General features: G+C 49.2%; 3 protein-coding genes across 7 annotated transcripts; 1 reads left to right on the top strand and 2 right to left on the bottom strand.

Moving 5' to 3' along the window:
* Positions 1-1077: 1077 nt before the first annotated feature.
* On the top strand, positions 1078-17398 carry LOC308486421 (C-type lectin PAL-like). 4 transcript variants are annotated; one of them, XM_081023259.1, is made up of 6 exons: positions 6348-6558; positions 9146-9228; positions 9692-9826; positions 12604-12695; positions 14028-14139; positions 16128-16691. In XM_081023259.1, the coding sequence occupies exons 1-6, from the start codon at positions 6363-6365 to the stop codon at positions 16230-16232; spliced, it is 723 nt and encodes a 240-aa protein (XP_080879385.1). In that variant the 5' UTR covers positions 6348-6362; the 3' UTR covers positions 16233-16691. The 4 variants fall into 4 exon arrangements, 3 of the variants coding, with proteins under 3 accessions (XP_080879387.1, XP_080879385.1, XP_080879386.1); XM_081023260.1 differs by having other exon boundaries at positions 6348-6555; positions 16128-16690; XM_081023261.1 differs by lacking the exon at positions 12604-12695 and having other exon boundaries at positions 6302-6558; positions 16128-17398.
* A 9591-nt stretch (positions 17399-26989) lies between these two features.
* On the bottom strand, positions 26990-39788 carry LOC308486453 (C-type lection lectoxin-Enh3-like). 2 transcript variants are annotated; one of them, XM_081023318.1, is made up of 6 exons: positions 39690-39788; positions 39141-39210; positions 37377-37468; positions 35973-36125; positions 28465-28573; positions 26990-27261 (listed from the first exon to the last, which is right to left on the bottom strand). In XM_081023318.1, exons 2-6 carry the CDS (start codon positions 39202-39204, stop codon positions 27194-27196), a joined length of 486 nt encoding a protein of 161 aa, XP_080879444.1. In that variant the 5' UTR covers positions 39205-39210; positions 39690-39788; the 3' UTR covers positions 26990-27193. The 2 variants fall into 2 exon arrangements, with proteins under 2 accessions (XP_080879444.1, XP_080879443.1); XM_081023317.1 differs by having other exon boundaries at positions 37377-37471.
* Positions 39789-47751: 7963 nt separating this feature from the next.
* LOC308486455 (C-type lectin lectoxin-Enh4-like) lies at positions 47752-58273 on the bottom strand. The gene is made up of 6 exons (XM_081023320.1): positions 58215-58273; positions 57112-57181; positions 55018-55109; positions 53174-53326; positions 49247-49355; positions 47752-48037 (listed from the first exon to the last, which is right to left on the bottom strand). The coding sequence occupies exons 2-6, from the start codon at positions 57173-57175 to the stop codon at positions 47970-47972; spliced, it is 486 nt and encodes a 161-aa protein (XP_080879446.1). The 5' UTR covers positions 57176-57181; positions 58215-58273; the 3' UTR covers positions 47752-47969.
* Between the last annotated feature and the right edge of the window lie 2675 nt (positions 58274-60948).

Below are 60948 nucleotides of genomic sequence, written 5' to 3' on the forward strand. Positions count from 1 at the left end.
TGAGAGGCACAGTGGTATATGGTTACCAAGCTCTGGCCTGCTCTCCTGCCATTATGGCCAGCACTTATATTCCCTCAGCCCAGCCCCCTTGCTCCTCCTTTGGCTGCCTCTGTCCAATCAGCCTGGTTGAATTTCCTATTGGCTGATTGCTATAACCAATCCTAAAAGATACACCCATTTCCTATTGCCTTTTATGGGATACAAAAAGCTATATATTCTTCTATCTATAAATGACAAATAAGCAGTCATATATCTTACATTTGTCTCAACAAGGAACCTTAATTACCAGCTCACCTCTTGCCCTCCTTGCCCTATTGCCCTCCAAAACAGATGGTTAATAGTTTTAAATTTTTATCTTAAACAGATGTCAGAGATCTTGGGTTCACATTCTCATGCATCATCAATGAAAGATCTCCTTTTTGGAGGTCTTTAAACAAAGGCCTGACAACCATATATCAGGAGTGCTCGATGGCGTCTCCTGTCTGGCAGGGGGCTGGGCTCGTTTGCCCCTCTGGTCTCCTACAGCAATATGACTCTATGAAATAAGAATTTAACATTTCTTTCTTTCTAGATCCTTTGCATGATTACATTTAAGCCAGTATATTTCATACATTATCATAGATAGCTTTTTAGAAGAATAAACCTTCTCAAAGTAAAAGGAAGGAATAGTTTACAGCCTCAAAATAAAATAGGAAAAAAGCCTCTTCTTCTGTTTACACTCCCCTTCTCCAGCCAGTTGCTTTCTTTTCCATTTGCTCTTGGCCTTTAACCTTAGGAAGATATGGCTCAAGGCACATGGTTTTATTTTACTATTTACCAACTCTTAATTATGTAGGGTGGTGTAACCTTGCTCTCAGCTTGTAATTCCCTTTTTACGACTTTGAGAATTGTTTTCTGCTATAAATCAGGGGGCCCCCTTGTCCAGGAGGATAAACATCTTGCCAAAGTACTTAGGCAGCTGGTCTTCTGCCTGGCATAAAACATTTGAAAATCTTTAAGCTCATTTTAAAATACAGACCCTAATCAAACTATAAGCCTTGATAAAAATGCAGGCTATGATTAGATGCCTCAATAGTCCACCCGGAAATAATCAGGGATGAGGCCATAATTCCAGGAAAAGTAATGAAATTAAAAGGAATTTTGAAACAGGCAGAGATCCTAAAGGTGGTGGAAATAGATGTCAGGTTCAAAAACTGGGCAGGTAGCCCTTTCGGAAGAAATTCCCGTCCCTGTGCTCATTGGTTGGGGCATTTTAGAACATGTGCAGAGTACTTTCATAGTTACCAGAGCAAAAGGGAGCCCACAGTCACCTAATCCTGAGGGGGTGGATACAGTAGCAGAGGCAGACAGTGCTGAAGGACAGCAAGGGGATGATCAGGAAAGAAAAGACACCTTTTTATTTCCTTTGACTAAAAGTCAAACCCCAAGTTTTGCCAAAAAGCAAAAAGAAGATACTGAGATACAAAAGTACTTTGAGGCAGCCGAGTCGGAGAGGCCGTTAACTCCTGAGTGCCCAGAACAGATTTGTTTGAGCAAGGACCTTTTATATCGAGAAGTCCTTGACCCACCATGCAGGGGGCGTGAAGAAGTGAGAAGAGAATTAGTAATCCAGCACGCTCACAACAGTGTATTTGGAGCGCATATGGGTATTACACGTACAAAACAGAGAGTGGCTCAAAATTTTTATTGGCCAGGAATGGGGAAACAAATAAAACAATACTGTCAAGCCTGTGACATATGTCAGAGAAGAGGCACCGGGCAAGACAAAACAAAAGCCAAAATGAATGAAGTAAATTATGTGATCCAGCAAGGAGAGGAAGGGCGAAAAGTGGTGCATGTAAATATGATCAAACCGTATTTTAGAACAGAAAAATGGACACTGTATACCTTATGAGAGGATTCATGTGAACCAGGCATACCATGCTGGGGGAACAAGAGAGAGTCCCAGAGTAGATTAACAGACATAAAATTGGCTCCGACTTTAACCCTTAAACAGCCAGAGGAAGCAAAACAGATCTTGCTGGAATATGAATCCTTGTTCAGTAATATTCCAGGAGTGGCCAAAGGTGTGGAACATTGGATCGACACAGGGGAAGCCAAACCCATTGTTGTGAACCCCTACCGTGTAACAGGAGGACGCTTCAAACACTGGAAATGGGGCCGTCTTAAGCCAGCCAGGACCAGAAGGAGACCTACATCCAATCACCTACACCAGCAAGAAGTTACTGCCTAGAAAAAAGCACCTCTCAACGGTTGAGAAAGAATCATTGGACATTGTGGCGGATGCCTTATCACGAAAACCAGAGAGTGAAGGATGAACAAAGACAATCAACCATTTGCTTGTTTATGTATGTATGTATAGATAGATAGATAGATAGATAGATAGATAGATAGATGATAGATAGATAAAAAACAAAACCACATACAAAACTGTTTGATCAGGAGTGTAACTTTAAGAAGTTAACCCTCCTGAATCGAAACTTCTTAAGGGGGGAGGTATGTGACATTACCATATATGAGAGAGTGCTGGAGGGGAAATAGTTAAATAGGTTGCACAGACAGGACCCGGGGGGTGGAGTCAGTGGGTCTATAAAACTGGTTCTGGGAGGAGTTCTGCTAGTTAGTTCGTTGGGAGTTGTGGGTGGGTAGTTGGTTGGTTTGAGTGGGTTGGCTGGTTGGGAAAGGCAGTTGGTTATAGAGAGACAGTTAGGGCAGTTGGTCCTTGAGTGTGGGGAGGTAGCAGAGATAGAGAGAGGAACATAAGAATAAGAAAGTAAAGAGGAACACTATTTGGAATGCTGTAATAGTTTTGTTTTAAGTCTGAAATAAAAGACACACTTCTTTATGAATTGAAAAGCTGACTGAGACTGAAGTGATTTTACCAGGGAGGACCTGGTTGGTGGCAGCGGATTAGTGGTGTACGGGTCAATAGTACGTGAGACGACCGGGGGCTCCATACGAATGCCACAGTCACTCCTGGCGCCATTCCCGGGGTCTGTGCATCAGCGCAGTCAGAATAGTTGCAACCTGGTTGGATGCGCCATCCCGTCTCTTACTCGGGACTGACAAGGCCATCTTTTACTGAGAAGGGGAGAAGGCTTTGTTTATTTCAGCTACTTTATGTTATACAGCAAAAGCTGATTCATAATAAAGTTTAAGGTCTGGCAGGGCAAATCCGCCTCTTTCTTTGGCATCAGTTAGTATCTTAAATTTTATTCGAGGCTTCTTGCCCTGCCAGACAAATCTGGAAATATCTTTCCGCCACCTCTTGGAACAGTCCATCCCATCCAAAATTTGCAATGTTCGAAACAAAAACAACATCCTTGGAAGCACATTCATCTCTACCACAGCGATTCGGCCTAACAATGATAACTTCAAATGTGTCCACATTTCTAAATCCTCCTTCACCTCAATCCAACATCCCTCATAATTGTCCTTAAGTTCACATCTTTAGCAGCCATGCCAACCCCTAAATACTTCACCTTTTAACCAATGTTAGTCCTGTCTCCTCCTGAAACCCCTCTCCCCCACTCACAGTTAATTCCTTCTCCAAAACCCTAGTTCCCATCCCGTTCAACCCAAAAAACTGGAAAAAGTTTAAAGACTATTTACAGAAATATTGTAAAATTAATGAATGTTAGAAAAATGTTGGAATGAAGTTATATGGCCTTAGTAGAAATGTTATAAGGAATTAAGTACAAATAGATTAATAGAGTATTAAAGGGAAAAATAAGGTTAGAATCTGTTAAGATAATTAAAGGATAGAAAGCAGAGGAAGATGGAAAGGAATTGCTGAAACAATTAACAGAAGTGGAATACAAAAAGGGAGGTGTGGGGAGGTCATTGAAATAAGTGAATGAAAGATAAGATATTGAAATTATTTGATGTGTTTTAAACTGTTTTTGTTTTGTTTTGTTAGTTTAATGTGTTTAATGTGTTAGTGTTAGTGTTATGTAGTGTTTTTGTATTGTATTGTATTGGATTTGTAGTGTCTAAATTGTTGGAAAAGTAATAAATATTATTTTTTTTAAAAAAATACGTTATACAGCAAAAGCTAATGTATTTTAGCTACTGAATCCTCGAAGAAAGAATTTGGGAAGTCTTGGGGCCTAGTTGGGCCTAGTTGGGGTGAATACACAGGCCTGGGGTGACTACACAGGTGGGGTAACCTGTCCCTTCAATATCAACAAAGGTAAGTTTGATCAAGAGTTAGACAGGGTGCCGGACACAATTTGAATGAGTTTTCTGTTTGTGGCTTCTGTAGTAGATCTTGTACATAGCTCTCTCAATTTAGAACGTAGAATGGTTTGGTAGCGTTTTGTGTGCCGCTTATGTGCTGCTTACTTTATACTGGTCTACTACGAGAATTGGCAGCATAGGTTCATTTCTTCAGTAAATGAATCTACCTTTGGCTTTCTAAGGCTGCCAAAAGGTGTTCCTTCCCTCAAGAAGGCAGCAACCACCTCAGAGATGAAAAGATACAGTACCCGTCTCTGGGGAGTAGACGCCGGTGTCGCCAACTATTTCTCTGTTTAAGACAAGGGAGAGCTGACATATCAGAACAAGGCTGGTGCAAAGGAGTCTGAGCCTGGGGTCAGAGGAAGGCTGCATCTGTTCCTGGAGACAGAAAACACAAAACACACAATTGCTAGGCTGAGTTTTCTGTATTCATCAGTCAGAAGGCAAGGCATTCTCTTTCTTTCCAGCAGGACAATGTGCACCTATTTCACCCACAGAGAACAAAGTGAGGAGCTACACATTGTTGTTGTTTAGTCATTTAGTCGTGTCCGAATCTTCGTGACCCCCTGGACCAGAGCATGCCAGGCACTTTTTTCTTCCACTGCCTCCCGCAGTTTGGTCAGACTCATGTTTGTAGCTTCGAGAACACTGTCCCACCATCTCGTCCTCTGTCGTCCCCTTCTGTTTTGAAGCTCGTAAAATTGTTTGAAAAGTAGGAGAGGAACAGCCTTCACCTCATCTTGTCCAATGCGTGGGCTGATGTTAGCAGGACTCTTCCTACGTTCCTGCATTGTCCTCCTCTAGGATGATTCTCTTGGCTAATCTCTCAGCTTCATAGCAGTTGGATATTGGACCATCAATGGTAGCTCTCAGATGAAATAGATCTCTGTGTACTTTTGTGCTCAGATGTAAAAGATCTTGCTGTGTGTTTGGCTTCACTTCTGCTGCCAAGTGTCTACCACCACATTCTCTCACCCACTTTTTAGGCTATAAATGCCTCATAACCACCCATTTTCTAGCCTGAAGTCTTTCAACATTTGCTGGAATAAGGAACAAGAATCAACTCAGAGAGAGACAAACTGATGAACCAGGTGAGTAATCTTTCCGCTTTTGATCTCTTTGACTCTCCATCACGGCAAGTGGAGAGTGTGGAGACACTTGCCTCATGTGGGGCTTTGGTGGCATCAAAGACTTCTTTGGATGGTGTCAGGAATGAGCCAGCTCCAAGCGAAGGTTTGCAGCCAACTGCAGAAAGCAGCCAGGAACAGAGAGGCTTAGATGTTAGTCAGGCAGTGGAGAGCCGGCAGCTGCAGACTTTGGCTCTTCCTGACCTTGGTGGCTGAAAGCAGGCTAGAACACAGCCAAAGCTCACAGGAAGCACAAATAGGCACAGACTAAGAGATAGCCTCTCAGAACACAAAGAGGTTGGAGCTGATCCACTGAGTCCGAAGAGTTGGCAAATGGGAGGGCTGCTAGATAGGAAGCAAAAGACGAGGCACAATGATTGTAAGTTCAATATCTTCTGTTGACACCGGAAGCAGTCTTCAGAAAGGTCATCTTGAGTAATGATGCCAGAGGCTTTGTTAGAGCCGTCCGGAGCTTTGTTGTTGTTTAGTCGTTTAGTCGTGTCCGACTCTTCGGGATCCCATGGACCAGAGCATGCCAGGCACTCCTGTCTTCCACTGCCTCCCGCAGTTTGGTCAGACTCATGTTTGTAGCTTCGAGAACACCGTCCAACCATCTCGTCCTCTGTTGTCCCCTTCTCCTTGTGCCCTCAATCTTTCCCAACATCAGGGTCTTTTCCAGGGAGTCTTGTCTTCTCATGAGGTGGCCAAAGTCTTGGAGCCTCAGCTTCACGATCTGTCCTTCCAGTGAGCACTCAGGGCTGATTTCCTGAAGAATGGATACGTTTGATCTTCTTGCAGTCCATGGGACTCTCAAGAGTCTCCTCCAGCACCATAATTCAAAAGCATCAATTCTTCGGCGATCAGCCTTCTTTATGGTCCAGCTCTCACTTCCATACATACACTTCCGGAGCTATCTCTTTGTATTTGCAACAAATCCTCCTTTTTAATTATCTACGCTTACTGTGCTATCAAGTTGGGAACTTGGACTCCTGACAGATGGTATTTAAAAAAGCAGCAGTGATGCACCACCTTCTTTTAGCCAAGATTGGAAAGCTGTTTTCTTTCAGCTTTTCTTCTTTCTCTCGCCAAGGACACATGCAGCCCATATCCTCCAGCTGGCCCAGCCTCTTCATCACCAGCCTTGTTCTGTTCTGTGAGCTCTCGGTGGGCTCCGAGGAGAACCCATCAGGTGGTAATGTATCTTTGCATCTCACGAGTGGTAGATGTGATCTGTATGCATCTCATTCTCCAGACTTCACTACTGCACATAGCTGTCAACTTTTCCCTTTTCTTGCGAGGAATCCTATTCAGAATAAGGGAATTTCCCTTTAAAAAAGGGAAACGTTGACAGCTATGCTACTGCAATGTGCTGTATGCTACTGCAATGTGCTTCCTAACCCGCTTGCAGCCATCAGCTTAAATAGCACTTGTATGTTGTACTGGCCGTACCGGCTTCCAGTACTTGTGCTGGCCGAGATTAACATTTTGGTTTTGACCTTTGAGGCCCCTGAATGAGTCAGTCCTATGCTATATCTATTGAACTTCTCATGCTTTTACCATCTTGCCTGCACACCGATATCCCAATTAGAAGCTGTCTTGGTGTGTCCACCACCTTGACCAGTCCGGTGAGTGACCATATGCGAAAAGGCCATTTCTGTGGCGGCTCTGCATTTTTGAAGCTCCTGGTACAGCTGCAGCAGACAGCCACGCCTTTCAGAAGGCCTCAGAGAGGCACTTGTTTCAAATAGCCTTCCCCGAGTCATTTTTGCCCCATTTTTTGGAATAGCTTTCTTTATTGTTCATTTGCTTGCCCTGGCCAGGAAAACGGCATATACCGTATTTTTCTGTGTATAAAACGCACCTGGATATAAGATGCCCCCTATTTTTGGGGACTCAGAATTAAGAAAATGGGGGGAGATTGCCAAGAGTTGTTAAGCTTTTTTGGGGGCGGATTGCTGAAAGTCGCTCACTCGATGCACTGACACTTACAATCGCACGCATTGCCAAAGCCACCAACAGACTGCCCAATCTCTGACGACAGACTCCAATCAAATGCCCAATTGCCGCAAAGGCAGACAATCGCCAACAGCACTTGCCACAATCAACAATCACCCACCCTATCGTCGCTGATAATCTCCTCCTCAGGGCTGCAACCAATCACCCGTCACACCTCAGCACTACCCATGTATAGGTAAAGGTAAAGGGACCCCTGACCATTAGGTCCAGTTGAGGCCGACTCTGGGGTTGCGGCGCTCATCTTGCTTTACTGGCCGAGGGAGCTGGTGTACAGCTTCCGGGTCATGGGGCCAGCATGACTTAAGCTGCTTCTGGCGAACCAGAGCAGTGCACGGAAATGCCGTTTACCTTCCCGCCAGAGCGGTACCTAATGATCTACTTGCACTTTGACGTGCTTTCGAACTGCTAGGTTGGCAGGAACCCATGCATAAGACAAGACCAAATTTCAAACGTACCGTATTTTTCGCTCTATAGGACGCACTTTTCCCCTCCTAAAAAGCAAGGGAAAATGTGTGTGCATCCTATGGAGTGAATGCAGGGGGGAGGCAGGCGGGAAAAGCCCCCAAGAGCCGCACACAAGCTCTGTGCGCTCTTGCGGGCTTTTCCCCAGGAGGGAGAAGGGACTGACTGGCCGCATCAGTCCCTTCTCCCACCTCGTAGAAAGCCCACAGGAGCCACACACCCTTTAAAGAGCGCACGGCTTCTGTGGGCTTTTGCGAGAGGTGAGGGAATCCCCCCACCTCCCAGAAAAGCCAGGAGAAGCCGTGCAGCCCTTTTAAAGAGCGTGCGGCTTCTGCCAGTTTTGCTGGAGGTGGAGGAATTTCCCCACCTCCTAGAAAAGCCAGCAGAAGCCGCACAGCCCCTTTAAAGAGCGCACGGCTTCTGCACGAGGTGGGGGAATTCCCCCACCTCCCGCAAAAGCAGGAAGAAGGTCTGGGAGAAGCGCACAGACTGCCTGCAGCCTGTCCGCTGCTCCCAGAGCTGGGGGGGGGGATCATATTTTTGTTGGGAAAAAGCACCAAGGCAAAAGCCAGCTCCAGATGGCTGGAATGCAAAACAGTGCAGATGTACTGTTGGAGAAAAGGTGGAGCCTATTCTCTGTACTGAGCACCGGATGTTAGCTCAGTGTGTCATATGACCTGTGCTGGAAGTACAGGGGAGGAGTTGTGACTCTTCTGATGGAGACTGAAGGGTGCAGTCACATTTCTATGTACTGTTGAGTGACAGGAATAAAACATGTAGAAAGGACTCCTGTCTGTCTCATTTCTCCTCCCTGGGAGAATGCAGGGAGGGAGAGAGAAGCAGAGAAGCAGAGGGTGTGTTCTTCTCACGACTGATGAGAAGAATCGCCGGGTTTGTTTACCTAGCCTGCCGGGATCGCAGATGGACAGTAGACACAGTATCTCGCTCAATTGCCTTGGGGGAGGCCAGGTACCTCTGCCTGTGAGCTGAAGATACTGACAATTTTTTCCCTTGATTTCCCCCTCTATGGTCAGGTGCGCCCTATGGAGCGAAAAATACGGTAATTTTTTAGTAAAAAAACCCCCCTAGTCTTATACATGGAATAATACGGTGATTTTTAAAACAACAACAACAACAAGAACAACAAAAATAAAGTGAGTGATATGGGTTGTGACTCTTCCCCACATTCTTTCAACAGGAGGTGGGGGCGGTGATCGCCCTGAGCAGATTTTATTATGCTCATTTCATGTGCAGCTATTGTCATGTTGAATGCTAATGCCCTCCCTTTCCTTTACCTCCAGGTTGTCTCCCGGACTGGCAGGGATGGGGTGATGGCTGCTATAAAGTCTTTGACGACCCACCACTTTCATGGGATGAGGCAGAAGTGAGAAGGGCATCTGGGTGCTTTTTTGGGGGGGGGGATGAACCTAGAATAAATTTGGTGTGATTAGCACGTTGAGGAGACCCTCCTTATTTCACTTGTCCTGAAATAACACACAAACCAAAACACATCTATCTTTTGAAAGTTGCAAAGCGGCTCTCCCAGAAAATAATATGGGGCAAACGTGCATATTTGGGGGGAAATGGGTATAATGCAGATATTGCTGACAATAACATCGAAAGGTGCAGTGTGAAGATGAAGAAACAAAGATATAAATGGGCAGGTTATCCCATCTATCTTCTGCAGCGGCCAAACAAAACCTGCATTTCCAGGCTGTCGGACGTTGGACCTTGATTTCAATGTATTGAAATCAATATTCAAGCCAATATTCAACCCAAGCCTGACTTTCAGGACATTTCTAAGGCACACCTAGTTGCATTAAACTCATATTTTTGTTACCTCTCAGGAAGCCTGCCATAAATATGATCCCAATGACCACCTCGCATCTCTGCGTGATGCAGAAGACCTGCGCTTGTTAGCTCTCCACCTTTCAGCTTCACAAGTGCAACACGTTTGGATCGGACTATCTGACCAAGATAAGGTGAGCATCCAAGCCTTTCTTCTTCTCTCCTTGCCCTGTCAGAGCTAATAGTGAATGAATTCTGTGGGAAGGGTATTCCATGAAGCTTCTACAGCTGATGCCCTTGAGATGTTCTGGGCTACACCTGCCCTAACCACCTTTTAAAACCAACATGTGAAAATACTGTGAAAGCTAAAACTGTAGCCTTATTAGACTTTACCGACTGGTGGCGTCTGCGTTGCTCCCGGGAGGGAGAAAGGAAGTCAAATGACACTGAGGTTGATTCAGAGAAAGAGTTTATTCTGCTCTCCGGATAGCAGAAGGCACTTGCGTGATCAGTTCACAGCAAGTCCAAAGGAAAAGAAATTTCATGCAGTATATATATCCTCCAGGCACCCTCTCCCCCCTTCCCCAGGAATCCAGCCACGTCAGCTTATTATTTTTTTTTAAATGATATTTATTGATTTTTTTTTGAATTACAGAGAAAAAACAAAGCAGAAAAAGAAAAAAGAAAAAACAAAGAAAAAGCAAACCACATCCAACAATACAAATTCAAAAAAAACACACAAAAAAATACACCGCAAACAGACAAAAATAAATCCATCATTCTCAAATCCTCAACTCTCATTACCTTCTTTCTTTGACCTCCTCCTCCCTTTTTTTTGTATCCTAGTTAATAATTATCGCAGCAAATCCTTTCCATATTTCATAATATTCTGTCTTTACATTACCTTAATCTATTTTCATCTTCTCTTATAAGAAACCTTAAAACTTAAACTTAAATCTTATTTTTACCGACTTCTCACAACCATAATATTCTTACCTAATTCTTTAAACATTTTTACTAGAGCCAGGAAATTTCGTTCCAACATTTTTCTAACATTCATCCATTTTATAAAACAATCCTGGTAATAAGAGAAAAAGAAATAAAAACAATCCAATCTTCATCCAGCGTCCCTTCCTCCTGGTCCCGGGTTTTGTCAGTCCTTTTTTCCCATCGATCTAGCGCATTAACCTGGTAACCTTATATCCGAGGCCCTTAAGTCACTTCCATGTCCCTTCCGCAGCTCTTCTTCATATTCTCCTTTCACTCGTGGGAACTCCAGCTTGGTGATGTTTTTGACCCTTTTCAACAAATCAGCCCCTTTTCCATAATCCAGACTCAATTCCATGTGGTATTTAAAAACATGTTTCAGAATCCCTCCAAAATTGAGAGCCCCCACAGCTGCAAACATCTCACGGCCCATTGCCAGACTCGGAAAGTCCAAACATCCCTGCATAGGGGGGTCTATCCAACCCCCCATTTCCAAACCAATCCAAACTTTATCTTTCCAAATCTGGCTTTTTCCAAGTTCATTTGTCAAATCCAAAAGCTCATGTTCCTGCAAGGCCGCAGCTCCCTCCATCTCTGGCGCCCAAGATTCAGCAACATCCTCTTCTCTCATCTGCTCTGTCAGGACGCACTCCTGATCTGATTCCTGGGTGGGTTCCACATAGTTTCCCACTTCCTGTTCAAAAATTCTGACCGCATTAGTCATCAAATCCGTCTTCTCACTTAACTGTTCCAGTAGGGCACTTATTTTACAGAGAGCACACAACAGAGCCTCTGAATACATTGTCCTACAAGGTCACAAGTCCATTCCCACGATTGTAATCTGTGACAGCTGCAAGCTCCCTAGAATTAGTTACAATTTCACAGTCTCCCTCTAGGGGGAGAACTTCTATTTGTTCTTGCAACAGAGTATCCTTTTTGAGATATTTGGTCAATATTTGTTCCTTTAAAATGCGAAAGGAAACAGTGGAATCACTATGTTTCTCTTCTTTTAACTATCTGTCAAAAACGTTTGTCTCTGGTCAATGAGCTTCAAACGTCAGTCCTGACACCCCGCTCCAGGATCAGGACAGTGGAAAGTTACTTTACTTTAAACTCACTTCTGCAGGTTTAAACAGTCCCAAAAAAAGATCCCCCTTCTTCTCCTGCTGCCGAAGGGGGGTTCGACAATTTTAAATGATGAAAGCCAATCCTTTAGAAGCGATTTTCTAAGCTCTAGTTTACGTTGTCTTTGCTTTATTCTGACTACAAAGAAACGGAAGGCTGACTTCCTGTTTAGACCTTCCCGTTTCAGTACCAAATTGAAGTAAATCTTTAAGTCCAATTCCTTTCTGCTCGCAAGTCCTTATTTAAAGTCCGATTGTTCAAAGTTTAAGTACTCACGGGTGCTTATTTTAGAAGCCAAATTGTCCCAGGAAAAAGGCAGCGCTCTCCGGCAACGGCTATGCGCAGCCACGTCAGCTTATACACGCAGGTTGACATCACAGATGTTCTTGCTCCGGTACTCTTAACCATAAAAGGGTGTTCCTCTTCCTGTACTCTTGATCATATAAGGGTATTCCTGTTCCGGCACTCTTATCTTGGGGTAAGAAGGTCACCAACTCTCCTGGCGCTGTTCCAGGACTAGGTCTGTGCGTCAGAGTGTGGTCAGGATGTAAGATAAGACCCAGACGTGCCATCCCTGCTCCACTGGAACAGCCAAGGCCATCCACTGCCGTCACAGACTGATAAAGGAGAGCACTTTGTTTATACAGCTGGCTTACTGTTATGCATTTGCTCAACAGCTCAAGTTAATGCATTTTAGAAATGCTCCCTTGGAGAAGGAAAAATGTGGATTTTGGGGCCCGTTCCAGACTGACTACACAGTCAGGTTTTTAGATTTGGGAAGCCCATTCCTTCAAAACTAATGGGTGTGGGAATGTAACCCACTGGAAGCAGTCAAGTACAACATTCCTTGTTTTCCTAGAGTGGACATGCAAGGGAATGTTTGGTCCAGCCTGTCGAAACTTCCTGTTCCTCCTGGCCTGGAGCATCCTTCCTTTTGCATGTGACTAGTGGGTAGGCGTGACCTTTCCAGACCTGGTAAAAGGCAAGAGCATGCCTCCACTCTCTCTCTTTCCCATCTTCCTTTCATCCTGCAAACTTCCTGGACTGAACTGCTGGCTGCCCCAGGTCATCTCCCTTACAGGCTAATCCCGTTAGTATAAATTTGTAACTTTAAGCCTTAAGCCTGCCTTCAGGGATCACACTATTCTCTGCCTGATCATGAGCAAACTTTCTTTTTGTTGCTTATGAATAAGACTGTGGTGCCTTTATTCTTTTAGGAGGGATTCAAGGGGTCTTACCAGGAAAATATTACCCTAATTAAAACACATTTCAGTCTGGACAAGCCAGATTGAATTGCGTATTGTCTTAAGAAACTCACACGAGTTTGCAACTAGTTTTCTGCTGTGTAAAGGGGAATGCACTCTGCTAAGTAAAGGAACTTGCTAGCACAAGTCATGAAGGATATTAATAATAAATATATCCTCTTCTGCCACCTTGAACATTCCCACAATGGGAAGATCAGCCACTCTTTCTCATTTTAGTTTCACACAGTTTTTAAGAACTCAAATATTTCGCAGTGTTTCGCAAAATTAAAGAATTAAACACTGCAAAATTAAATATTTCGCAGTGTTTCGCAAAATTAAAGAATTAAACACTGCAAAATTAAAGAATGCTAGAGTGATGTTGGACTGAAAATAAGTGGTTTCCAGCTGTACAGGATTTAAAGTTATAGATAGACTAAGATTAAAGATTAGGATTAAAGAAGTTTAAGGAAATGGAAATTTGGTATTTAAGAGGTAAAATTTTAATGCTATATTACATTAAGATTAAAGATTGGGATTAAAAAAGTGGAAAAGAAATTGCTGGACAAACAATTTGGACTGGAATACAAAAGAGGGAGGTATGAGGAGGTCCAGAAAATAAGTAAATTTAAAAACGGTAATGAAAAGGTGATATTGTTTTTAATTGTTCTGTTTCTTTCTTTTTTTTTGTTCTCTGTGTTTTGTTTTTTTCTTCTTCTTTGGATTATGTATTGTGTATTTGTGTATTTCTTGCTTACGTTTTTCTGTTTAATCTTTTACTGAAATCTTAATAAAAATCATATATATATATATATAAAAGAACTCAAATATTTCCGGGGGGGGGAGCAGAATTGTGCTTGTCTTCCCCACCCCAACTCTCCTTGCTCCCTCCTCCACACCCCAAAGGGTCATTGGGGGCTCCTGGTTGATGTCCTGCTAGTCAAGGAAGATTTTCTATGGTTCATTTGGGTGGAATGATCACGTAGCAAGTTGTGTGTACTGGTGGGTCTGTTTGTGACCTGTTCTTTCTGCATCCCTACAGGATGGAAAATGGGAGTGGTCAGATGGATCTGAAGCCTCCTTCATGCCTTGGGGTGAGGGGGAACCTGACAATTCTGGCGTCAAGTTTTGTGTCTTCTTGTCTCACCAAGATGGTAAGGAGTCAGCTTTCAGGACCTGGTCTTTGTGTTGGGGGAGTTAGGTGGCTATCAAATGCTTTGCTAGTGATACCTGCTAGCCAAATGTGTTTACACAGCAATCAATCAATCAATCAATCAATCAATCAATCAATCAATCACCCATCCATCTGGCTGGGTTTCCCCAGCCACTCTGGGCAGCTCCCAACAGAATATTAAAAATACAATAAAACATCAGACATTAAAAGCTTCCCTAAACAGGGCTGCCTTCAGATGTCTTCTAAAAGTCAGATCATTGTTTATTTCATTAACATCTGATAGCAGGGTGTTCCACAGGGCGGGTGCCACCACCAGGCCCTCTGCCTGGTTCCATGTAACTTCACTTTTAGCAGTGAGGGAACCACCAGAAGGCCCTCGGAGATGGACCTCAGTGTCCAGGCTGGATGATGGACATGGAGACGCTCTTTCAGGTCTACAGGGCCGAGGCTGTTTAAGGCTTTAAAGGTCAGCACTTTGAATTGTGCCTGGAAATGTACTGGGAGCCAATCTGGGTATTTCAGGACTGACCTTATATGGTCTTGGTGGCTGCTCCCAGTCTCCAGTCTGGATGCTGCATTCTGGATTAGTTGTAGTTTCTGGGTCACCTTCAAATGTAGCCCCACATAGAGCACATTGCAGTAGTCCACGTGGGTGCCACTACCAAGAAGGCCCTCTGCCTGGTTCCCTGTAACCTCACTTCTCACAGGGAGGGAACCGCCAGAAGGCCCTTGGAGCTGTATGGGCAGAACGATAGGGGTGAAGAAGCTTCTTCAGATATGTGAGCGTAACAACTGGGCATGCAGTCTTGAGATCTACATTTGACTCTGATGCCTTAACACCTCTTGCAAGCGAATTTAATAGTTTGCACAGCGGTAAGGTAGAGAATGGGGGACGCGGGTGGCGCTGTGGTCTAAACCACAGAACCTAGGGCTTGCCGATCAGAAGGTCGGCGGTTCGAATCCCCGCAATGGGGTGAGCTCCCGTTGCTCAGTCCCAGCTCCTGCCAACCTAGCAGTTTGAAAGCGTGTCAAAGTGCAGGTAGATCAATAGGTACCGCTCCAGCGGGAAGGTAAACAGCGTTTCCATGCGCTGCTCTGGTTCGCAAGAAGTGGCTTAGTCATGCTGGCCACATGACCCGGAAGCTGCACGCCGGCTCCCTCCGCCAGTAAAGCAAGATGAGCGCCGCAACCCCAGAGTCGTTCACGACTGGACCTAATGGTCAGGGGTCCCTTTACCTTTACGGCAGAGAATAGGCTGTGAGTGTTAGTTTGTGCACGCAGAGAGAAAGGACAAGAAAGGGTTAATCAAGGTGTGCTTCCGCCGCACCTGCAGCTGGCTAGGTGTGAGTCAGCAAACATGAGAGTGAGTCAGACTGAGTCAGCACAATATAAAGTATAAATACCTGTTGTTTGCAGCAAGTTTGCCTCAGGCTCTTGCCTTTTGGCTAGAACCGAAACTGTTTTGGAAAACTGTAAGGAGGACGCAGGTGGCGCTGTGGGTTAAACCAAAGAGCCCAGGACTTGCCGATCAGAAGGTTGCGGTTCGAATCCCCGCGATGGGGTGAGCTCCCGTTGCTCGGTCCCTGCTCCTGCCAACCTAGAAGTACGAAAGCAAGTAGATAAATAGGTACCACTCTGGCGGGAAGGTAAACGGCGTTTCCGTGTGCTGCTCTGGTTCGTCAGAAGCGGCTTAGTCATGCTGGCCACATGACCCAGAAGCTGTACGCCGGCTCCCTTGGCCAATAAAGTGAGATGAGTGTCGCAACCCCAGAGTCGGTCACGACTGGAACTAATGGTCAGGGGGCCCTTTACCTTTACCTAAGGAGGACATGCTGCTCAAAATACCTTGCTGTGATCCGAGTGTTTTGCCAAAAAGAACTGAACTGCCACCTGTTTGTTTTCCTTGGGCTGGATGTGCTCAGGACAAGTGTTGACTCTGACTAAGCTTGTCTCTCTTTCTCTTTCCAGGTTTTCAGAAATTTAGAACTGACCGTTGCCCATACGTTGTGTCCTACGTTTGTGAGCATAAGCCAAAGTGTTGGGGTCCGTGACCTCATCCCTGCCCCTGGATAACTCCATCAAACACCAGAGGCTTCCATCCCACTGAGTTGCTGAGGTCCCCCAGCCCTGCCTTTCCAGCTGTACCTTTTTAGTGCCCCACTACATCATGGTCCACTTACTGCTCTCACAATGGCCTACTAGATGTTCCCATGGGAATCCTGGAAGTAGGACTGAGTGCAAGAGCACCTTCCCCTGTGAGCCAAGGATGAACGATCTCTGTAGACCTTCAGATGGAACAAAGCTGTGTCATCCCAGACCATTGCCCTGCTGGTGGCATTTATGCCCTTTGGGGTTCCTTATAAGTCAGCAGGGGACGCGGGTGGCGCTGTGGCTTAAACCACACAGCCTAGGACTTGCCGATCAGAAGGTTGGCAGTTCGAATCCCCGCAACGGGGTGAGCTCCCATTGCTTGGTCCCTGCTCCTGCCAACCTAGCAGTTCGAAAGCATGTCAAAGTGCAAGTAGATAAATAGGTACCACTCCGGCGGGAAGGTAAACGGCATTTCCGTGCGCTGCTCTGGTTCACCAGAAGCGGCTTAGTCATACTGGCCAAATGACCCGGAAGCTGTACGCCGGCTCCCTCGGCCAAGAAAGTGAGATGAGTGCCGCAACCCCAGAGTCGGCCACGACTGGACCTAACGGTCAGGGGTCCCTTTACCTTTACCTTTTATAAGTCAGCAGAGTCACCCAGCAAATCTTCAAGAATCTTCGTCCTCAGTTCAGCTCATCTGTTGGGGATCTCCCATGTGGGAATAAACAGCTCACCTATTTCTGTTCTGCTTAAAGAATTTGTTGAACTTGCAATATTACAAATTATGCTACTGGTCCAATAAAGAAACATATAAAGTATATAAAAAAATCATTCTGTCTCACTGCTCTTCAGCCCTCTGGCCAGAGCAACGGCCTTCATGGCACACGCCACAGGCTTGCACACCCTCTCCTCTAGAGAAGGGGTTGGCAAAGTTTTTGTGGCTTGGGCCGGTTCACGGTCCCAAATGCACAAATGCTATTTCTGGTGCTCCTTCTGGCACAGAGGAGGCGTGCACAGCTTCTCATTGGCTGCAGTAGCTTCCTGCAGCCAATGGGAAGCCGGCCAGCGTCATGGAAGACGGTCCACACTCTGCTCCATGCTGGTCTAGTGCGGCACACAGGAGCCGAGCGGGTGGGAGGCGGGAGTCCCCGAGTGGGGGGCAGGGGTCCATGGGCCGGTTAAACGACCCCCATGGGCCGCTTGTGGGGAGGGGTATTACTCAGAAGGGTGGTGGGAATGGGTGAAATCAGTATTTGATCCCCTATCAACCAGCCAGATGTCAGGCTACCTGGTATCTTCACTGTATGTAACGAGCTGAGATTAGAAGCACCTGTTGTAAGGGAGAGGTCTTACCTGTAACCCCAGCTCCTTACAGTACCTGCACAAAAGACACCTGTCAACAGAAGCAATCAATCCAGCAGATTCCAAAGTAGCCACCATGACCAAGACCAAAGAGCTGTCCAAGGATGTCAGGGACAAGACTGTAGACCTGCACAAGGCTGGACTGGGAGGCAACAAAGGAGTGGCTCAAGAATCCCATCAAAAATCTGTGGAGGGAGCTGAAGGTTTGAGTAGCTACACATCAGCCTCGAAATCTTACTGACTTGGAGAGGATCTGCAAAGAGGAGTGGGACAAAACACCTCCTGAGATGTGTGCAAACCTGGTGGCCACCTATAAGAAACGTCTGACCTCTGTAATTGCCAACAAGGGTTTTGCCACCAAGTACTAAGTCATCTTTTGCAAAGGGATCAAATACTGATTTCACTCATTATAATGCACATCAACCTCTGACTTTTGTCTTCTGGGTTTCTGGGGGTTTTCCTGTTGTTATTCTGTCTCTCACAACTACAATAAACCTACCATTAAAATTATGGACTGGTCATTTCTTCGTCAGAGGGCAAACGGGCAAATTTAGCAGGGGATCAAACACTCCCCCCCCCACTGTACATCACAGGGGGGCGGTGTTCCACAGAAATCCTGTTTGCCAGGAAACCTGATAATGGTCAAACATTGCTCTACCTGGGCAGCCTGGCCATTCTTTTGTGAATGTAAATGCTTTAATTCCCAAGTCCAGGTCACAGGCTCATCTTACTCACACACACACATAAGCCCTTAAGACAGCTAAGCAAAAGACAGTGGAGGGGCTTTCCCGTTTCCCCCCTCCTTGCAGAGAAATACTTGAGGTGAGTTTGGGAGAGTCAAAATGGTTTCAGGATTGCTCTCTTGGGCTCCATGATCACTGCAGATGGTGACAGCAGTCACAAAATTAAAAGACGCCTGCTTCTTGGGAGGAAAGCAATGACAAACCTAGACAGTATCTTAAAAAGCAGACACCACCTTGCCAACAAAGGTCTGTATAGTTAAAGCTCTGGTTTTCCCAGTAGTGATGTATGGAAGTAAGAGCTGGACCATAATGCCCCTTCCGATCGTCAGGAGGAGGGGGGGTTGCGGGATTACGACCCCGCCCACTCTCGCTCCCGCGAGGCTGGGGCCAGCCTCGGGGGAGGCAGGGATTTCCCCTAATTAGCATCCCCGTGGCGCCAGCCAATCGGCTGGCGGCAGGGGCGGGCCTTCCAAAGGCCACTTAAGGTCGGGGCAGCCCTCGGCTCGCCCCTTTTACCTTCGGAGACGACGCGGTTTACTAGGTCGCCGTGGGGTTCGTCGTCCTCCAGGCCAGCCGCTCCTCGTGGTCCGGACTTCAGCGCAGCCACGCCGGGAGCGCTCATCAGCTGTTTAGCCGGGCAGGAGCTCGCCTGCTAGCTGCCGATCATCAGCGGGGCTTTTGAACGCCGACTTCCGCTCTCCAGCTGCGCGCCGGCAAGCGGCCGCTCACCAGCTGAGCTGCGCTCATCAGCTGAGCTGCGGGAGCGGGTTGAAGCGCCGCCAGCCCCTCAGCAGCCTCCCAGCGGCCGCTCATCAGCAGAGCCGAGAACAGCCGACGATATACGCCTTCCAGTGCTCCTCGGCATTAAAACGCACAGGTTTTTTCTAAGGGACCTTGCACCCCAGTAGTTTACGCGCGGCAGGCGCCGCCGCAGGAACGTGGGGCTCCAGGGGCTGCTAGAGGGTTGCGGGCCCCAAGGGAGCGTTCTTGCGTCCCCCAAGCCGGGAGGGTACCCAAGGGGGGCAGGAACTTCACGTGAGCGTTCATTTTCTGGGGGCTGCAAAGTGGGAGTCTTATTTGGTCTGTGCTGTTGCCGGGTTTTTGTTGCTGATCAGGGGACGGCCGGCTCGGGTACTACTCATTTGCCCCTTAATCCTTGGCTCATTACAGGGGCTTGTTGTTTCTGGTGTTGGGGATACATTGTTTGCATTGCTTGTTTTGGGACCGTATACCGGCACCGTTGCTAGGTTACGTGTTGTATCCGGCCGCCATTTGTTTCTGGTCACGTGGCCTGTGGCGGCCGCCATTTTGCCATAGGCAGCCTAGCCTGTGAGCCCTTGTGGCAACACAGCAGCATAGCAGTTGCAGCAAAAGCAATTGTGGTAATACTGATCTTTCTTATGCTGCATTATTTCAGGATTAATAGGCTGTAACCTAGCCTGTTTCTTGCGGCCGCCTTCACAGCATTTTAGAATTATTCGGTTATTTGGCGCTAAATTAATTCAAGCTGAGTTATAGTTTGGTAGTCTTATACAGGGTGTTCAAAAGGATATTTGGTGGCTTATAAGGTTATTCCCAAATTGCTCAATTTTATTGGGGGCAAATAAATAAATACAGAATATTCCTGCGGTGTTTATTGCTTTTCCAGGCCTGCCCTTGAGATTCATTAAGCGTTGCCGTAGGAACGCCTGTGTTGGGGCATCGAAGGTTTGCTATTGCTGCTGGCTAGATCGTTTGTTGCCATAGAAACCCTTTTATATCACCAGCCAGCAGGACAATTCTAAGGCTAACGACCTGTAATTAGGGCTATTGTTCCCCAGTGACATACTTAGTGGCTTCCCTGGCAGTTTAATTTACTCTGTTCTGCCAGATCCTCAGCCAACTATAGCAGATAAGATAGATAGCGATAGCCCCAGTCTCATAAATACATATAAATAAGAAACCATATATATAGATAAATAAATAAATAAATAAATAAATAATAAACAAATATAGATATATAAGTAAATACATACACAAATAAAATAAAATAAAATAAAATTAAATTAAATTAAAAAAAATAAAATAAAAAATAAAAATAAAAAAATAAAAATAAAATAAAAATAAAATAAAATAAAATAAAATAAAATAAATAAATAACTAAATAAATCTATAATAGATAAATAAAATAATAATAAAATACAATAAATAAATAAATAAATAAATAATAAATAGATAAACAATAAATAAAATAAACACCCGATTTGCTTACAAACTTAATTTGACTTGCGCCCTCCCCCGAGGCGTTGCCTTCGGCTCTGACATGGAGGGGAACAGCGACCCCCAACAATCTCAGCGCGGTAGCGCCCTGATGCCAACAGGCCCTTGTAACCCTCAGGCCTTGGCCCAGCTTTTTTCCGCGCTTCAGTCATTCTACGCGCAGTGCAGGGCACCTATCACTCCCTCTCCGAACATTGTCGAGGTGTCACAAGATTGCATACCTGATACACCCCCCAGTCAGCAAGGTCAGGATGGTCCCTCCACTAGTGCGGCTAACGTGGTTGGGCAGGCCCCCAGCAGGCCACGGACGCGCTCACAAGCCGTTCGAACTCAAAAATCAAAGTCAGGTCCGCTAAAAGGCAAGGCACCAGCTAAAAAACCTAGTGCGAGCGCGCAAAGGGCCAGACCGGCGGTGGCCTCGTCATCAGCCCCGCGCCAGGAGGTGATTGACGTTCCCAGTGTTTTCCAGGATAACCCGAGGCAACCAAGCACCTCGGAGGAGTCATCTTCTGAGGAGGAGCTGCCCCCTCAGCAGGTGGCTGCTGCCGGCGACTCGGCCCCCCGTGAAGACACGTCACGGGGCGGAAAGCGGAAGGCGAAGAAGAAGCACCGGTCTAAGAAAAGCAAGAAGAGGGATACTTCGGAATCCGAGGATGAGACAGGTACCTCCTCATCAGATGGGGATAGTGACGCTCCGATGGAAACTTATTGGGGGGAGGGGGAGGACATTGGAGCTCCCCAATGGGTGCATGAGCGGAGGGCCAACTCACACAGGAAGACATTTAATGGCACGCTCGAGTGGAAGGATGGGGCCCTGGTTCCAGACGTTAAAGTCTCAACCAATGCGGCCACTGACTTTATTCTGGGGAACCACCTCTCTAAGAGGAAAAGGAATAAGATTCTGAATGGCAATTATGTGGATATGTTTTCCTTGCTGCCTCCAGTGCAAGTCAAGGGAAAAGGGGAGAAAATAAAGTACTATGGGAAAAGGAGGTACAGAGCACCTCGGGTAGAGAGAACGTTCGAGAATTGGCTTAATGGCTATCAAGTCTTCATGGCTGTGGTGTCAAGTTGCTATCCCAAGAGGGGGGCGCACCTCGTGTCCTACCTGACACACGTTAGGAGGGCTCGGGAGCTGGCAGGAGACGAAGCTGCTTTGGCGTATGATGAAGACTTCCGGAGGAATGCCTCGCTGCTGTCTTCAACGCGCTGGGACCAAAAGGACAACAATTGCTGGTTTGACCATGTGGGGCCCAATATCGAGAAGAAAACCGCTCAACAGCCAAAATCTGGTAAGGTGGAGACCCAACGCCGTAGACAGTGCTGGGACTTCAACAAGGGTACCTGCCAGCGCGTAACTTGTAAGTACCTGCACGAATGCGATAGGTGCTTAGGCAGCCACCCGGCTATCAACTGCTTCAAAGGTAGGCAGCAGCCCTTTCATGGAGGCAGGGGTCACCTCTCCCGGGGAAACAGGGGTGGCCCCGCGGGACCTGCAGCTCCCGCCCAAGGGCCACCAGGGGCTCGTTACTAACATCTCCCTAAGCCTCGCGTCCTCCCCGATAAAATTGGAACCCTTGAGAGAACTGTTAAAGTCCTACCCAAATAGGCGTGCAGCCCACCTACTGGATGAGGGGTTTTCTGAAGGTTTTAGAATTCCGGTTGCTTTCACACCCAATTCCACTTGCCCCCCTAACCAGAAATCAGTCTTAGAAAGGCCAGATATCGCGTTTAAAAAAATTCAGAAGGAGGTTACAGCCGGCAGGGTGGCCGGCCCATTTGCAACTCCACCTATCGAAGGGCTTCATATCTCCCCGCTCGGTATTGTCCCAAAGAAGGCCCCCGGTGAATTTAGAATGATACACAACCTGTCATATCCCAAGGGAACCTCGGTTAATGACGCCATTCCCCAAGAGATGTGCACGGTGAAGTATTCATCTTTTGATCAAGCCGTGCGGTTGGTCCGAAGTTTTGGCAGGGGTGCCTTTATGGCCAAATGCGACATTGAGTCAGCATTTCGCCTACTCCCGGTTCATCCGGAAGACTACCGCTGGTTGGGTTTCAAATTCCAGGGAGCTTACTTTATTGACAAAGCAATGCCCATGGGTTGTTCTATTGCCTGTGCCGCGTTCGAGACCTTCAGCACATTCTTGGAATGGGCCCTAAAGTTTAGAACTGGCACTCTAGGGGTGGGTCATTATCTCGATGATTTTATTTTGGTGGCAAGTGACGCTGGGGAGTGCAGGTCTCTCCTCCGGGCGTTCGAGTCCTTAGCTGAGGATCTGGGGGTCCCTCTGGCAAGCGAGAAGACCGAGGGCCCGGTCACTACTATGACCTACCTAGGCATTGAACTGGACACTGTAGCCCAAACCTCCCGCTTACCAGCTGACAAATTGGTTGCCCTAAGGGAGCTGATCGCCCAAATGCTGCCTTTAAAAAAGGTCACCTTGAGGCAAATCCAATCCCTCCTGGGGCACCTCAACTTCGCCTGCCGTGTGGTGTCCCCCGGCCGTCCCTTCTGCGGCCGCCTAGCAAAGCTGTCCGCGGGCTTGCGGTCACCCCATCACAGGGTACGCCTTTCCAAGGCGGTAAAGGCGGACCTCCTGGTTTGGTTGCAATTCCTGGATGGCTTCAACGGCATATCGCTGTGGCAGGATAGTTTGGCGCTCCAGTCTGATTTCCAAGTACATTCAGACGCTGCTGGGTCCTTAGGTTTTGGTGTCTATTTCAGGGGCCAGTGGTTTGCTCAGCACTGGCCTTCCTCCTGGCAAGGTAAACCAATACTACGGGACTTGACATTCTTAGAATTTTTTCCCATCGTTGTTGCAATCCACTTATGGGAAGACCAGTTCAAAAACCATAGGGTCTGTTTTTGGACGGACAATCTAGCGGTAGTGTCAGTGTTGAATAAACAATCGTCACGTTCGCCCAGAGTAGCGTCCCTTTTACGGTACTTTGTCCTTTCCTGCCTGCGGTTGAACCTTCACGCTTCAGCCAAGTTTGTCCCTGGTATTGATAATAACATTGCGGATGCTCTATCTCGTTTCCAGATGGAACGCTTTCGCTCATTGGCGCCGGATGCGCAGCAGCAGCCGCAACCATTCCCGGAGCACCTCTGGAATATTGGCAACGAGAAGCAATAAAGGGAGTATTGTCTGCGCTAGCGCCTTCTACCCTGAGATCGTATAATAAGGCATGGCTAGACTTCACATCCTTCCGCATCAAAAAGGAGCGGTTCAAGCCAGGCAGGCCACCGTCCAAGTCTGAAGTTATAGAGTATTTGGTCCACCTTAGAGATCTTGGCCAGGCCCCCAAAACCCTCAATATTCATTCAGCAGCAATATCCTTCTTTTCAAAAACTTTATTTTCTGCGGATCCCTGTTCGCATTTTGTGGTCCGGAAGATGCTTGAGGGCTGGCGCAGGTCCAGGCCTCACGGCCAGGACAGGAGAAGGCCAATAACTCTAGATATACTCACCCAAATCCGTAGGAAGCTGAGGGTCCTGTGTTGGTCTAGATATGAAGCCAGATTATTTTCTGCAGCGTTTTCTTTCGCATTTTTTGGCGCCCTACGCATAGGTGAAGTGGTCTGTGAGGACCGCGCAGCCTCTAAGGGGCTATTACTCGAGGACGTAACGGTGGGCGATGCGCTTGTGATGTTAAAAATCCGTAGTTCCAAGACTGATCAGCTGGGCAAGGGAGCCCTGGTTCGCCTGCAGGCGACTCAAAAGGCGGGCCCCTGCCCTGTAAAGGATGCTAGAAAATACCTGTGTGCAAGACCGGAATCTAATGGCCCCTTTTTCTTACATTCCGACGGTTCCCCCCTTTCAAAGCAGCAATTCACGAGGGTCATGCGCAAAGCAATAGCCGCCATCGGGCTTCCCCAAGAAGAGTACGCCGCGCACTCCTTTCGCATAGGGGCGGCGACCACCGCCGCACATATGGGTTTACCGGCGGAAAGAATTATGGACATGGGGCGCTGGAAGTCTAACGCATACCGGGGTTACATCCGGAAGCCCTTCTAAACTCCCCTTAAGCGTCCCCCCTGCGCACTCCTTCTGATCTGGTTCTCCGATTTTCTCATTTCAGGTACTGATGTGGTTCGACTGTGGGTCATCGGCCACAGCATCGTATATTGGGCAAAACGGCGCTCAGAACAAAGGGGCTGGGCAAAAGAGCTACTGCTACCCAGCAGGGTTAAATTGTCTTGGATCACTAGGAGGGGTATGCGTTGGGAAGAGTTTTTCCCAGCTGTATCCAAAAAAATCGCTGCCGAGGGCCCACCCAGTGCCCTGGTCATTCAGCTGGGCGAGAACGACTTGGCTTATAGGAAAGGGGTGGACTTGATGTGGAACATTATCAATGACTTGGAATTGTTGCGGGCATCCCATGAGAACATTACAATAATTTGGTCTTCTTTGCTGGAAAGGCGATTTTGGCGGGATGCAGAGAAACCCGTGGCGGTGAATAAAGCTAGGAGGATAGTGGAGCGCACAGTGGCACGTAGAGTGGCCGCATTGGGCGGTCACGTCATTCAGCACCCATGCATACGGTTTGACAAGGAAAGCCTTTATCGCTGGGATGGCGTGCATCTGTCTGATGCTGGCAATGATATTTGGTTGGCAGATATTTTTCAAGGCATTAGGGATTGGTTACAGGTCTGAGGGTATTGGCGGCGAGCCGGCTTGCGGCTCGGTGGCGGTAGGCATTGGCCGGGGTATTGTCATGCAGATGAGGTTGGGGGGGAGGAACGCCATCACCTCCCCCAATGCTTGAAGGGTAGTTCGTTAAAGGACTCCGAGGGGCGACGCCTCGTCCGAAACCTACGGAGGCTAGGGCCTAAAGCGCGCCCTCGAGCGGTAACCCCTCGGGGAGCGCCTAGGGATATGCATCTCGGGTGGCTCCCCCTGTTGGTGTTTAACCCTTCCCGGTTAGTCCGGATAGTCGGTTAGGGGCCAATGCCTAAAGCCAATACCCTTCTTTCCTGTAATCAATAAAGTTGTGGCCATTTACGCCCATTAACCTTAAAACTCTGTGTCTGTTGTCTTCATTTATTTCACCTGTGGGGGGGGGAGGGAATAGCCACGCAATGCCCCTTCCGATCGTCAGGAGGAGGGGGGGTTGCGGGATTACGACCCCGCCCACTCTCGCTCCCGCGAGGCTGGGGCCAGCCTCGGGGGAGGCAGGGATTTCCCCTAATTAGCATCCCCTGTGGCGCCAGCCAATCGGCTGGCGGCAGGGGCGGGCCTTCCAAAGGCCACTTAAGGTCGGGGCAGCCCTCGGCTCGCCCCTTTTACCTTCGGAGACGACGCGGTTTCCCACCCACCCGCCCGTTAGGTTTTGCCACTGACCTTGCTATGGGCTTCGGCTGGTCGCCGCAAGGGGCCTGGTAGGAGTTTTTCCATTTGGCTAATTGGCTGATTTTGTGAGCCACTTGGTTTTTTCGCCTACCTCGTAGCAAACCGTCACAACTCCCTCGGTTTTGGCGGTAGGCATTGGCCGGGGTATTGTCATGCAGATGAGGTTGGGGGGGAGGAACGCCATCACCTCCCCCAATGCTTGAAGGGTAGTTCGTTAAAGGACTCCGAGGGGCGACGCCTCGTCCGAAACCTACAGAGGCTAGGGCCTAAAGCGCGCCCCTGAGCGGTAACCCCTCGGGGAGCGCCTAGGGATATGCATCTCGGGTGGCTCCCCCTGTTGGTGTTTAACCCTTCCCGGTTAGTCCGGATAGTCGGTTAGGGGCCAATGCCTAAAGCCAATACCCTTCTTTCCTGTAATCAATAAAGTTGTGGCCATTTACGCCCATTAACCTTAAAACTCTGTGTCTGTTGTCTTCATTTATTTCACCTGTGGGGGGGGGGAGGGAATAGCCACGCAAAGAAGGCTGATGGCCGAAGAACTGATGCTTTTGAATTCTGGTGCTGGAGGAGACTCTTGAGAGTCCCATGGACTGCAAGAAGATCAAACCTCTCCATTCTGAAGGAAATCAGCCCTGAGTGTTCACTGGAAGGACAGATCCTGAAGCTGAGGCTCCAAGACTTTGGCCACCTCATGAGAAGAGATGACTCTCTGGAAAAGACCCTGATGTTGGGAAAGATGGAGAGCACAAGGAGAAGGGGATGATGGAGGATGAGATGTTTGGACAGTGTTCTCGAAGCTACCAGCATGAGTTTGACCAAACTGCAGGAGGCGGTGGAAGACAGGAGTGCCTGGCGTGCTCTGGTCCAGGGGGTCACGAAGAGTCGGAAATGACTAAATGACTAAACAACAACAACTATTTCAGACATGTGGTTTATATACTTATGTATGTGTTTGCTATGACCTTAGAATTCCTATAACAGGTGGCTTAAATGAAAACAGGAGAAAGAGCCACAGGTGTATTTGGAAGAGAATTTATTGGCCACAGGAGAGAAATTCTGTCCCACTGAGCGATGGGAGTTTTAATCCCAAACCTCTGGTGGGCACCAGGTTGGGGAAGCATGGGCTTGGGCTTCAGAGCACAATAGATGGAAAGACTTGGAAGATGCATCTTGGTCAGCCTCCCAGGTGCTACTGAGCACATCAGAGTCTTTTCTTGGCCTCAGAGAGTGTATTTGCACAGGTAGGGGTGTTTTATGGTGCATTTTTCGTCATTCCACTTCATGTAGTCTGGAAGACAATGTGGGAGGATGTTACTAACACTCACAGCCGGCCACTTCAGTGTCCAACTTTGTCGGGGAGGCAGGAAGTATTGGAAACATGTGGCAGGGAGTTACAGGGGCCTACTAGCAGCAACCCAGTTCTCTGAAACCATGCACCGTTCTTCAGCTGTGACGCCAAGGGTGATCCCCACCCAAAGGGACTCCAGGGCAGATAGTTAACTCTCTATTGTCAAAGCTGACACAGTAGTTTCTGTGATGGCCTGGGACTCGGGCTCGGATTCGGAACCAGAGGAGTCTCAATCCGCACCGGATCCTCTGCCTCAGGCATCATCTGAACCAAGTCTGGGGCCTGATTCTGAAGAGCCCCAGTCTGCACAGGTTCCCCTGCAACAAGCACCAGCTGGACCGAGTCAGGGGCCTGAGCCTGCCCTGGCTCCAGATGCGGGGATGACTTTGTTGCCTCTAGCTGGGCCATCACCTACAGCTGCTCCACTACCAGTTGGGTCAGGAGAGCCTAAGGCCTCTGGGTCTAGTAACCCACCGACGTCTCCTGAGCTGCAGAGACTAAGGTCTGAAAGAAGGAGAGACCTGAGTACTCGCAGAAGGAGTGCTCGTCTTCGGGCGAGACAGGGAGGTGAGTCACCAGGGGATCAGGACAGCCGTTATCCCGACAGAGATAAAAGGCTACTGGACCCCGCCCCAGGTTGCGGGAGCAACATTGCTGCTTGCTGGAACCTGCATGAGACCCTGTGTCTGACCTACCTAGTTTCCTGCCTTGAGACTTGCCTTGGCCCTTTTGGACTGACTCCTCACAGAATCCTTGGATTCGGGACCGAACCTGGACCGCATTGCTCGGGTTAACCCCCGGGCCCAGCACAGTTTCCACAGTTGTAGATAACACCCCCCCCCCAGTGTAGCATCTAGACAGCTATACATAAGTGGGTCTTGATGGAACAGTTGCAGCAACAGGGGGCCATCCTGCCCCACCAGTTTATGTACCTTCCCCTGACAAGCTGCACACATGTAGCCAGAGACTATGCCACATGGAAACGTCCTCAGCTCTTCCCACTTCAGTCGCCTCCTGGTTCTGGGAGGCAGTGGTGTAGGAGAGGGTGGGGAAACACCTGGCCCTTCCCTTCCCTGCCTCTTCCTCCAGTACTTCAGCCTCCATCTCTGAAGCACCCCATGGCTTCTTCCTCTTGCTCCTCACCATGGCTGTAGAGTTCCACGCAGTGTTCGGTTCTGGGATTATTGGGTTCCTCAGGCGCCCAAGGAGTGTATCTTCCAGTGGTGGCGTCTGTCCATTTGAACTGCCTGTTCTATAGAAAGAGAGCAAAAGAGACATCGTCTCAGCTGAGGAAGAAAGGGACTTCTCCAGCCCATCCTTCCCTTGTCCAATCAGTGGGAAGAAGAAGAACATCTGGAGACTCAGAATCCCAGTTCCCACGATGCTGGGACTTAGAATAATAGAATCTCCACTAATCTCAGCAGGAATCTCAGCTAAAGCATCCATGGCAGATGGTCACCCAACTTTTGCTTAAAGATCTCCAAGGAAGGAGAGTCCATCATCTCTCGTGGGAATCTGTTCCACTGCAGAATAGTGGATTGCCAACACCTGCAACCCAGTCAGTATTTTGTTTGTCCATATAACCCTACTTTGTAACAGTTGCTGCTTACTGCAGCTACTACTATGCCATAAGACCCACTGTCCTGTAATATCACATATGGTATGTACAGTTATTTATGGTTTTATATTATTTTTGCTGTGGAATTTGTGAGATCGTGATATTGTATTTATTTGCATTAAAGCTAAAGGGACCCCTGACCACTAGGTCCAGTCGTGGCCGACTCTGGGGTTGCAGCGCCCATCTTGCTTTATTAGCCAAGGGAGCCGGCATACAGCTTCCAGGTCATGTGGCCAGCAGGACTAGGCCGTTTCTGGCGAAACCAGAGTAGCACACGGAAACGCCGTTTACCTTCCCGCTGGAGCAGTACCTACTTATCTACTTGCACTTTGATGTGCTTTCGAACTGCTAGGTGGGCAGGAGCAGGGACCGAGCAATGGGAGCTCACCCCGTCGCGGGGATTCGAACCGCCGACCTTCCAGTCCTAGGCTCTGTGGTTTAACCCACAGCACCACCCTATTTATTTGCATTACTTAGAGCTTTAACTACTGATGAAGCCCAGGACGGCAAAACAAGGCCAATATTCTGGAAATCCTTTTCTTAGACTTTGTGAAAGGATTTTGTGGAACTGTAACAACCTTTCATGTGGTTGGTTTGGACTTTATGAACAGACAGGTGGAATGGACACCATTACAAGGATGGACCTTATGTATGAACTGAGTATAGAATGATCTGATCCACTGGGTCTTCTGCTTTGTTCATTTGTTGAACTTTATGAGTTACTTCTGTTGAAATTTACAATTTGATACTATGAATAGTATATCTTATTTATCTAAGAACACACCCAGTTACGTCTCATGTGTTTATTGGGTATGTTTTACGTGACCAAAGGTCTGTTTGTCTTTGCTTTGAATAGTTCTTACTGTCCGAAAGTTTTTCCATATGTTTAGTTGGAATCTCCTTCCTTGTAACGCATCGGTTTGGGTCCTTCATTTTTTAAAAGTCCTTCCTGCAATCATGTTCCTAACCACCACTACAAAACAGCTTTGAGGTTTGTCGGTTTGCTTTTGTTTTAAAAGAACCAATATAGGGGTTGAAATATACTCAGAGTCGCAAAGTGATTTCATGCTCTTTATTCAGCTCATAGTGGTGAGGAGGAATGAATAAATGTCCCCTCACAGTATCTGCTTTATATACATTATTTACACAATGGGCTGCACATGATTGGCTAATTCTGGAATTCTACTGTAAGCCAATCAGGTTGTGGATTCACTTCTATCTGGAGCAGGATTGGGTGGTTCCTGCCAACCAATCATACTGCTGCATTGTTCTAGGACCAATCAGACTGCTGCATTCTGAATCCTATTGTTCTAGGACCAATCAGACTGCTTCAGTTTGGATCCTATTCAACTCAGTACATAACACCCCTCCCCTCTAAGTTCCAGTCCTGCCCGGGAGGTCGCATTCATAGTCCTCAAGGTATGCCGGCGGCCTACGTGTGCGTTGTGGCCTGGGGTGTTCCCTGGTCCGGGCTCCGGGTTCTGGCTCGTGTTCCAAGGATGCTGGCTGTGATGCGGCTGTTTGGTCTGGTGCAACCGGCTCGCTCAGTCGTGGTTCTGGTTCCGGTGTCCTTTCGGCCTCACGGGTCCTCTCTGTATTTACTGATTCTGCCTCTCCTGCTGGCCCCTCCTGCTCTATGGGCCTCACTGCCCCGCTGTTCCCTTGGGACTCCTCTGACCTGTCCTCCTCCTGGTTTTCTCCCGGGAATCGTCGCCGTATCTGGTCGCAGTGGCGGCGCCAGCATTGCCCCCCATCCGTTAGCACCTCGTACGACACGGGGCCAGTGACCCTGGTGATTGTGGCGGGTACCCATGCTGGGCCTGCCCCAAAATTCTTTGCGTACACTGGGTCCTGGGCCTCGAAGGTCCGGGGGTTCCTGCCTTCCCCCACCACTACCTCATCCTGAGCTCTATCGGGGTGAAGGCGGTCCAATCTGATTGCAAGGCGCCGACCCATTAGTAGTTCAGCGGGGCTCCGGCCAGTCGTTGAGCTGGGGGTGCTGTGCTGTGCTAGAAGGAATGTGGCAAGGCGGTACTCCCAGTCCCCTTGCGTCATGCGGCGAAGGGTGTCCTTGGTGGTCCGCACCATGCGTTCTGCTTGGCCATTGGTGGCAGGGTGGAACGGCGCCGAACGGATGTGGCGGATGGCGTTCTGCGCTGTGAAGGTTTGGAATTCTCCTGACGTAAATGCAGTCCCGTTGTCTGAGACGAGAGTGTCAGGGAGCCCGTGGGTTGCAAACAGCCTGCGTAGTACCCGGATGGCTGCGGACGTGGAAGTGGACGGTACCAGTGCGACTTCCAGCCATTTGGTGTAGGAGTCCACCACTATGAAGAATGTTTTCCCCTGAAAGGGGCCAGCGAAATCCACATGCAGGCGTGACCATGGTGCTCGGGCGGACTCCCAGGACTGGACTGGGGCCCTTGGGGGATCTGGGCGGGATTCTTGGCAGGCCTGGCAGTGTTTGACCCAGGCCTCTATCTCTCCATCGATCCCCGGCCACCACACATAACTCCTGGCAAGGGCCTTCATTCTTACTACCCCTGGATGTGTCTCGTGTAGGGCTGTGAGGACCCTTTTGCAGAGGGGCTGGGGAACAACGACTCTGCTTCCCCATAACAGGCACCCCTTGTGGGCCGACAGTTCATGTTTGCGGGTTGTGTAGCCGGCGAATTCTGGCCCGGGGCTGCTGCTGGGCCATCCCCTCCATACCCAGTCCAGGACCCGGGAGATGACCCTATCTTTCTTGGAATGGTGTGCAACTTCTTGTGCCTGAATGGGGCGGTCGGGAAGCAGCTCCAGGCTCATAACCTCTTGTGCAGGTGCTGGGTCAGGGCCTGTTTCCGGTAGTGGTAGCCTGCTGAGGGCGTCCGCATGGCCCATCGTCTTCCCAGGTCGGTGAATCAGTGCATACTGGTAGCTGGCAAGGAAAATTGACCACCTGAGGACGCGAGGAGACAGCACTTGGGGGGTCTGCTTTTCGGGGGCAAACAAGCCAAGCAACGGCTTGTGGTCAGTCACCACGGTGAAGGGCCGCCCGTACAAGAAATCATGGAATTTTTTTACTCCCTTTACGATTGCCAGACCCTCCTTGTCGATTTGCGAGTAGTTCCGCTCGGTTGTGTTGAGTGTCTGGGAAAAGTACGCCACCGGTACCTCTCTTCCATCCGGGAGTTGGTGCCCCAGGACAGCTCCAATGCCATAGGGTGAGGCGTCGCATGCTAGCACCACCGGCAGCCTCTCGTCGAAGTGTGCCAAGACCGAGTTTGAGACAAGCAAGTCCTTGACTGCCTGGAATGCGGCCTCCTGGCGCTGGCCCCACACCCAAGGGGCCCGCTTGTCCAGGAGTCTGTGTAGGGGCTCCGCTACCGCCGCCTTGTGGGGAAGGAAGGAATGGTAAAAGTTCAATAGTCCCAAGAAGGCCTGAAGTTCAGTCTTGCTCTTGGGCGCTGGGGCATCACAAATGGCCCGTACCTTGTCCCCAGTCGGGTGGACCCCTTCTGCGTCCACCATAAATCCCAGAAAGTCCACCTGAGGCACTCCTAGTAGACATTTTTCCCGCTTCACCTTGAGACCCGCCGTCTGGAAACGGTGCAGAACGGTGCGGAGGCGGTCCTCAAACTCCTCTGGTGTGGGGCCGGCAATCAACACATCATCGAAGAAGGGGGTGACGCCAGGAATCCCTTTAAGGAGAGAGTCCATTATATTCTGGAATATGCCTGGTGCCACGCTGACACCGAATTGCAGCCGCTTTACCCTGAACGCTCCTCTGTGCGTCACAATCGTCTGTGCCTCTGCTGTGGCCTCATCTACTGGCAGCTGTTGATATGCTTGGGCCAAGTCCAGCTTGCCAAAAATTTTCGACCCAGCCAGGGTGGCAAGGACATGGCTGACCACTGGCACTGGGTATGCGTGGGCCGTGAGGGCCTTGTTTATGGTACATTTGTAGTCTGCGCAGATGCGGACCGAACCATTAGGCTTGACGGGTGTGACGATTGGGGTTTCCCAGGGAGCATTAGGCACTGGCTCCAGCACTCCTTGCTCTACGAGTCGGTCCAATTCCTCGTCTATACGGGGTTTCAAGGCGAACGGGACCCGGCGGGCCTTGAGCCTGACCGGTCGTACTGCGGGGTCAAGCTGTAGCGCAATGGGGGGGCCCGTATACTGTCCCAATTTCCCATCGAAAACCCCTGGAAATTCCTTGCATATGGCGTCCATGTCCACTTGTAAGCTAGTGTGGTTCACCCCGGTGACAGCTAGCCCCAGTGGTCCAAACCATGCCAATCCCAGTAAGCTAATGTAGGGGCCCTTGACCACAAGCAAGTCCAGTTGCCGCGTCCGCCCTCGGTATTGCACCCTGAAGGTCCCCACCCCCATTGTGGGGACCTTACGTTTCTGGAAGTCCCGGAGGGTGAATGGGGCCGGCCTGAGTTTGGGACCCCCAGTGGGACACAGTTTCCTTAAGGTCCTTGCCGAGATTATGGATAGAGTTGAACCCGTGTCAAGCTCCATGCGGCATGGGGCCCCCTCTATCTGTACCTCTACATAAATTTTCTCTACGTTGGGGTGGGGCAACTGGTATACCTGGAAGTCCGTGAGCTCCGTCGAGTTGCCTTGGTGCGTTGGGCCCCGGGACCTGGGGCTCTTGGATTGGTCATCTGATGCCTGGTGTCGGGTGGGCCGAGCCCGACACACCCGGGCGATGTGTCCCGATTTTCTGCACTGCCTGCACTCTGCGTTGCGGAAACGGCAGGTCCTCCTCTCGTGACTCTCCCCGCAGCTTGCGCAGTTCCCTCCTTCTCGTCGAGGCAGCTGTGGTCTGTGCGCTGCTTGAGTGCGCTGCTGTACTCGGTGCACCTCCTCCCTGTCGGATCCTGAGTCGTCGGTGAGGTCTTCATGGTGGACCCTCGGTTGGGATGGCAGGCTCGGCCGTGCCTCTTGGGTCGACCTCTCGGCAGCTTCTGTTGCCAGGGCCTCCTCCAGAGCGACCTGGAACGTTAGGTCCTTCTTAGCGTAGAGGCGTCGTTGCAGCTTCTCATCCTTCAGGCCACCGACGAGGCGGTCACGAAGCATGTTCTCCAGCTCTGAGAAGTTGCAGAACCGGGCGGCTTGGCGGAGAGAGGTCACAAACCCAGTTATGGTTTCCCCAGGGGCTTGCCGCTTTGCGTAGAAGGCATTTCGACGAGCCACCACTGAGGGCTGCGGCGAAAAGTGCCCCTTCAGCTGTTCCATTATTGTTTTGTATGGAACAGTAGCGACGTCTTCAGGCGCAAGGAGAGCCCGGGCAATTTCAAACGTCTCCTCTCCGCAGACGCTGAAGAATATCGCCCTCTTCTTGGCGTCTTCTTCGTCGGTGACCCCTTTGGCTTCTAGGAGGAAGGTGAAACGGGAGGCGTACGCTTCCCAGTCTCCAGATGCTGGGTTGAATGGCGAGAAGCTGCTGTTGGCTGCCATTCTGAGTTCCTTGTGCCCCGGAGCTGAAGCCTGGATACACGGTGCGAGGCAGCGGTGCGGCAGTTGGCGGTGCTGCGGTGCTGTGTGTGGCAGTCAGCTCAGCGGGATCCCATCCTCGTCGCCAGTGAAATATACTCAGAGTCGCAAAGTGATTTCATGCTCTTTATTCAGCTCATAGTGGTGAGGAGGAATGAATAAATGTCCCCTCACAGTATCTGCTTTATATACATTATTTACACAATGGGCTGCACATGATTGGCTAATTCTGGAATTCTACTGTAAGCCAATCAGGTTGTGGATTCACTTCTATCTGGAGCAGGATTGGGTGGTTCCTGCCAACCAATCATACTGCTGCATTGTTCTAGGACCAATCAGACTGCTGCATTCTGAATCCTATTGTTCTAGGACCAATCAGACTGCTTCAGTTTGGATCCTATTCAACTCAGTACATAACACCGGTGCATACATTTTAATAAATAAAAGAGAAGAGAAAGCGTTGCCTCCTCATTTTTCCACTCCCTGCTTACTAAAATTTGGCATAGTTGGAAAGCAGACTGCATCCGGTTAACTTGTGTCAACCTGATAATGTTATCCTAAAACTTGAGGCCCAGAGATTTCTGTAGCTACTGCATAGGATAAGACCATGGGTAGGCAAACTAAGACCTTCTAAATCTGGCCCGCAGACGGTCTGGGAACCAGCGTGTTTTTACATGAGTAGAATGTGTGCTTTTATTTAAAATGCACCAATGGGTTATTTGTGGGGCACAGGAATTCATTCAATTTTTTTCCTTCAAAGTATAATCCAGCGCCCCCCCACAAGGTCTGAGGGGCAGTGGACTGCCCCCCTGCTGAAAAAGTTTGCTGACCCCTGGATAAGACAGTGCCTTTTGTCTTTTAAAAAAATATGTTTAGGAGCTACTCTCATTTTCCTACTCATATTAAATACTTCCCCTCAATGAGGCCAAATGAGGTATGTGTACCCCTGTGTACCCCCAGGAATAAAAGCACCGGGATAAGACAGCAGTGACATAAAGCTAGTGGAACTTACCTCTGAGCAAGCATGCACTGCAGAAATTTGCAAATGTTGAGAAAATGGCTATGCCATTTGCAAAAGAAAAAAAGAAAAAAAAGATTTCTTTTCCTTTCCCCCCCACCTTGTTGGAAAAGATCAAGACCTGGTCCTCCAATGTTCATGCTGAAGAGGGGATCTTGCCAGGTACAGCTGTTCTCCCCCCCCCACGGCAGCCCCACTTTCACAAAAAGCACACCTGCCGCAATCCCCTCTTCTTCATAGATGATAAAGGTGTGGGAGACCAGTCGTCATCTTCTCCATCCAGCCACCTTACAAAAGTCAAAGTTAAGACAGGGCTCCGACTCGCATGCTGGAATCTCAGGTATTTCCCAGAAAGGTGGATGGCTAACCATTTTCCGAAACGCTCACCTGAAACCTGTGTTCCCCTTTATGCTCTCTCCCTCCATGTAGGAACCACCTCAGGGCTGGTTTCCCTGCCCCTTGCGGCTGCCATTTTGAACAGTCCCTGAATAATGATTAGAAAGAGGAGGACCGCCTGCCCAGACTCACGGTTTCACTCCCAGTGTTGGGGTCGTACAACCCGATCCATATATGTTGACCCCCGTTATAGGTCTGGCTCAGATGTAGTGACAGGATCTTCATGTCGTCTTCATCGTGAATGGAGGCAAGATGGCCGTTCTCGCCAAAGGCCTGGCAGGCAATCTGAGGGAGACCAAAAAAGAGCACCCCAGAGAATGGGGGACGCCATTGGCATTGGGTTGAACATTTCAGTAGGCTTCTCCTTCATTCTGTCACTGTGCCTGGACAGCAGCTTCTGAGCAGTAAGAGGAGACATTTGCAGTCCATGTATCCACCACGACCTGAGCATGTACTGCAAAAATCACAGGAACCTAGAATTGTAGAGTTGGAAGAGACACCAAGGATCATCTAGTCCAACCCTCTGCAATGCAGGAATGTGCAACATACGGGGATCAAACCTGCGACCTTGGCATTATCAGCACCACGCTCTAGAATGCACTAAGTACCAGCATGAACTGAGTTGGTGTCATGAGAAGGTAAAAGGTAAGGGACCCCTGGACAGTTCGGTCCAGTCAAAGGCAACTATGGGGTTGAGATGCTCCTCGCCTTCAGGCCAAGGGAGCTGGTGTTTGTCCACAGACAGCTTTCCGGGTCATGTGGCCAGCAGGACTAAACCGCTTCTGATGCACAGAGGACCGTAAGAAGTGCCACAGCGCATTGAAATGCTGTTTACCTTCCCACCACAGCGGTACCCATTTACAGTGCTTTTTTTCTTTAAAAAAATGTTTAGGGGTACTCTCATTTTCTGACTCATATTGAAATACTGCCCCTCAGTGAAGACAGACTTAGATTCACAAAATGTTTAGGGGTATGCGTACCCCTGCGTACCCCCAGAAAAAAGCACTGCCTATTTATCTATTTGAACTGCTGAGCTTTTGAACTGCTAGGCTGGCAGGAGCTGGGACAGAGCAACGGGAGCTCACCCCGTCGCGGGGATTCGAACCGCCGACCTTCCAAGTGGGAAGACCAAGAGGCTCAGGGGTTTAGACCACAGCGCCACCTGCATCCCACTCATGAGAACCACGAGCACAAACAAGCAGTGAGCCCCATCCCTGATAAGGACGCAAGTCAAGGCAGCCTGCCTTCGCTCCATAAGACGCACACACATTTCCCTTTACTTTTTAGGAGGGGAAAAGTGTGTCTTATAGAGCAAAAAATACGGTAAGCTTCTGAATACCAGTTGCTGGAAACTGCAGGAAGAGAAAGTGCTCTTGCACCCAGATCCATCTTGCAGGCTTCCTGTAAGCCTGTGGTTGGCCACTTTGGGAACAGGAGACTGCACTAGATGTGTTGGCCTGATCCTGCCGGCTCTTTTACTGTGCTTAAGTTTTTAATGAAATACGTCCCTGGTTTAAGCCACCCTCAGCGTCATACCTCTGCATCTTGCCATTTCAAAGCAACATTGAAGAACCCAAAGCATTGTTTATCTCGCTTGACCCAGCCTCTGGGGCAGTTGAAGTCTGCGCCTGCTGAAAGAGAAGGGAAAGCTGAAGTACTGTCCAAGCCAGAAGATCCTAGCGGATGGGTTCACAAAACCTTTGAGCTTCCAAAGACATGGGGAGTTCTGCGAAGGGTTGTGTCTGGGGTAACTGGTAGTACTTACAGTACTTGCACTCTTCCCCAGTGGTACAGGACGATAGGGGTGTGTGAGGATACCCAGAGCTTACAGGGTTAATAGCTCTAGGGAAATGGCGTCCTGTCACTGGGGTGTGTTCGCATCTTTGTTGTGTGAACGTTTTTACTTTCTGTTTTGCTGCGACAAGAGAAGCATCATGCCTTTGCTATCTTCTGGCTGATTTGTTGTTTTGCTGTTGTACAATAAAACGCTTCTTAGAATAGAAGGAGCTGTTGTACGAGAGTGCATGGCTGAGATTCCTTCAAAGAAGTTGGCAGACTCACAGCTGTCCATGGAGGCGCAGGTGAATTCTGTGTTCAGGGCAGCTGTTCACCAGCTCCATCTGGTATGCAGGATGGGACCCTCCCTGCCCACAGACTGCCTAGCCAGAGTGGTGCATGTCTGGTTATCTCCGCTAGCACGCAGCCAGACTGGTGACTGGGAGCAGCCACCGAGACCACATAACACCGGTCTTGAAAGGCAATGCGCTTTGCATGGGGCTACCTTTGAAGGTGACCCGGAAACTACAACTAATCCAGAACGTGGCAGCCAGACTGGTGACTGGGAGCAGCCACCGAGACCACATAACACCGGTCTTGAAAGACCTACATTGGCTCCCAGTACGTTTCTGAGCACACTTCAAAGTGTTGGTGCTGACCTTTAAAGCCCTAAATGGCCTCGGTTCAGTATATCTGAAGGAACGTCTCCATCCCCATCGTTCTGCCTGGACACTGAGGTCCAGTGACGTGGGCCTTCTGGTGGTTCCCTCACTGCGACAAGCCAGGTTACAGGGAACCAGGCAGGGGGCCTTGTCGGTGGTGGCACCCGCCCTGTGGAACGCCCTCCCACCAGATGTCAAAGAGAACAACAACTACCAGACTTTTAGAAGGCATCTGAAGGCAGCCCTGTTTAAGGAAGCTTTTAATGTTTGATGTATTACGGTATTTTAATGTTTTGTTGGAGGCCACCCAGAGTGGCTGGGGGGGGGGCAGCCAGATGGGCGGGGTATAAATAATAAATTGTTGTTGTTGTTATTAAGGGAAGCGGACTGGACGCCACAGCAGTCCAGCTGTTCGCAGCCTTAGTGGACGCTCCATGGAACAAAGAAAACCAGGGGTGGGGCCACAGCTGGCTTGTCAGGAAGGAAGGAGCAGGATGAGGGCCCTGTCGAGGGTGGGTGAGGCCTTAAGAGGGAGGGAAGGAGGATGGCAATGCAAGCCTAATAAAGACCGAGAAGCTGAAGGAAACCCTAGAGCAGCCTTGTGCCTGCCAGATGCGTTGGGCTAAAACACAGCCCAGCTGTGTGGTGCTGAGGCTGCTGGGAGTTGTAGTCCAAGCAGTTGGGGGGCACCAGGTTGGCAAAGGCTGACCTGGGGGGAAGTGGCAATGAGGGTGGAGGAAGTGGTTGTCCATTGAAGAGGAAGCGCCCCCTGGGGTGGCCGGGTGCCGAGCCCACTTGGTTTTGGAGAAGACTTTACTTGGCTCGTCTCAACCAGGGTTTGATGAGCCCAACTTAGTCATACCTTGCAGGGAAATGAAAGCCAGGAAAACCACAAGGGAGAGGTTGAAGGGAGAGAACGGCCCCATCTGCACCTGTGGAGAGAGAACATTTTCTTCTAATTCTGTGAGAACAGGATGCTTGAACAGGTGGGCCACCAGCCTGACCCAGCCAGTTATTAGAATCACAGAACCTTGGAAGGGACCTTGAGGGTCATCTAGTCCAACCCCCTACAAATGCAGGAATCCTACCGGAATTTCTTTTCCCTTCTCCCCACTCATATTCATAGATTTCTTTCTCCCTGCTTATCAAAGCTGCATTGCCCCTCAATTTTCTTTTTTTCCTTTTTTACAAAAAAACAAAAATAATACACAGAGTTGAATTTGGCAAGAGGTTCCTGGCATTTCTGTAAAGTTAACCAGCAATACCTCAGATAATTTAATATATGCATCCATCAAGAGCAAATGAGAATAGGCGCCTACATTTCAAAGGTAGCACTGTTTGGGTTTCATCTCGTCAAAGGAGCTGCAATTACTGGCAGAACCAAGGAGACCCAGCCGCAAAGGCTACTCACCTGTTCCTCTGCTGCGGTTGTCCAAAATGCCGAAACCTCTCTCCTTGCTTTAGAGAATTCTCAACCCTCCTGGGGCATTTATAGACCAACAGTTGCAGGGACGGCGTTTGCCTCTGTTGCAGGCATCAAATGCGAGCACCGTGATCCCACGCAAAAACCCCGTGGCAAGTGAGCAGTTAATGGTTACGGAAAAGTCCGAACAAACTGAACGTGGTGGGTGGAATATATAATATGTTAACTTTCAGAGTGACGGCTGCAACAACATCTTTTTAAAACTTTTTAAAAATTTCCTTTATTGCAAAACAATTTACCTAAATAAAACATAAAACACAACACAAACTGACCATTACCATACCCACATAACAACTAGACCCTAACTGACAACATATCATTTAACATCACACACACTTTTGACTTCTGATTCATCTCATTGCACTTTTTACACATTGTTGGTCTATACGCACTTGTCAGGATTCAACCTCAATCTGTTAGCCACCATCCAACCTCCAACAGCCTCCAGAAACTCACACAGGACCTTCACTGCCTTCACTGGTTCTGATTTGAAAGAGTGGTAGAGCTGGGTATCATCTGCATACTGATGAACACCCAGCCCAAACCCCCTGATGATCTCTCCCAGCGGCTTCATATAGATATTAAAAAACATGGAGGAGAGGACAGAACCCTGAGGCACCCCACAAGTGAGAGCCCAGGGGTCTGAACACTCATTCCCCACCACCACTTTCTGAACACGGCCCAGGAGGAAGGGGCAGAACCACTGTATAACAATGCCCCCCAGCTCCCAGCCCCTCTAGATAGAGAAAACTGTTCTCTGTTTTTCCCATGCATGTGTACTTCCATAAATTTCCATTCTTTCCTCAAAGAATCCTGGGGGTTGTAGTTTGTTAAGGCTGCGGGAAGGTGTTAAAGGTAAAGGGACCCCTGACCGTTAGGTCCAGTCATGGATGACTCTGGGGTTGTGGCGCTCATCTCGCTTTATTGGCCGAGGGAGCCAGCGTACAGCTTCTGGGTCATGTGGCCAGCTTCTGGCAAACCAGAGCAGCGCACGGAAACACCGTTTACCTTCCCGCCGGAGCGGTACCTATTTATCTACTTGCAGTTTGGCATCCTTTCAAACTGCTAGGTCGGGAGGAGCGGGGACCAAGCAACAGGAGCTCACCCCGTAATGGGGATTCGAACCGCCTACTTTCTGATCGACAAGTCCTAGGCTCTGTGGTTTAACCCACAGTGCCACCCACGTCCCTTGCTAGAAGGTGTTAGGAGACTCCTATTCCCCTCCCTGAGCTACAATTCCCAAAGTCGTTTAACAATCAATCCCTCTCCCCAGGGAATGCTGGGAATTATAGTTTTGGGACGGGAACAAGCGTTTCTCAGCACCCTTAACAAGCCACAGTTTTCAGGATTCTTTGGGGAAAGCGATGGCTGCTTCAGGCAGTGTGATACTGCTTTAAAAGTTTGGTGCAGAAGTGGCCTTAAAAGTTTCCAACTCTGCAACCTTCTTGATTCCCCTTGATCATCTGGGTTACTCCTTCTCCTCCCACGAAATAATGAGCCTGGAGGCAGCCAAAAATGCAGGAACCGGGCAAGTCAGGTTGCGGAGGTGGAAAGCCAAAATGGCGCCCACAGCCCAGCAGCTCCTTTGATTTGACAGAACAGGCACTTCATGTTCCTTGCTGGAAGCTGGATCTTTGATTCTTCCCACCCCTGACCTGGTTCGGACTCTTAATGTGGGTGGGCACCCAGCAAGGTCAAGGATGCAGCTGTGTATGGGAGGCAGGAAATGCGGGGCAAGGGCTTTTCTCGTCACTTGCAAAATGCTACAGAAAGAAAGAAAAGGTGTGGAAAGTAGCTTGAGAAAGCAGAGACAGTGAGGGGATTGGCAACCACTCAACAGCTCCAGCCTCGCAGCTGCCATGGGTTTCATCTACTCATTAATCTCCACCTGTTTCCTTTCACACCGTTTTGCTTAGCCCACATGGAAAGTGCTCCCTTGCGCTCAAACTAGAGTCCTGTTTGTCAGATGTCTGAAGACTTGTACTTAGTTTGTAGCCAATCTCAGATTGAATCTCAGAAGCCAGAAGAGCAAGAGGCATCGCTGCGCAGTGAAAGCAGCAATACCTCTTGCTGTTCTGGCCTCTGTGATAGCTGCGCAGCCTTCTTTCGCTCCATAAGACGCGCACACATTGTGAGATTTGACCAGCTCCGGCCCATCTGGAACTGGTACAGGCTCGTCTTATCTTGAGCCCAAGCAGAGCGTAGTCCACGCAGCAAAAGGATAAGCAGGTAAATGTGCTACATGCTGACTTTATTTACAAGCTATGCTGAGAGCATACAAACAGGCATCCTGCCTCTGTGAGAGCAGAGAAGCAACTCACTCTCGACACAAAGAAACCGAGAGAACACTGAAAAACAAGAAACCAGTGTACGTCACATCCAGTCTCCCATTCCCATGGGAACCCAACAGTAACTCTGACTGTGGAATGTAAACAATGCCTTGTGACAAGCAGTTGCTGCACAGTGAGGGAAATAGGAACCAACACACATTTCCCCTTACTTTTTAGAAGGGAAAAAGTGAGTCTTATACAGCAAAAAATACGGTAAATAGGTACCGCTCCCGCGGGAAGGTAAACGGCGTTTCTGTGCGCTGCTCTGGTTCGCCAGACGCGGCTTAGTCATGCTGGCCACATGACCCGGAAGCTGTACGCCGGCTCCCTTGGCCAGTAAAGCGAGATGAGCGCTGCAACCCCAGAGTCATCTGCGACTGGACCTAATGGTAGGGGTCCCTTTACCTTACGCCCTTAAGACAGCTAAGCAAAAGACAATGGGGTGGCTTTCCCATTTCCTTCCTCCTTGCAGAGAAATACTTGAGGTCAGTTTGAGAGAATCAAAATGGTTTCAGGCTTGCTCTCCTGCACTATTTCAGACATGTGGTTTATATACATATGTATGTGTTTGCCTTGTAAATTTATGGACATTATATATCACCTTAGAATTCCTATAACAGGTGGCGTAAATGAAAACAGGAGAAACTCAGAGCCACAGGTGTTATGTACTGAAGTTCTCACCCTGGGCCAGCAGGGGGATACTGTAGATAGTTATGCAAATGAAGGATCGAAAGTGACGTTCAGTGATTGGATAGTTTTAGAAAGTTGCTACAGTTACGTTGTTCTGGAGCTCTATATAAGCAGGCTGACTGAGCTCTTCAGTTCAGTTCAGTTCTGGCCTCTGAATAAACAAGAGCTGTTTGAAGAATCGCTGTGTCGTCTGATATGTTCGCCCACAATTTAACACTGGCGACGAGGATGGGATCGATGGACATCAGAGCACAGCCAGATGCGGCCACCCTCTGAACTGAGCTGAATCACTGAGCTGAATCACTGAGCAAAATCACTGAGCGAAATCACTGAACAGAACCAATTCAGAGCTGACTATTCTGGCTAGAGCACTGTGTTCCATCCATCGCCCTTCACGCCGGCATCGGAATCATGGCTTCACTTGTGCCTCTACCGCCCTTTGCGCCAGCCTCTGAATCATGGGACTCCTACCTCGCTTGTTTCGACTGCTACCTCCAAGCCAACGAGCGGACAGAAGTATCAAAGGAACGGAAGCGGGGCCTATTCCTCAGCCTCTATGGGCCAGAGGTGTTTGAGGTGGCCCGAGCATCGGTTGTGCCTGAAGCAGTCCAGGCAACACCGTGGGACACGATTCAAGAGAAGCTCTCCAACCACTACGCACCAAAGCTGTCCAAGATTGCTGCCCGCCATGCGTTCTACCACTGGAACCAGTCAGAGGGGGAGTCAATTAACAACTACACTGCCGCCCTCTGACAAGCTGCAATGCACTGCGAGTTCCGAGACTTAGACGATGCCCTGATGGATTGAATCGTCTGCGGGGTCCGGGACATCCATCTGCAACGGCGTCTCCTCGCCAAGCCAGACATCACGCTGCAGAAAGGAGGCCGTGGCCTCAGAAGCTGCTGAACGCTCCGCCCAGGAGATCCGCAAGGCCAGCAGCCCGCGCTTTGCTAGGAAGCCAGTTCCAGTGCATCATGAAGAGGCCAGCAGTGATGAGGCATCCTCCAGTGAAGACGATGACGTGCACCAGACAAAGCGGGAGTGCAGGAAGTTCCAAAAGAAGTTCAAGGGCCAATCGGAATGTGCCGGCTGCGGAGGCAACCACCTCCATGGCAAGTGTCAATTCAGAGATGCCATCTGTCGGAAGTGTTCCAGAAGGGGTCACATCACTAAGGTCTGCCGATCGGCTCCGTCTGACACCCACCCCTTCACCGACTCGCAAGTCCAAGTCTTCACTCCAGTCCACCAAGGAAAGCTGTTTCGCTCTCACCAACTGCCGCTGCCCGTCTGGAACCACGAGTGGCCAAACTGACTCGCCTACGCGATGCAAGCTGAACGTCACGGTGCTCATTGAAGGAGCTCCATGTGACATGGAGATCTATACCGGGTCTGCCCTGTCCATCGTGTCTTGGAGCAACATCAAAAGACTGGTACCCAGAGTGTCCAAAAGGCAACTCGACTCTCACCCCGTACACCTGAGAGACTACCAGGGAAACGACATTCCCGTGGTAGGCGTTGGCCGGTTCCGGATCGCCTTCAAGGATTTTTTGGGCCTGCTCCGACTGGTGGTGGTCGAAGGTCAGCGGCCAAGCCTCCTAGGGCTAGACTGGTTTGATGCCCTCGGCCTGGAAGTCACCAGCATCAACTGCATCTCTAATGCAGAGACTGAGGGTCTGGTCAAAGACTTTGCCAAGGTTTTTGACGACACTTTGGGGCAATATACAGGTACACCCATCTCCGTTAGCCTTGATCCACAAGTCGGCTCCATCAAGCTAAAGCCACGCCGGGTTCCCTTTGCTCTCAAGGCTAAGGTGGACGAAGAACTGGACAAGCTGATCGCCCAAGGAGTTTTGGAGCCAGTTGACCATGCCAAGTGGGAAACCCCCATCGTCACGCCTGTCAAGCCAGATGGGTCGGTGAGAATCTGCGCCGACTACAAGTGCACGATCAACAAGGCACTTCAGCAGCACGCTTATCCAGTTCCTGTTGTCCAACACCTGCTGCATTCCCTGGGTGAGGGTAAGGTCTTTGCTAAGCTGGACCTTGCCCAAGCCTATCAACAACTGCCCATCGATGATGCCACTGCTGAAGCCCAGACGATCGTCACCCACCGAGAGGGATTCCGTTGCCGCTGGTTGCAGTTCGGGGTGAGTGTGGCTCCTGGCATCTTCCAAAGCCTTATGGAGCGACTCCTGCAAGGGCTTCCGGGTGTGGTACCATATTTTGATGACGTCTTGGTGTCCGCAGACTCATACCAGCAGCTGTTCGAGCACCTCCGTGCCCTGCTGACCAGGTTCCAGGAGGCCGGGCTCAAGGTAAAGAGGGAGAAGTGCCAGATCGCCGTTCCACAGGTGGAGTTGCTGGGCTATCTTATTGACGCCTCCGGCCTTCACCCGACCACATCCAAGATCTGCGCTATCCAGCAGGCCCCCATCCCAAAGAACAAGACGGATTTGCAGGCGTTCCTGGGACTGCTGAACTTTTATAACATGCTCCTGCCCCACAAAGCCACGGTGGCTGAGCTTCTTCACCGACTCCTCAGCACAAAGACACCTTGGTCCTGGGGTCATCGGAAGATGGCGGCCCTCAACGCAGTCAAGGCTCTCCTTTCATCAGACAGTGTGCTGGTACAGTACAGTGAAGCCAGGCCGCTGGTCCTTGCCTGCGACACCTCACCTTTTGGCATCGGCGCTGTCCTTAGTCACCGTTTTCCAGACGGAAGAGAAGCACCGCTTGCCTACTTTTCCAGGACGCTATCTCTGACTGAACGGAATTACAGCCAGCTCGACAAGGAGGCACTGGCGCTTGTGGCTGGAGTGAAGAGGTTCCATGAATACCTCTACGGCAGGACTTTTGACCTCATCACTGACCACAAGCCACTCCTGGGCCTCCTTGCCGGCGATCGTCCAACTCCACCGGTCCTCTCGCTGCGCATGCTGTGATGGACTGTTTTCCTGGCTGCCTATCACTAATGGCTCGTCCATCGCCCGGGGAAATCGATGGGCCATGCCGACGCCCTCAGCCGTTGCCCTCTTCTAGCGTTTGTGGAAGACCTGGCTCCTGCTTCATCGCTCCTCCTGATTGAGGATCTTCCGGCAGCGCCTGTATCGGCTGCCACTGTGGCCTCCGCATCTGCCCAGGATCACACCATCAGCCGTGTGCTCAACTGGGTGTGGAGGGGGTGTCCACAAGGGCCTTTTGCATAGGAGTTCCAGCCGTTCACAACCAGACAACATGAACTCTCGGCTCATCGCGGCTGTCTGCTGTGGGGAGACCGCGTCGTGATTCCCCAAAGACTCCGTCAACGTGTCCTGGAGGCTCTGCACATTGGCCACCCGGGAATCGTCAAAATGAAGGCGTTGGCTCGGTGTTACGTCTGGTGGCCTAACATGGACGATGCCATCACTGCCTGGGTGTCCGCCTGTCAAGCGTGCCAAGAATCAAAGCCTGCGCCACCGGCAGCTAAGGGACACACCTGGGAGACGCCCAAGACACCCTGGTCGAGAGTGCACATCGATCTGGCCGGCCCCTTTCACAGCCGGACCTTTATGGTAGTGGTGGACGCCTATTCCAAATGGCTGGAGGTGGCCCTGATGCCCTCCACCACTACCGAGGCCGTCATCCGGGTGCTGCGAGGCCTCTTTGCGACGCATGGGTGTCCTGATGTCCTTGTCTCCGACAACGGACCGCAGTTCACGTCAGGCACTTTTGAGCGGTGTCTTTTGGGAGTGGGCATCCGCCATGCCCTAACGGCACCCTTTCATCCATCCAGCAACGGGCAAGCGGAGAGAATGGTGCGCTTGGCAAAAGAGGCACTGGCGCGCCTGGACCGGGGAGACGGCACGAGCAGGTCGCCGAATACTTGCTCGTGCAACACATCACCCCTCATGCGGCCATAGGGCAGAGTCCTGTCAACCTGCTTATGGACTGCCGCCTCAGGTCCCTGCTCGACCGGCTGCACCCAGACTTTGTCATGGCCGAACCCCCAGGCTGTGCCAACGTGCCACGGTCATTTGTTCCAGGAAACCAGGTCTTTGCCCGGAACTTTGTGGGGGACATTCCTTGGGTGCCAGCCACAGCAGTGGGAGTCACTGGACCTCGCTCGTACCAGGTGGCACTCGCAGATGGAGGCTTTGGGCACCGGCACATAGACCAGCTTAGGCGCAGGGTTGGGGACTTGGACACTATCGTGGTGCCCCCAACTGCGCTCGTGGCTCCGGAACAGACACTTACAGATGGTGAGGCTCCACCTATACCTCTCTCACAAACTGCCGGTGTGGAGCTGAACCAAGCCACTTCAGAGGGTCTGCCAGACTTACTACAGACTCAGACCACTGCTGTGCCTGAAATTCCGCCAACTCCACTTGCGGAGGTTCCACCCACAGCAGCGGATCCAGGGGACTTGGTTTCAACGCCACCTAGGGTTGCATCACAGCCTCAGCAAGAATTGGGTGGCCCCCCGGACTTGGCTACCAGTCCCTGGCAGTCTGGCAGAGTTTCCAAGCACCCAACTTATTTAAAGGACTATGTTGTTGGACATGTATCACTGTTGGTCTAAGTATGTGAAATGTAACCGATATGCTTTTGTGCCTAATTGAACCATTATGTGTAATGCTGTATATAAGGAAACCATTACAATTGTAACTAACGCCTTATCTCGGTGGGGAGGGGTGTTATGTACTGAAGTTCTCACCCTGGGCCAGCAGGGGGATACTGTAGATAGTTATGAAAATGAAGGATCGAAAGTGACGTTCAGAGATTGGATAGTTTGTATGCAAATGAAGGATCGAAAGTGACGTTCAGTGATTGGATAGTTTTAGAAAGTTGCTACAGTTACGTTGTTCTGGAGCTCTATATAAGCAGGCTGACTGAGCTCTTCAGTTCAGTTCTGTTCTGGCCTCTGAATAAACAAGAGCTGTTTGAAGAATCGCTGTGTTGTGTGATATGTTCGCCCATAACTTAACAACAGGTGTATTTGGAAGAGAATTTATTGACCACAGGAGAGAAATTCTGTCCCACTGAGCGATGGGAGTTTTAATCCGAAACCTCTGGAGGGCACCAGGTTGGGGAAGCGTGGGCTTGGGCTTCAGAGCACAATACATGGAAAGACTTGGATTCTTGCAGGTAGAAGATGCATCTTGGTCAGTCTCCCAGGTGCTACTGAGCACGTCAGAGTCTTTTCTCAGCCTCAGAAAGTGTATTTGCACAGGTAGGGGTGATTTACGATGCAATGGTGGTTATTCCAGTTCATGTAGTCTGGAAGACAATGTGGGAGGATGTTACTAACACTCACAGCCAGCCACCTCAGTGTCCAACTTTGTTGGGGCGGCAGGAGGTCTTGGAAACATCTGGCAGGGAGTTACAGGGGCCTACTAGCAGCAACCCAGTTCTCTGAAACCATGCACCATTCTTCAGCTGTGACGCCAAGGGTGATCCCCACCCAAAGGGACTCCAGGGCAGATAGTTAACTCTCTATTGTCAAAGCTGACACAGTAGTTTCTGTGATGGCCTGGGACTCGGGCTCGGATTCGGAACCAGAGGAGTCTCAATCCGCACCGGATCTTCTGCCTCAGGCATCATCTGAACCAAGTCTGGGGCCTGATTCTGAAGAGCCCCAGTCTGCACAGGTTCCCCTGCAACAAGCACCAGCTGGACCGAGTCAGGGGCCTGAGCCTGCCCTGGCTCCAGATGCAGGGATGACTTTGTTGCCTCTAGCTGGGCCATCACCTACAGCTGCTCCACTACCAGTTGGGTCAGGAGAGGCTGAGGTGGCCTCTGGGTCTAGTAACCCACCAACATCTCCCCAGCTGCAGAGACTAAGGTCTGAAAGAAGGAGAGACCTGAGTACTCGCAGAAGGAGTGCTCGTCTTCGGGCGAGACAGGGAGGTGAGTCACCGGGGGATCAGGACGACCGTTACTCCGACAGAGATAAAAGGCTGTCGGGCCCTGCCCCAGGTTGCAGGAGCAACATTGCTGCTTGCTGGAACCTGCCTGAGACCCTGTGTCTGACCTACCTAGTTTCCTGCCTTGAGACTTGCCTTGGCCCTGTTGGACTGACTCCTCACAGAATCCTTGGATTCGGGACCGAACCTGGACCGCATTGCTCGGGTTAACCCCCAGGCCCAGCACAGTTTCCACAGTTGTAGATAAACACCCCCCCCCCCAGTGTAGCATCTAGGCAGCTATTCATAGGTGGGTGTTGATGGAACAGTTGCAGCAACAGGGGGCCATCCTGCCCCACCAGTTTATGTACCTTCCCCTGACAAGCTGCACACATGTAGCCAGAGACTATGCCTACATGGAAACGTCCTCTGCTCTTCCCACTTCAGTCGCCTCCTGGTTCTGGGAGCCAGTGGTGCAGGAGAGGGTGGGGAAACACCTGGCCCTTCCCTTCCCTGCCTCTTCCTCCAGTGCTTCAGCCTCCATCTCTGAAGCACCCCATGGCTTCCTCCTCTTGCTCCTCACCTTGGCTGAAGAGTTCCACGCAGTGTTCGTCAGTGTCAATACTGGGTAGCCCAGGCGCCCAAGGAGTGTATCTTCCAGTGGTGCCATCTGTCCATTTGAACTGCCAGTTCTATAGAAAGACAGCAAAAGAGACATCGTCACTGCTGAGGAAGAAAGGGACTTCTCCAGCCCATTCTTCCCTTGTCCAATCAATGGGAAGAAGAAGAACATCTGGAGACTCAGAATCCCAGTTCCCACGTTGCAGGGACTTAGAATAATAGAATCTCCGCTCATCTCAGCAGGAATCTCAGCTAAAGCATCCATGGCAGATGGTCACGGAACTTCTGCTTAAAGATCTCCAAGGAAGGAGAGTCCATCATCTCTCGTGGGAATCTGTTCCACTGCAGAATAGTGGATTGCCAACACCTGCAACCCAATCAATATTGTGCTTGTCCATATAACACTACTTTGTAACAGTTGCTGCTTACTGCAGCTACTAATATGCCATCAGATCCACTGTCCTGTAATATCACATATGGTATGTACAGCTATTTATGGTTTTATATTATTTTTTCTGTAAAATGTGTGAGATCATGATATTGTATTTATTTGCATTATTTAGAGCTTTAAGTACTGATGAGGCCCAGGACGGCGAAACAAGGCCAATATTCTGGAAATCCTTGTCTTAGACATGATCACTGCAGATGGTGACAGCAGTCACGAAATTAAAAGACACCTGCTTCTTAGGAGAAAAACAATGACAAACCTAGTCAGCAACTTTAAAAGCAGAGACATCACCTTGCCAACAAAGGTCCCTATAGTTAAAGCTCTGGTTTTCCCAGTAGTGATGTGTGGAAGTGAGAGCTGGACCATAAAGAAGGCTGATCGCCGAAGAATTGATGCTTTTGAATTATGGTGCTGGAGGAGACTCTTGAGAGTCCCATGGACTGCAAGAAGATCAAACAGATCCATCCTTAAGGAAATCAGCCCTGACTGCTCACTGGAAGGACAGATCCTAAAGCTGAGGCTCCAAGACTTTGGGCACCTCATGAGAAGAGAAGACTCCCTGCAAAAGACCATGATGTTGGGAAAGATGGTGGGCACAAGGAGAAGGGGATGACAGAGGATGAGATGGTGGGACAGTGTTCTCGAAGCTACCAGCATGAGTTTGACCAAACTGCGGGAGGCAGTGGAAGACAGGAGTGCCTGGCGTGCTCTGGTCCAGGGGGTCACAAAGAGTCGGACACAACTAAACAACTAAACAACAACAAAACAACCTTTCATGTGGATGGTTTGGACTTTATGAACAGACAGGTGGAATGGACACCATTACACAGATGGACCTTATGCATGAACTGGCTATAGAATGATCTGATCCACTGGGTCTTCTGCTTTTTTCATTTGTTGAACTTTATGAGTTATTTCTGTTGAAATTTACAATTTGATACTATGAGTAGTGTATCTTATTTATCTAAGAACACAGCCGGTTACGCCTCATGTGTTTATTGAGTATGTTTTACGTGACCATAGGTCTGTTTGTCATTGCTTTGAATAGCTCTTACTGTCCGAAAGTTTTTCCGTATGTTTAGTCGGAATCTCCTTCCTTGTAACCCATCGGTTTGGGTCCTTCATTTTTTAAAAGTCCTTCCTGCAATCATGTTCCTAACCACCACTACAAAACAGCTTTGAGGTTTGTTGGTTTGCTTTTGTTTTAAAAGAACCAATATAGGGGTGCATACATTTTAATAAATAAAAGAGAAGAGAAAGCGTTGCCTCCTCATTTTTCCACTCCCTGCTTACTAAAATTTGGCATAGTTGGAAAGCAGACTGCATCCGGTTAACTTGTGTCAACCTGATAATGTTATCCTAAAACTTGACACCTAGAGATTTCTGAAGCTATTGCATAGGATAAGACCATGGGTAGGCAAACTAAGACCTTCTAAATCTGGCCCGCAGACGGTCTGGGAACCAGCGTGTTTTTACATGAGTAGAATGTGTGCTTTTATTTAAAATGCACCAATGGGTTATTTGTGGGGCACAGGAATTCATTCAATTTTTTTTCTTCAAAGTATAATCCAGCGCCCCCCCCCCCAAGGTCTGAGGGGCAGTGGACTGCCCCCCTGCTGAAAAAGTTTGCTGACCCCTGGATAAGACAGTGCCTTTTGCCTTTTAAAAAAATATGTTTAGGAGCTACTCTCATTTTCCTACTCATATTAAATACTTCCCCTCAATGAGGCCAAATGAGGTATGTGTACCCCTGTGTACCCCCAGGAATAAAAGCACCGGGATAAGACAGCAGAGACATAAAGCTAGTGGAACTTACCTCTGAGCAAGCATGCACTGCAGAAATTTGCAAATGTTGAGAAAATGGCTATGCCATTTGCAAAAGAAAAAAAGAAAAAAAAAGATTTCTTTTCCTTTCCCCCCCACCTTGTTGGAAAAGATCAAGACCTGGTCCTCCAATGTTCATGCTGAAGAGGGGATCTTGCCAGGTACAGCTGTTCTCTCCCCCCCCCCACGGCAGCCCCACTTTCACAAAAAGCACACCTGCCGCGATCCCCTCTTCTTCAGAGATGATAAAGGTGTGGGAGACCAGTTGTCATCTTCTCCATCCAGCCACCTTCCAAAGAGGCACAAATACAAGATGGGTGACACCTGGCTTGAGAGCAGTACATGTGAAAAGGATCTAGGAGTCTTGGTTGACCACAAACTTGACATGAGCCAACAGTGTGACGCAGCAGCTAAAAAAGCCAATGCAATTCTGGGCTGCATCAATAGGAGTATAGCATCTAGATCAAGGGAAGTAATAGTGCCACTGTATTCTGCTCTGGTCAGACCTCACCTGGAGTACTGTGTCCAGTTCTGGGCACCACGGTTCAAGAAGGACACTGACAAACTGGAACGTGTCCAGAGGAGGGCAACCAAAATGGTCAAAGGCCTGGAAACGATGCCTTATGAGGAACGGCTAAGGGAGCTGGGCATGTTTAGCCTGGAGAAGAGGAGGTTAAGGGGTGATATGATAGCCATGTTCAAATATAGAAAAGGATGTCACATAGAGGAGGGAGAAAGGTTGTTTTCTGCTGCTCCAGAGAAGCGGACACGGAGCAGTGGATCCAAACTACAAGAAAGAAGATTCCACCTAAACATTAGGAAGAACTTCCTGACAGTAAGAGCTGTTCGACAGTGGAATTTGCTGCCAAGGAGTGTGGTGGAGTCTCCTTCTTTGGAGGTCTTTAAGCAGAGGCTTGACAACCATATATCAGGAGTGCTCTGATGGTGTTTCCTGCTTGGCAGGGGGTTGGACTCGATGGCCCTTGTGGTCTCTTCCAACTCTATGATTCTATGATTCTATGAAAGACAGCCCCGTATGGTCAAAGTTAAGACAGAACTCTGACTCGCATGCTGGACTCTTAGGTATTTCCCAGAAAGGTGGATGGCTAACCATTTTCCTAAACGCTCACCTGACACCTGTGTTCCCTTTTCTGCTCTTTTCCTCCATGTAGGAACTGTTAGTTTCTGTTTCCTCACTGAGCAGCTGCTTGCAAGTCACAGGACTGTGTTTACATTCCACAGTCCAGATACTGTTGGATTCTCACGGGATAGGGAGACGGGATGTGACGTTACTGGTTTCCTGTTTCCTTTGTTCTTTTGTTTTCCTTTGTTCAGTTGCTCTCTGCTCTCATAGAGAGAACATGTATATTTCTTTGCTCTCTGCATAGCTTAGTAATAAAGCATAGCAATGTAGCCATACCTGCCTCATCCTTCCGTTGTGGACTTCGTTGTTTTAATGCTCTGCTGGGAGGGCTCAAAAAGATGAGCCTTATCAGCTCGGACAACCGGAGCTGAAATTTCAATATTTTCAGCTGGTTTCCCTGCCCCTTGCGGCTGCCATTCTGAACAGTCCCTGAATATTGATTAGAAAGAGGAGGACCGCCTGCCCAGACTCACGTTTTCACTCCCAGTGTTGGGGTTGTGCAACCCGATCCATATATGTTGACCCCCTTTATAGTTCTGGCTCAGATGTTGCGACAGGGCCTTCATGTCATCTTCATTGTGAATGGAGGCAAGATGGCCATTCTCACCAAAGGCCTGGCAGGCAACCTGAGAGAGACCAAAAAAGAACACCCCAGAGAATGGGAGCTGCCATTGGAATTGGGTTGACCATCTCAGCAGGCTTCTACTTCATTCTGTCCCTGTGCCTGCACAGCAACTTCTGAGCAGTAAGAGGAGACATTTGCAGTCCATGTAATCACCACGGGCTGAGCATGTACAGTGGTACCTCGGGTTACATACACTTCAGCTTACAGACTCTGCTAACCCAGAAATAGTACCTCGGGTTAAGAACTTTGCTCCAGGATGAGAACAGAAATCGGCGGCAGCAGAAGGGCCCATTAGCTAAAGTGGTGCTTCAGGTTAAGAACAGTTTCAGGTTAAGAACGGACCTCCGGAACGAATTAAGTACTTAACCCGAGGTCCCACTGTACTGCAAAAATTACAGAAATCTAGAATTGTAGAGTTGGAAGAGACACCAAGGATCATCTAATCCAACCCTCTGCAATGCAGGAATGTGCAACGATCTCGTACGGGGATCGAACCTGTGACCTTTGCATTATCAGACCATGCTCTAGAATGCCCTAAGTACCAGCATGAACTGAGTTGGTGTCATGAGAAGGTAAAAGGTAATGGACTCCTGGACAGTTTGGTCCAGTCAAAAGCGACTCTGTGGTTGTGGCGCTCATCTCGCTTTCAGGCTGAGGGGGCCTCTGGCGTTTGTCCACAGACAGCTTTCCGGGTCATGTGGCCAGCAGGACTAAACCGCTTCTGGTGCACAGAGGACCATGAGAAGTGCCGGAGCGCATGGAAATACTGTTTACCTTCCCACCACAGCGGTACCCATTTACAGTGCTTTTTTTCTTTAAAAAATGTTTAGGGGTACTCTCATTTTCCGACTCATATTGAAATACTACCCCTCAGTGAGGCCAAATTTAGATTCACAAAATGTTTAGGGGTATGCGTACCCCCAGAAAAAAGCACTGCCTATTTATCTATTTGAACTGCTGAGCTTTCGAACTGCTAGGCTGGCAGGAGCTGGGACAGAGCAACGGGAGCTCACCCCGTTGCAGGGATTCGAACCACCGACCATCTGATCGGCAAGCCCAAGAGGCTCAGCGGTTTAGCCCACAGCGCCACCTGCATCCCACTCATGAGAACCACAAGCACAAACAAGTAGTGAGCCCCATCCCTGATAAGGACGCAAGTCAAGGCAAGCACAGCCTGGGAGTTTGGAAAGCCATTTTTTCCCCAGGGGGATGCACCCCACAAAGAGTTACTGTATTTCTGGCTCTATAAGACGCACCAGACCATATGACACGCCCAGTTTTTGGAGGAGGAAAACAACAAGAAAAAATATTCTGAATCCCAGAAGCCAGAACAGCAAGAGGGATCGCTGCGCAGTGCTCCCTCTTCCTGTTCTGGCTTCAGCAATAGCTGCGCAGCCTGCATTCACTCCATAAGACGCACACACATTTCCCTTTACTTTTTAGGAGGGAAAAAGTGTGTGTTATAGAGCGAAAAATACGGTAAGCTTCTGAATACCAGTTGCTGGAAACCGCAGGAAGAGAAAGTGCTCTTGCACCCAAATCCATCTTGCAGGCTTCCTGTAAGCCTGTGGTTGGCCACTTTAGGAACAGGAGATTTCACTAGATGTGTTGGCCTGATCCTGCCGGCTCTTTTACTGTGCTTAAGTTTTTAATGAAATACATCCCTGGTTCAAGCCACTCTTGGTCCCATACCTCTGCATCTTGCCATTGCATAGTATCATTGAAGAACCCAAAGCATTGATTTCCTCGCTTGACCCAGCCTGTGGGGCAGCTGGAGTCTGCGCCTGGTGAAAGAGAAGGGAAAGCTGAAGTACTGTCCAAGTCAGAAGAACCTAGCGGATGGGTTCACAAAACCTTTGAGCTTCCAAAGACATGGGGAGTTCTGCGAAGGGTTGTGTCTGGGGTAACTGGTAGTACTTACAGTACTTGCACTCTTCCCCAGTGGTACAGGACGAGAGGGGGTGTGAGGATACCCAGAGCTTACAGGGTTAGTAGCTCAAGGGAAAAGACGTCCTGTCACTGGGGTGTGTTCACATCTTTGTTATGTGAACGTTTTTACTTTCTGTTTTGCTGCGACAAGAGAAGCATCATGCCTTTGCTATCTTCTGGCTGATTTGTTGTTTTGCTGCTGTACAATAAACGCTTCTCAGAATAGAAGGAGCTGTTGTACAAGAGTTTTACTGCATGGCTGAGATTCCTTCCACACAGTCACCTCTGCGCAAATAAGTCTGCTGTAGCTGGGAGAAGCAGGTTGGCACAGGGACCCACAGATGTCCATGGAGGCACAGGTCAGTTCTGTGTCCAGGGCAGCTGTTTACCAGCTCCATCTGTTATGCAGGATGAGACCATCCCTGCCTGCGGACTGCCTCGCCAGAGTGGTGCATGCTCTGGTTATCTCCTGTCAGGGAACTGCCAGCTGCGAGGGAGGAAAGAAAGGGAGGATACAGAGAACGATCCCCTCTGATTAGCACTGGCTCATCCTCAGAGGAAAGAGAAGAGGAGAGTGAGTCTGAGCAGGAGGGGGTACTTCCTAGAGAGGGGGCTCCACGTCACAGGGAAAGACGGAAGGGGTTGGGCCGATGGCTGTGCTGGACTCGGGAGCGAGGGAAAAAAGAGATCAGTCGAAGCAACGCATCATGAAAGACGGATCGCTTTGTTTTTTCTGCCTGTAATTGAGTCAGGAGGAAATAAAGAATGGAATTTATGGCTGGCTGCCTGGAGTGCTTTCTCTGCTGAGAGCAGCAATGCGATGCAGCTGGCAAGCTGACATCTCCCGCTTGGACTACTGCAATGCGCTCTGCGTGGGGCTACCTTTGAAGGTGACCCGGAAACTACAACTAATCTAGAATGCGTCAGCTAGACTGGTGACTGGGAGCGGCTGCTGAGACCACATAACACCGGTCTTGAAAGACCTACATTGGCTCCCAGTACATTTCCGAGCACAGTTCAAAGTGTTGGTGCTGACCTTGACCTCCACACCCATCATTCTACCCAGACACTGAGGTCCAGTGCCGAGGGCCTTCTGTCAGTTCCCTTGCTGCAAGAAGCAAAGCTACAGGGAACCCAGCAGAGGGCCTTCTTGGTAGAGGCACCCTCCCTTTGGAACGCCCTCCCACCAGATGTCAAAGAGAACAACAACTACCAGACTTTTAGAAGACATCTGAAGGCAGACCTGTTTAGGGAAGCTTTTAATGTTTGATGTATTACGGAATTTTAATGTTTTGTTGAAGGCCACCCAGAGTGGCTGGGGGGCCCCAGCCAGATGGGCGGGGTATAAATAATAAATTATTATTATTATATAGGGAAGCGGACTGGACGCCACAGCAGTCCAGCTGTTCGCAGCCTTAGTGGACGCTCCATGGAACAAAGAAAACCAGGGGTGGGGCCACAGCTGGCTTGTAAGGAAGGAAGGAGCAGGATCAGGGCCCTGTCGAGGGTGGGTGAGGTCTTAAGAGGGAGGGAAGGAGGATGGCAATGCAAGCCTAATAAAGACCGAGAAGCTGAAGGAAACCCTAGAGCAGCCTTGTGCCTGCCAGATGTGTTGGGCTAAAACACAGCCCAGCTGTGTGGTGCTGAGGCTGCTGGGAGTTGTAGTCCAAGCAGTTGGGGGGCACCAGGTTGGCAAAGGCTGACCTGGGGGGAAGTGGCAATGAGGGTGGAGGAAGTGGTTGTCCATTGAAGAGGAAGCGCCCCCTGGGGTGGCCGGGTGCCAAGCCCACTTGGTTTTGGAGAAGACTTTACTTGGCTCGTCTCAACCAGGGTTTGATGAGCCCAACTTAGTCATACCTTGCAGGGAAATGAAAGCCAGGAAAACCACAAGGGAGAGGTTGAAGGGAGAGAACGGCCCCATCTGCACCTGTGGAGAGAGAACATTTTCTTCTAATTCTGTGAGAACAGGATGCTTGAACAGGTGGGCCACCAGCCTGAACCAGCCAGTTATTAGAATCACAGAACCTTGGAAGGGACCTTGAGGATCATCTAATCCAACCCCCTACAAATGCAAGAATCCTACCGGAATTTCTTTTCCCTTCTCCCCACTCATATTCATAGATTTCTTTTTCTTTCTCTTTTAAATGATATTTATTAAAGTTTCAAAGAAAAGATTACATAAATAAAAAGGAAAAAAAAGAAATAAATAAAAAAGAAAAAAAATACAAAATACAGAAACAAGATAAAAAACACTTAAAAAACACATCAATCTTTCCATGCCTTACATTTCATTTCCTTGCTTCCCTGACCTCCTCACACCTCCCTTTTTTGTATTCCAGTTCTATTAATTAATTCAGCAATTCCTTTCCCTCTTTGTTTTTGTCTTAATCCTTTAACTTAATATATTATAACTTTGGATTTACACCTGTTAACAATCCATTTTTACATACACCTTAATAACATTGCTGCTAAAACCGCTTAACTTCATTCTGACATCATTCTAACATTCATTAATTTTGCAGTATTTCTGTAGATAGTCTTTAAATTTCTTCCAATCTTCTTCCACCGACTCTTCTCCCTGGTCCCGGATTCTGCCAGTCATTTCCGCCAGTTCCATATAGTCCATCACCTTCATCTGCCATTCTTCCCGGGTGGGTAAATCATATTCATAGATTTCTTTCTCCCTGCTTATCAAAGCTGCATTGCCCCTCAATTTTCTTTTTCTTTTCTTTTTTACAAAAAACCCAAAAACAATACACAGACTTGAATTTGGCAAGTGGTTCCTGGCATTTCTGTAAAGTTAACCAGCAATACCTCAGATAATTTAATAAATGCATCCATCAAGAGCAAATGAGAATAGGCGTCTACATTTCAAAGGTAGCACCGTTTGGGTTTCATCTCGTCAAAGGAGCTGCAATTACTGGCAGAACCAAGGAGACCCAGCCGCAAAGGCTACTCACCTGTCCCTCTGCTGCGGTTGTCCAAAATACCGAAACCTCTCTCCTTCCTCTAGAGAATTCTCAACCCTCCTGGGGCATTTATAGACCAACAGTTGCAGGGACGGCTTTTGCCTCTGTTGCAGGCATCAAATGCGAGCACCGTGATCCCACGCAAAAACCCCGTGGCAAGTGAGCAGTTAATGGTTACGGAAAATTCTGAACAAACTGAACGTGGTGGGTGGAATATATAATATGTTAACTTTTCAGAGTGATGCCTCCAACAACATCTTTTTAAAACTTTTTAAAATTGCAAAACAATTTACATAAATAAAACATAAAACACAACACAAACTGCCTCCACACACTCACACAGGACCTTCACTGCCTTCACTGGTTCTGATTTGAAAGAGAAGTAGAGCTGGGTATCATCTGCATATTGATGGATACCTAGCCCAAACCCCCTGATGATCTCTCCCAGCAACTTCGTATAAATATTAAAAAGCATGGGGGAGAAGACAGAGCCCTGAGGCACCCCACAAGTGAGAGCCCAGGGGTCTGAACACTCATTCCCCACCACCACTTTCTGAACATGGCCCAGGAGGAAGGGGCGGAACCACTGTATAACAATGCCCCCCAGCTCCCAGCCCCTCTAGATAGAGAAAACTGTTCTCTGTTTTTCCCATGCATGTGTACTTCCATAAATTTCCATTCTTTCCTCAAAGAATCCTGGGGGTTGTAGTTTGTTAAGGCTGCTGGAAGGTGTTAAAGGTAAAGGGACCCCTGACCATTAGGTCCAGTCATGGCCAACTCTGGGGTTGCGGCGCTCATCTCGCTTTACTGGCCAAGGGAGCCGGCGTACAGCTTCCGGGTCATGTGGCCAGCATGACTAAGCCGCTTCTGGCGAACCAGAGCAGCGCATGGAAACAGCGTTTACCTTCCCGCCGGCGCAGTGCCTATTTATCTACTTGTACTTTGACGTCCTTTTGAACTGCTAGGTTGGCAGGAGCAGGGACTGAGCAACGGGAGCTCACCCCGTCGCGGGGATTCAAACCGCCGACCTTCTGATCGGCAAGTCCTAGGCTCTGTAGGCGCCACCCGCATGCTGGAAGGTGATAGGAGACTCCTATGAACAATCAATCCCTCTCCCCAGGGAATGCTGGGAAGTATAGCTCCGGGACAGGAACAAGTATTTCTCAGCACCCTTAACAAGCCACAGTTTTCAGGATTATTTGGGAAAAGCGATGGCTGCTTCAGGCAGTGTGATACTGCTTTAAAAGTTTGGTGCAGAAGTGGCCTTAAAAGTTTCCAACTCTGCAACCTTCTTGATTCCCCTTGATCATCTGGGTTACTCCTTCTCCTCCCACGAAATAATGAGCCTGGAGGCAGCCAAAAATGCAGGAACCGGGCAAGTCAGGTTGTGGAGGTGGAAAGCCAAAATGGCGCCCACAGCCCAGCAGCTCCTTTGATTTGACAGAACAGGCACTTCATGTTCCTTGCTGGAAGCTGGATCTTTGATTCTTCCCACCCCTGACCTGGTTCGGACTCTTAATGTGGGTGGGCACCCAGCAAGATCAAGGATGCAGCTGTGTATGGGAGGCAGGAAATGCGGGGCAAGGGCTTTTCTCGTCACTTGCAAAATGCTACAGAAAGAAAGAAAAGGTGTGGAAAGTAGCTTGAGAAAGCAGAGACAGTGAGGTGATTGGCAACCACTCAACAGCTCCAGCCTCGCAGCTGCCATGGGTTTCATCTACTCATTAATTTCCACCTGCATCCTTTCACACCGTTTTGCTTAGCCCACATGGAAAGTGCTCCCGTGCGCTCGAACTCTAGAGTCGAACTAGAGTTTGTCAGATGTCTGAAGACTTGTACTTAGTTTGTAGCCAGGGCCGGATTTAGGTTTGATGGGAGGGTCCTCAGAGCTGGGGGGCTGGGTTTAGTGAGGCGGCTACACCTTTGGGTCTCCCTGTTCCCAGATTCTTTGGCTGGATTCCCCTTAGTCTATCCAGTTGTCTTAAGTATGGGTGAGTTGAAGCAAGGTTGGGAAGTGTGGGTTTTCCCATTTCTGCTTGGTGGGCTTTATAGGGGGCAGGGGGGCAAAGATCTCCATAACTATAATATTTGCTAATTTCCCTGTTTTGTGAGCTTGAAGCAAAAAAAATCAAAATTCTGTGCCCATAAGGGCGAAATTCTGCAATCTGTATAAATTCTGGAGCCTGAGAAAACTACATACCTTTCCCAATTTGCATCGTGTGCTCTCCTTCTGCCAGTCACACAGGGGCAGATTTAGGTTTGATGAGGCCCTAAGCTACCGAAGGCAATGGGGCCCTTTCTATGTCCAGCTGTCCTTTGGCAACAACAAATGGTTGCTGTTTTTGTGTGTGGAATATATGCTATATGGTAATTTATGGACCTAATAGGTATCTCAAGCCATTTGCCCGTGTTGCCATGCAACCAGTCCATGCAGAATGTAGGCACCCTATACAATGGTACCTCGAGTTACAAATGCCTCAGATTAGAAACGCTTCAGGTTACAAACTCCACTAACCTGGAAGAGTTACATCGAGTTGAGAACTTTGCCCCAGGATGAGAACAGAAATCGTACTTCCGGGTCAGCGCCATTGGTGAATGGCGGAGTTCCTCCAATCGGAGGAGCGGGCTCCGTGGAAACTGGGTCTTCCCGCCGCGGCAAAGGTGGGGACCCGCTAGAAATCCCAGGCGGAGGAACGTGGGGTTCGGCAGGGCACCAGAAGCGCCC

The sequence above is a fragment of the Podarcis pityusensis genome (genome assembly GCF_964106645.2).
Source record: "Podarcis pityusensis genome assembly, chromosome: 10".
NCBI classification, from domain to species: Eukaryota; Metazoa; Chordata; class Lepidosauria; order Squamata; family Lacertidae; genus Podarcis; species Podarcis pityusensis.

Bases quoted from the DNA above. Each gene is read 5' to 3' on its own strand.
- LOC308486421 (XM_081023259.1), top strand. From the start codon at position 6,363: ATGGTATTTAAAAAAGCAGCAGTGATGCACCACCTTCTTTTAGCCAAG. The intron at 6,559-9,145 runs GTAATGTATCTT...CTTTACCTCCAG, and splicing joins CGAGGAGAACCCATCAGGTG to GTTGTCTCCCGGACTGGCAG. The intron at 12,696-14,027 runs GTAGGCGTGACC...GCATCCCTACAG, and splicing joins CTTTTGCATGTGACTAGTGG to GATGGAAAATGGGAGTGGTC.
- LOC308486453 (XM_081023317.1), bottom strand. From the start codon at position 39,204: ATGGGGCCGTTCTCTCCCTTCAACCTCTCCCTTGTGGTTTTCCTGGCT. The intron at 36,126-37,376 runs GTATGACGCTGA...GGTCTCCCTCAG, and splicing joins TGAAATGGCAAGATGCAGAG to ATTGCCTGCCAGGCCTTTGG. The intron at 28,574-35,972 runs GTGAGTCTGGGC...CTCTTTCTATAG, and splicing joins CCAACACTGGGAGTGAAACC to AACAGGCAGTTCAAATGGAC.
- LOC308486455 (XM_081023320.1), bottom strand. From the start codon at position 57,175: ATGGGGCCGTTCTCTCCCTTCAACCTCTCCCTTGTGGTTTTCCTGGCT. The intron at 53,327-55,017 runs GTATGGGACCAA...GGTCTCTCTCAG, and splicing joins TGCAATGGCAAGATGCAGAG to GTTGCCTGCCAGGCCTTTGG. The intron at 49,356-53,173 runs GTGAGTCTGGGC...GTCTTTCTATAG, and splicing joins CCAACACTGGGAGTGAAAAC to AACTGGCAGTTCAAATGGAC.